Raw genomic sequence first — 72089 nt, 5'->3', positions numbered from 1 at the left:
ACGGTTGCCACCACAGCTTGAACACAGTTGGGCCATCCCCCGGATTCAGGATCCAGAATTTTGGAGAGGAAAGCTACAGGTCTCCTTTCACCTCCCCAGATTTAGGTCAGAGCCCCTAAGGCTGTTCCTTTATCACTGTAACAAACAGATGGAAATGTTTCTCAAGGAGAGGGAGGGCTAGAACAGGGGTTTGCACCAGTGCCCATTTGAGTCCCTCTGAAGCCTCTATCTCCCCCTGAGAGTTTACACCTTCATTCTTAAAGGGATGCCAAAGGACCATGGTCACTCCTTTGTAACTGCTTCCTGCTGATTAGGGGCAGTAGGCCTTACCTGACAAGGTGTGAAACCCTCTTGCTATTTTATCATGATTGGAGGAAGATGGCTATGGCACCCTGGGTGAAATTGGCTGAAATCCCTGTATGGCTAACAAGATGGAAGAAATAAACTTAATTAGAATTTTGAGGATATAGGGTATCACTGAAAGGATCCAGGGCCACAAAAATAGAAAAGGTCAGGTGCCTAAAGGCTGCAACTTCTCAAAGTTGATTGACTTTATTTTGCAGATTTTCATCAGAAAATGGTTTCCAGGTCCTGGGTGAGGAAAGGTTACCCATAAACTATCTTGAAGAGGTTAAGCTGAAGTGGGTCCCAGCCACTTCATTTACTGTTTCCTTCCTGGTGGGAAAATAAATGAATGCATAAGTTTCTTTCTGAGTTGCAATTAATAGATCTAAGCTCCAGGCTTGCAACACCATACAAGTTGTCTCTACATGGGAGCAGGCCATAATGCCAATTATGTTTAAGTTATACTCCCAGCACTCTGGTAACCACTGCTCCACTTAGTATGTCCTTCACACAGCCAGCATGCTGCAGCACCGTTGACCCTAGAGAGAAGCTAGGATGGTAGGCTCTAGTATTCCACTGGCCTAATGCGTAGTGCCCTTCAGCATCATGGAGATTTTTACTTCTACATCTTCACCATGATGACATTAATTAACAAGTATTTTACTTCAGCGATACAGATGTCCAATGGAATCAAGATTATCTTCCTTTACCACCACTTTAATATGCAGATTGAGGTGGCCTCTGACAGTTTTTCCTGTTATGAAGCTACTTTTTGTTATTACAATCAATTCAGGGAAGTGGACTTGACCCAATGGATAAGGCGTCCGCCTACCACATGGGAGGTCCACAGTTCAAACCCTGGGCCTCCTTGACCTGTGTGGAGCTGGCCCATGCACAGTGCTGATGCGCACAAGGAGTGCCGTGCCACGCAGGGGTGTCCCCGGCATAGGGGAGCCCCATGCGCAAGGAGTGCTCTCCATAAGGAGAACCGCCCAGTGCGAAAGAAAGTGCAACCTGCCCAGGGATGGTGCTGCACACACGGATTGCTGACACAGCAAAATGACACAACAAAAAAGAAAAACAGATCCCGGTGCTGCTGATAAGATAGAAGTGGTTACAGAAGAACACACAGTGAATGGACACAGAGAGCAGAAAAAATAAAATAATATCAATTCAGTTTCTGTTTAATAATGACTTACTGGAATTAGCCATTCAAACATTTTGGTTTAAACATTCCTTCTACAAACTTCTTATAATTATGCATAACCACATAAACAATAGTTGTCTCATTCCAAGACAAATTCTGCCTTCACAAAATACATTCCCTAACATAATGCTTCCTTCTACAATACCTTCTACAACTTGCCATATGCTTTCAAGTTTTGTCCTACATGTTTCCACTCTGATTTTATGAAAATCAGCTATCCCATCTTAGGAAAAAACACATTCTTTTAAACAAACTCATCAGGTTTTTGTCAGCACTCCCATAAACCTTTTATGCCTTTCTATATCTACTTAAGTCTCATATCCCTCATTCTGTTCTGTGAAAAAATAATAAACTATTCTTCTCAATTTAGGTATTTCAAGATTTCCATACTTTATTAATTATAAGTTCCTTTCTTAATTTTTAGTCATTTGAATAGAACTCTTTTAAGAATTTTCATGGTCAATTTAATATTATCACCCAGAGGTATCAAAACATACACCGAACAAACAACACAAAAAGAATTATGAAAGCAAGGTTGGCACAGAAACAATCCTCGTCTGTCCTGTATTTTGGCCAGAATACATCAGGTGTGTCATTTCCTTTCCCTTTGTCTGATTTTCCAACATCCTCCCTAATGGACTATCTGGAAGAATGTCCCTGGTGGATCTTACAGATACCACCTCCCAACTGCCTCTATTCCCCATTCCGAGTTTGAAAAAAGCCCAGACTCATCAGAATTTCCCCACCACCAAGGCAATACTTAAGAGTCCCTTTTCATACCTTGGCCCATGCACAGGGTTTCCTGGTCAGCAAGAGGCAGGTTTTCCCTTCCCCTTTCCTTGTTCACAATTGGCAGATCTAAGCATCTGGTCCTTCCAGGTGTCAAAGGCGGGCCTCTAGGGCAGGGTCCAAGATTGCTCAATCAGTTGGATGCAGCTTCCCCTTGTCTGCCCTGGGGGTCCTCCTCTGAAGCTTTGGGTCCCAGATGAGTCGCCAACATTGTTAGAAAGAAAGCTGTGCCTATAAGAAAACAAAAGCTCACCTGATTGTGGAGGAAAAAGAATTTTATTAATGATCTTGCAAGAATGGGCACTCGACCTGGATAAAATGATTGGCCACACCAAACAACAAGAAATAGTGATATTTATAATCTAAACCTAACATGCAAGTCCCTCCCCTATTCCCCACTGATTGGTTACTTCAGGGGTTACAGCCTATCCAAGAGATCTAACTAATGCAGTTCCCACTCTGATTCCCTCCTCCCGCGTTCCCTACACTCCTGCCGGCAGGTTCAGCACAACTTTCACCCCTGGCGCACTTTTCAAATTTGGCACCACTTTCACTGCTGGCCCCCTCATTTTGGTGCCACTTTTCAAATTCTTGGCATGTCAAAGCCACTGGAACCCTTACCCTCCCTCCTTGAACAGCAGAGCCGTCTCCAGCTTCCCTTTGTGAAAATTAAACTTAACTCTTTCCCACAACAGGAGAAATGGACACCACCTCCACCCTTAAGGATCTCCATCAGGTGGGTAGGGAAGTGAACCGGAAGCCTCTGTCTCACACACATTCTTATTCATGCAATGATGAGGGTCTCAAACAGAGTGTGATGAATTCTCCCTGAATTGGGTCTTAGACGTAAGGGTGCCAAGGTCAGGCTAGCCATATAGCACTCTTCAAATGATAGTCTTCAAACATATTTTTGATATTACCTAGGGGAGCACCTAAGGGCAAGAGAAAGGCAGGAAAAGGAGACAAGGGGAGGAGTCTATATTATTTCCATGGTCCCTAGCCACTGGCCAACTCTTCTGCTTTGAGAGGGGCAAAAAAAGGGTGAGTTGTTTGAGGAACATTTCTGTTTAAAGGTATATCATTTACTATGGCACATCTGAATTTGTGATGAACTGTTATAAGAGGGTTCTATTCTCTTTTTCCCCCTCTTCTCTTCCTGTTATATGGAATTCTTCCATTTTTCCAGTGGCTAAATGTCTTGAGATCTTGAGATGTTGGCTTCTTTGGCATGAAGTCACACAAACTTGGGCAAGGTCCTTGATTCTCATAGCAATCTGGCATATAATTATGGTATTCTATTTGATTGGCTCCAAACAGGTCAAAATGCAAAGAACAATCAACAACTCCTCTAAACGTTTGGATACTTGATTTGACTGGTGTTCTTGGGTCATTTTTCCCCATGGAATGATGAACTTTCAAAAACTCATATTAGAAACAGAGTATCCTCGGAACACTAATGATTTCCTTATCCTTCCTCACTCACCCCACCTCCTTCCAGCTTGCTGGGGTATAATTGCTCTTTCTTTGCTACACCCAATCTCTTCTGCAACACATGGCAGAAGATGTCTCACAAAGGCCAAACTAATAAAGAAAACAGTTATTAAGAGAAGAAAATTCCATAAATATTTATAAGACCATGAGCAATAGGCTTCATGAGCATATAATAATATGACTTTGTATCTTTCATCTGAGGCTTTCTGAGTCTTTATGTATTTAATGTTTTTAGCCTTACTTTACAGATGGAGACATTGACACATGGTATATTGTCAAAGTCATATGCTGCATCCAGGCAGAGCAGCAAGAGAAGAATGAGCAGACATCCTATAAAGCTATATTTATACCAGGTGTGTTTTGAAAAGAGAACAAAGCTGGTGAGTAAAGACAAAGCTATTACAGTCAACAGCACCACCTCTTTTCCCATCAGGCAAAGGTTTGAGAGGAGAGAAAGAGACAAAGAAAGCAATGTTAGAGTTTACAAGATGTAATGGGAGAGAAAGAGATTTGTCTGACATTTGGTTTTAAAATGTCCATTATTTGTGTGTTGTTTGGCTATAACTATGAAAATAATTCAATGAACCAAAAGAGGAATTATGTAGTTTAGCACCAACTTACTTTTTAAAAATTTTTATTTCCACTTCCCTACTATGTAACCCCATTTCCTCCACCAAATCTAGCATTTGCCAGATCCGGCATTAGGTGCTTTGCATATATTCATAGTTGACTTTCTCTTCATAGTGCCTGGCATATCATACTCACTCAAAGAACTATAGAATGAAAGAATGAGGGAAAGAAAAGAGAGAGAGAGAGAACAATAATAATATCTCCATCTTTGCAATGAGCACTATCAGCTCAGAATAGTTAATTTGGACAAGGTCACATAATTAGTTCATGGCAGAGATGGGATTTTTAACTCTTCCTTCTCTCCCTTATTCCACTTACCATTAAGGAGCTTATCTAGATATTCCAACTACAGAAAGTACTCTTTATAGAAGTATCTCACGATCTTTCTAATCCATACTGCCTAAGTCCACCATAAATCCTTAATTTATAAAACAATGATTTCTGTTACTAGTTTAGAAATGAAACATGACTTCATTGTAGTGTCTCTAGTGCTTTTATTTAATTTGTCATGCTTTGCTTCCCCCCCCCCCCCCCCCCATTCAATATTAGGCTACTTGAAGGCAGGAGTCCTGTTTGCACTTTTTTTGCATTATTCTTGATATCTTGTGCTGTGTTGTTCACATGGTAGTAGATATTTAGTATATTTAGCCAATCAATCATAGCAAAAGAATAATATTATTGTTGCCATTCTTGACTGGACATCAAGAGACACCAAGAAGCTTTCTTTACTCTTACAGCAAACATCTTAGCATCATATGAACCACTGAAACATTGATTACTGATACAAACCAAGCCTAAGAGATAGGTACAAAAATGAAGATATCTGTTTAATTTAGATAGAGGAACCTCTATCCCTTGTTCGTTTCTCTACCTCAGTAAACAATGATACACAAAAGGATATAATTAAACAACTCAATATTTTTTCACCAGATAAGGATGAGAAATTCTGAAGACCACACTGTATCCAAATGGGGATTTTTTTCCCAATTCATATACATTTCTTTGGTATAACGAAAAGACCATGTGTATGACCATTTCCCACATCTATGACATGATTGGCAGTTTGCACTCCCCTCAAAGTGAGATGAAAGTGCTGGTTGTACCAAATCCAAAGTTGGAGGAAGGGATACATAACCAATAGGTTTCAATATCCTAAGTGCAAAACGTGATTTACCAAAGTGTTTAATGAGTGTACTAAATGAGTGTACTAAACCAAGTGTGGAACTTTCTTGCACAGGTACTGACAACTGGTAATCAGATACAGAAACTTTCACCACATCACTAGCCCAAATCCTCCCTAGATTGGGGCTTTCCCAAAATCTGTGCCCTCTGCTACTGTGTTTATGCTACACAACACAGCACAGACTGCTCAACATGCCCGTTTTGCTGTCCAATGGGTGCTCACCCATTTCTTCCACATCTTTACTTATGAGATGTGATTTTCCAAATTCTTGGATGTTGGAAATGACCCAAACATAGCTCACTAAACTAATTTCTCTCAGAATTTTCAAATGCATGTGTATTTGAGCATGAACACTACCCATATGTTTCTGATTCATTTACACTGAACTCATCAAAGGACTGTGTTACAAGAATTGTTTGATGTCCAAGAATACTTGAGGGTCTTTTTTTAAAACGGAATTTTATCCTTTCTTTCACCATTTTCCTTAGGAAGTCAAATATTGTTGAAAGTAAACAAGTTTGGACCCCAACGATCTGAGGTTTACTCGTATATTCAAAACACAGGAGGATATAGCTTGGCAGCTGGGCAGGAAAGGCATTCCTGGCCTTGGGTATTTCTTGGCACCATTCTCTCAGGGTAGGAAGAGCTTGGGGTGAACAGGGAAAACTCCCTTCAGAAGACCTTCTTTCATTTGGTGGTTTATTCACTCAATTCCAACAGGCCATCCCAAAGCCTAAAGCAAACACAACTCTTGGAAGCTAGCTGGTGTCTCTCTCTTGCCAGGTTGAGGAGAAGCCTTTAAAAATTGCTACTGCAATTGCCTTTCATTTGTTGGATGGTAACCAAAGGAGGCTTTTTAGGAAACCAGCATTTGTTCACCTGAATGCATCCTGTCCTACATTTATATGCTAAAGAGACAAGACAAGCATCTCTGGCTACAGCTGAGAACTAATTAAGGTGGCTCTTTTACAAACATTATGTGGTTCATTCCATTCTTCCTTGATCAAGAACAAAAAGAGAAGGAGAGTCATTTATTGCCATGAGTCACTTGAGGTACAATGGAAGGAATTCCAAAATGCTGCTGAGACAAAACAAAACTGACATTATGAAAGCCATGTCTAAACACTAATTTAAACTGTCAACTTACTACCAAGGAAGACTCCTGACAGACAGAGAATTAAAGCTTTAAAGACCTCATAAATCACTAAGGAGATTAGCGTGAATGAGTTAAATACATTTCTGCCCTCAGAGTATTAGAGTGGTTCAAAGCAGTCCCCTAGGATTTGACGGGAAAATTAGTTGTAATAACTAGGAAGAGAAAAATTCTCAAATATAGCTTCTTGGGGATTTGGGTGCAAGCTTCACCCACCACAGTTATTTCAGGTACTTGAGTTAGTGAAATATAATATATAAACTTCCAGCATATATTGTAATAAAGGTGGCTTTTGAAAAATATTAGAATTAAAAAATGTTTCTTACAAATATCGAACATTTTTTCAAACCCCGAACCACTAAAAATATTAATAGCTAAAATGTCAGCCTGAATGTATGACTTGACAGTGTCTTTAACACCACTTTGTTCATCTCCTGTTTCCCATTTGTGCCTCTCGCTAAGAATCCTGCTGTGTATATGTAATTCTTAGACAAGACTCATTACCATTTCCCCCATTAGGTGGAGTTTCCAAACTCTGTTGCCAACACCAAAAAGTCTTCAAGAAAACTTTAGTTGGGACTTCCATCGACCTTTATATTTAAGTATTTCCTTTACAGGGCTTTTAAGTTAATAATAAAGGAAGCCCTTATTCCATAGTAAGCATCCTCTACCCCACCCCATTGTTGAAAAGGGGAGGCATAAGGCCCTGCTCCCATGTGGTTAGTACCCAGAGGGGCTAAGAAGCCCCTATAAGAGAGAAGACACTGGGAGTTGTGCAAATCTTTCAAGAGAGAAGGGGAAAGAGAAATGTGCACTCTGGATGGCTAATTCACACTGAAGTAATGTTCTCCCCACCCCTGTGGTCTCGCTAATCATTTCTTTATGGGTTCTTTTCCAAAGACTCCATAAAATAAATACACGTTTCCTAAGTCACTGGTATACTCTGCATGGTCTCTTAGATCCTATCACTTGTTTGCCTGTCCAGGAATATCTTTTCTGAAGCATATGTTGATCTGGTCTCTTTCTTCCCTAAATCAGAACATTTTACACACAGTAACTTTATTCCATTTTTTTATTCTTTTTTCCTTTTGGCTTAATTCAAAGTGATACAGAAATCCATGTGGAGAAGAGTGAAATATAATTACTATAGCCTCCAGACCAAATGTACTCTTAGCCAGAATAGAGCTATCTTCTTTGCTTCTCTCCCATTCCTCCCCTGTTAGCAGCAGTCTTCAGAAACAGTCAGGCATGGGTTTGAGTGGCTAACAGAGAACATTAACAGAATATTTAAGGAAGCATCTTGAGGTGGAACCTCTTGATCCAATTCCACACATCCAGCTGTGGGACACTCACTCCCAAATGCCAAAACATAAAATTTAAGAACCCAGCTTGGGCACAGGTCTCAGAACCCCTTTAGAGATTTGAATTGCTCCAAAGGCGTTTTATCCAGGGTCACATCTACACCAGTGCTTTGCGCAATGGGAATCTTAGTTGAATGTTTTCATGGTGCTATAGAGGTTGAGTTACAATCGTGTTACTCTAAATTCAGTTTTGTAATGCCAAAACTATTGCACTTTATTCTTTTTTGGAAGTGAGGCAGGAAGCATGCAATGTAACCGAGATCCCTCCTCGGGCTCCCATTCCAGATTCCAAAATAGAACTCAGATTGGAAACTGCAGAAGCGGTCTTTATAGTCTTACAATAGAACACTATTGTACAGCACATCCTGTTTCTTTGAGAGTAGTTTTGATAGCAGGCGCATAAATCCCCACAGAGCCATGACCCATCCCCACATCACTCTTTGACTGATTTAAGATGAAGAGAAAGACACTGAACTCTATCCCTCACTCAGAGCAAGAAGACCACCACTCTGTTTCATGCCTTTTGAACCTGCTCCAATTGGCAAGCAGTAATGGCCGCAGAACTTTCAAATGAGAATGCTGAGAGGTGCCTTGTCTGATGAGAGGGAGAGAAACTCAACAGTGAAGTCTACATGAACATGGCCCTCTCAGAAAGGAAACAGATTGTCTCAAGGGCTGATTCTGAATACCATTGTTTGCTTTTTACTGATCCCAGGCTCTCAAGCCTGAAGTAACATGAAAACCCCACTAGCCTAGTTCAAATGACTTGCAGTTATTTCCAGACTCTTAATTCATCATGAACTCATCGATGTTTTAAGGCTCCTGTGGTTCCTTTTAAGCTTTAGTCCATAGAAAACTATACAGCTATTAGGCAGAAACCCTGGCATTAGGAAGGGGCTGGCTTGCCAGCACTTCAAATGCAGATGAATGATTTGATTTGGTTACACTAGTTGAAGCCCTGAGTGTAGGGAACACCTTGCGTAGCCAGAAACTATGCTTTCTGTTTATAGATCAACTGACTAGCCACTTAGAGAATCATAAAGATCATATTTGGATTTGGCCATCTCTTGCTGACATTCCTCCCATGTTTATAAACATTGCCAACTTTGACCCCAATCTCTTACAAAGCCATGACCAACACCAAACAGCCACAGTGGAGGGAGCTACAGAACATAATGTGATTCTGTAATGCAAAACAGGATGGCTTACTAAATGTGCAGATCTGGAGAGAATGCTTGTCATAATCCTTCTTATGTCTCTTATGATAATCATTTCCATCTTCAGAACACACCCAAACAATTCTCCTTTGGACATTGCTTCTGGAAGCTAGTCTGGAACCCTTTCCGCTAGATGAATTGCATGTCATAAGGTACTGGGGTAATGAATATGTAAGCAGGACACAAAAGTTCCTGTTAAAATAGAAAGAAGCGAAGAAAACCCAGAAACTGATTAGCTAGGGAGATGGTTCTGCAGAATGACAATGTATAAAAGAGCAAACACTCTCCAAAACTTGGAAATCAGCTCTAGCCATAATTTAAGCATAATGTATTCATTTAAGTGGGACCACTTAAGAATAAGGGACTATGAGTTGAAATTTATTGGTAATCTTACATTTTTAATAGTCATGTCAAAAAAATTCAGCCCCACCTCACAGAGCTTAGAAATAGTCTTCACAGTGGGCAGGAGTATTTGTTTAAAATACAATTACCATTTTTAAATAGATGAAAATTATAGAACATTGGGGATGCAAAAAGTGGGAGATAAACAAAGGAAAAAGAATTGGACCCTGATTCCCACGTAGTCAGTACTTTGTAGAAATGGAGTCTAGAACCAGTTCTTTCCAAGTTCAATCTCCAGGACAATCTTCACATTGGATGACCTTTCCCCAGCGACACAGCTCTTTAAAGCAGGTGTGAAATGATCCTTGTTTCTTCTATTAAAATCCCAGTTTACTGCAGTTATGGCAAAAAAGGTAAATGGGCATGAGGTCAAGGTCCTGAGTTGTAGTCGCTGTGTTCCATATCAAGAAGAATATAACTCTTGGGTCATTTATACAAACTTGTAAAATATCATTGGTAAAGGGAAGGCGCCTGGATGTGATCTGTGGCAAGGATACAATAGTGTGCACATATTTTTCACACAGCCATCTCCATTTGTACTGGGGGGGTATAGGAGAATAATAATAAGTCAAATAAATAACTATTTCTCAAACTTGTTGCTGTGTTGTAACAGCAGTAAGTGTAATCCAAAGCAACAGAGAGGGGGAAATTGGAGGGTTTGAACTTCAGGAAGAATACAATACTGCAATAACATGATAATAAATGCCTGTGTCTGCAGAACACCCTATTGTATGTGGTTTGTTGTTTATTTATTTGTTTGTTTTATCATATATTATTTCTCTTTTTTTTTCTCAGAGAAACCTATGAGCTAGACACTGTTACACCCTTCTGGCCAATCAGAAAAGTCTGATGAGGATCAAGACTTGCCTAAGATCTCATAGATCCCACACTTAAAGTTAAGCTTTGGATTCTAAAACCTATACTCTTTTCCTTCTAAGGCACATTGAAGTTGTATTTTGAAACTTTTTACAGCTAAGTACTGATCTCTTTCAGGGGAATATGCAATACAAAACTAGTATTTTTACCTTTGCATGGCCATAATAATACCTAATATCGATCTGTACAGGGATTTTAAAACGCACAGTAAAGATCATCTAAGGACAGCAGCACAACATCTGCAAACTAGTATTTTGGCCCTTCTTTGTGAGATTTTTCTCAGGGAGGGATTCTTAAATGAATATACTGAATAACTGTGTAACTTGCACCAGGTTTAGAGAAAAACTTACTCCCCAAGAGTCCAGGAAACCTAACCTAATCCAAGGCTTAGACTAGAGCTGCTCTGTCCAAACTTCTTATCTGCAACTTTTTTTCTTTCTTTGGGAATGTTAAATATAACTCTAGAAACTCCATATGCTTTGCTTTTTACATGGAAGTTATTTTGTCCCAGATCCTAGAAGGAACAAAAGTATTAGTTATTTGTCTAGAATTCTAGTCTTAGCATGGAAATACAATTCTAATACCTTCATAATATAAAATCAATCAAACAATGAATCTTTAGGCTTTGAATATGAAATCTTCTAATTTTCTCCACTGATAGTTTACTGAACCCCATTTCACATAAGGAGAAGAATTCAGGATAATAGATTTAGGTGAGGAATCATGGGGCAGAAATGATGGCTGAACAAAACCCTGCAGATAATATTCCATTATCTGCATATCTTTTCAGAAAACTAGAGCCAGAAAGTTATATAGCTAAAAATCCAAGTCACATTTGAGAGTAATCAATAATTTGATTTTTTTGTTTTCATCAGAGGAAATCTTAAAATTAAATGTGAGAGTTGTGTGGAAAAGAAAAAGCAAAGCATGAGCTGACATGAAATAAGAAAGCTCTTATAATTTCTTACAAACAGTATATCCTGAGTCTGATTAAGCGAATAATTAAAATTCAGTTCAAGTTGACAAATTCAAAATAAGCATGTACCTGTCCCTACAGAATAGTGCTAGGTGATAAATAAGTGGTAGAAAACATGCAAAGAAGTTTAAGATTCATGTATGCCCTTGAGAAATTTATAGTCTTTAAAAGAAATGACTATTCTCTTTTTGATCTTCTCTCTTTTAGTATAGAAATGTAAGCAACACAAAATCAGAACAATTTTGATCCATTTATCTGGAACAAAATGGAGATGATACTTAATGATTTGAGTCTAAATAGTGTATTGAACTGGAGTTAGATTATTCTCTTAGTTCCAGGTAAAAAATCAAGGTTAATATTTATCCAAGATAAGCCTTTTAAAATTCGGCATCTCCCTTTCCATCTTAAAGGTGATGCAAATAACATTTGCCACCTTTTTTCTTACATAAAGTAACAACTAAAAACTTTAGGTTTCCTTTTTAAAATATTTTTAAAGAAGCTTTAGATTACATAAATGTTACATAAAAAAATATAGGGAATTCCCATATAATCCATCCCCCTCTCCTTCCCACACTTTTCCACATTAACATCTCTTCGTTCATTAGTATGGTACATTTCTTACAATTAATGCATGAGGCAGATTAGTGCAGGGTAACAGAGGAGGAGAGGAGCCATAACATGGTCAGCAGACAGCATGGCCAGCTGACAACATGATTGTAAGACCTTGCTGGGCACTAGAGTGTAAACTTGAGGTCTCCGTTTGTCTTTCCTGGACCTCCCCTTGGCCCCAGCTATTCCGAACAGTACTTACAATTGGTCCAACCATTGGTGGGGTAACGAATAACAGCTGAGGCCATTCCCTTAACATTAAGAAAGGGGAAGAAAAATTAACAGTTTAAAGGGTAATCACAAGAGGAAGAACTCATTCTCTCTGTCTAGAGGGGCCTGCACCAAACATTTCTGTCTTTCCCATATTTCAGCAAACTCTGTTCTTTCCTCCATTTCCCAAATAAATTCTTTTTACTGGTCTAACTAAACTGGTATGTTCATAAATTCTTTTGTGCATCATAGCCAAGAACCTTAAGGAATCCAATGCTTCTCCATTTTCATAAACACATATTGAAGCATCGCTACTAACCATGAACTATAGTTTACATTATAGTTTACACTTTACCCTGCACAATTTTATAGGTTTTGAAAAATATATTATGGCCTTAATCAGTTATTGCAAAGTCATTCCTTTTGAAGTAGAAACTTCAGTCAATTCAATTTGATTTAATCATCACTCAAATAATAACTGTACAAGTACAAGGAAGAAGCTAAGGAAGAGTGACCTAGACAAACACTAAGTTAATATACTACTAATGATGGCTAGATGACCTAAGAATGACTGGATCGTTCTTTTCAGCTTGCAATTAGTAGATATTCAAGATTGATTCACATTTATATGAAACTATGGTGCTGTAAATAGTCTGTTCAGATTTAGTATTTGTCTTAAGTTACCTAGAATTTCGCTCTGGTTAAAGGAAGAAAAATCATATAACCAAGACTAAATCATTTGATTTATTTCTTGAGATAAAATGGGGAATGAAATCCAACTATAACAGCAATATTGGATCAGAAACTAAGTTGTAATGACAACCGAGATAAAGAAAGTTAAATGTTTGCTCCGAGAAAAATCTATTCCCATCTATTGGAATTATAGACACAACAGTATTCAGGAAAAACTTAGCATGGTGGGGGTTGTGGGGCATCAAACTGGAAGCTAAGGGGAATTCCAAAGACTTAGGAAACAAAGTCATTCTCTCAAAAAGTTTAACTCCTATTTGAGAACAAAAGATACATATGTGAAATGACCTAAGGATATCTGTGCAGAAGAGGTGAGATGGGGAGGAAGCAAGGAGACTGGGAAGAAACAACCATCTGGTTTCTGGCTTCCTTCTCCTCCAAGAATGTCAACTAATCTCAAAAACTGGGGACAAGTGGTGGAAGGTTTCTGGGAAATTGAGAAGAAAACTTTTCAAAAGTGAGATGCAGATATTAATTTCACTTGCGGAACCCTGGAATAGATGATCATAATAGTGAGTATTGATAAGTTACAGCCACTATTATTATTAATAGATTGATACATATATTAATTAGAGAGGGAAACTTCATAGAGCCCTATAAATATTCCTAACATGAAGGGTGGTTGCAGAAAATAACTGTAGGTCAAAGCAAGGAGAACAACATGATTCAATTGACTAAGACAGTCTCAGTTTAGAGCCATTGTTTCAGCTTAATTGTAATTTAGCCGTCTTTCATTCTCATAAGTATCTTGCTTTTGGGCAATAAATAATAAAGTAACCCAGTAAAAGGACAGATTAAGAACTCTCCACTTGGGGTCTCCTCTATCCCCACCAATCAATAACTTTTCCAAAGTATCACTATGAGGATGTGCAAGCGCAGAGCACCCAGAATACAAACTTGCTGGAAGACTGTCTCCCCCAAGGCTGGACAACCTCTCCTTGATCCTGGAGGCATCCAGAAGAAGGCAAAAATCGCTCCACCTAGGGAAGATAGGCAAATTTAGATATTAAGAGCTGATTTCTGTCATAGCAGTTTTCACCAAATACAGAAACAAACCACCCATTTGGGGTCAACCATGATTCTGATTTTTTTCAAACACCCTTAATGGTACTGAATCACTGAACTGGTGACATAAATTTACATCAGAACCTCAGATTGAGATATAAGAGAAGTATCCAAAAAGCATCCCAGGAAACAGTGAAGGAATCCAAGAAGACTTTACCAATACTCCTTAGGGAACAAATTCCAACTTTGGATAGCTTCTTGTCCTACAATTGTTGATTTTAATACAATAACAATAATATAAAATAATATGTTATGACGAGCTAAGTTTTGAAAATAATAAACAATAAGTAACTCAAATCAACTTTAAATAGCATCTATTTTACTTTTCAAGGAAATTCAGGAATATGGAAGTCTGTGAAATAATAGATAAGACAACAACTAACTGAAATGGAAAAGAAGGGAGTTAGGAGGCACAAAAAATATTTTTTTAAAAGTACATGAGGGAAGCAGACTTGGCCCAGTGGTTAGGGCATCCGTCTACCACATGGGAGGTCCGCAGTTCAAACCCCAGGCCTCCTTGACCCATGTGGAGCTGGCCCACGTGCAGTGCTGATGTTCACAAGGAGTGCCATGCCATGCAGGGGTGTCCCCCATGTACGGAAGCCCCACGCACAAGGAGTGTGCCCCATTAGGAGAGCCGCCCAGCACGAAAGAAAGTGCAGCCTGCCCAAGAATGGTGCTGTACACAGGAAGAGCTGACACAACAAGATGATGCAACAAAAAGAAACACAGATTCCTGTGCCGCTGACAACAACAGAAGTGGACAAAGAAGAACATGCAGCAAATAGACACAGAGAACAGACAACCGGGGAGGGGATGGGTGGGAAGGGAAGAGAAATAAATTAAATAAGTAAATCTTAAAAAAAAAAAGTATATGAGAAATAGAAGACATTAAATAAACAAAAATCATTTAGTATCAGCTTTAAAATTAACACAAAAGCAGTAAAAATCAGAATTAAAGAAAATTCTGTGATCTTGAAGATAAGACTAAGAAGCGCTCCATGAATAGAAAGGAAAAGAAGAAGGAAGTTAAAGAAATAGGAGTGAAGATTATGAATAAGAGAATTGAAATGGGAGATCTAACCAGTATATAAGAAGACAAATGGAACAGATTAAATAATCAAAGATACAAAAGAAGATAATTTTACTGAAATAAGAAGGTTAATTTCTTAAATTCGATTTAAGGTCAATTTTACAAATTGAAATACCTCACCATGAATGAGAACTATTTAATGGAAATAAATAAATCTAAACATAGGTGAAAATCATAAATTTTAAGGAAAAATAAAAAATCCTAAAATCATTGACAGAAAAAAAATTAGACTTTTCTCATGGCATTACATGCTAGGAAACAATGGGGTGACAATATTTGGAAAAACGGTTTTGACCCAGGATTTTACATCTAACAACATAAAGAGATTTTTAGAGCTATACTAATTTTCAATTATACCATTTACACTTTTTCCTTTAAATTTATACCAACAAAAGAGTCAAATTGAAAATCAAATAATATAGGTATAGTAATATGAAATTATTTCTAGTGACCTAGAAAGCATTTTATATAAAACTAATTTAAATAATATATATCACACTAAAAGCATATTTTAACAATAATTAACATGATGAAATGATTTCAATTATAAATTCAATTTAAAAAATAGAAACACATCTCCCTCTTGGCACACCATGTACTCCTGTCTCAGGACTATTCTTTCTCCATCTTTTGCTTTATAATAAACTCTTTAAAAAAAAAAAAAGGAGATGGGATAGAGGAAGTTTAAAACAAATAAAAGCAGATATTTTCCTTATCGTATATAGAAAGAATCATCTCTATTGTTTGATTCCTGGTTGTTAAAATTAAATTCTAGAAAGCCATAGAAGCAAGAAAATGAAAGCAATGAACCTGGAAGAAAAGGGTGAGACCAGCAGATGCTGCCATGTGCCTTGCCATGTGGCAGAGAAGGCAAGGATCATGGCAGCTGGTCTTCAGGGAGTAAGTATTGCCTTGATGATGACATGATTTGGACCTTTTCTTAGCTTCAAACTGTAAGCAAACTCATTTCAAAGCAATCTAGCAAACTAATACAGGTTTTGGTACCAAGATAGAAGGGTGCTGCTATAGCAAATAGCCAAAATTTGGAATCACCTCTGGAATTGGGTAATGGGTAAAGGTTGGAAGAATTGTGAACTGTGTGACAGAAAAAGCTTAGATTGCTTTGAAGAGACCGTTGGAATAAATATGGATGCTAAAGTTACCTCTGCTGAGGCCTTAGAAAGAAATGATGGGCATGTCATTGTAAACTGGAAGAAAGATGATTCTTTTTTTAAAGTGGCAGAAAACCTGGCAAAATTATGTTTTGATGTCAGATGGATTGCAACATTTGTAAAGGAGATGAATTCAGATATTTAGCCGAGAAGATTTTCGAGCTAGATGTGGAAAGTGCAGCCTCATTTCTCCTTGCAGCTTATAGTGAAATCAGAGAGGAAAGGGATAAGCTGAGAACTGAAGTACTGGGCACAAAGAAAACAAATTGATAGTTTGGAAAAGTCTGAACTTCCAGAAAGTGAGTCCCCAGAGAATAGTGCTACATGTGAGGTTTAACTGAACATAGATGCAGTCAGTCATTTTAGTATAAGTCTGGAATGGAGGTACAGTTATCTGGGAAGGATCTGTGGAAAGTCCTACTATCAAATGGTTTGGATCCCTGTGTGTTACAAGTGAAACCACTAAGTATTTTTTTGTGAAATCTGTATGAATAGAACCACTGCCCATCTGGACTAAAAGGGACAGATTGAAGGAAAAATTACTTTGAGGGCAGGACCATAGAAGTTGATGTCTGGACCAAATACACCTTCTTGGCCCAAGAGAGTGGAATGGCTAATGTGTGTGAAAAGATTGAGTCTGCCTGGAGCTTGGAGAAGGTGGGCCTTCCACCCTGTTGTTAGGAAGATCACTATTACCACTGTGTCCTCAGATGTGGGAGCCTATTCTCCAGGGATTGCAGAGAGTCTGGCTGTCTCCTCAATGTTCTCAAAGGGTGGAATCTTCATTCCAGTGTTTGAGGAGAGTAATGCTGCTGCACAACTGCTTGGGAGGTATAGAGCTGTCACTACATCAGGGCCTGAGGATAAAACATCATTCCATAGATGACTCTCAGACCTTGAAATGTAATGGAGCATGCCCTGTTGTGTTTAGGAATTATTTGGAAGTTGTGACCCCTGTTTTCCTTCCAATCTCTCCCTACGGGAATAGGAATGTTTATCCTACCCTTGCCCAGCCTTTGGATATTAAAAGCAGATAACTAGTTCTTTAGGTTTCAAAGGCCTACAGACAGAGGAGAACTGTGTCCCAAGACAGACCACACCTGTAAATGAGTGTGATGAGACTTTGTGCTAAGCATAATTACTGAAATGACTGAAGGCTTTGGGGATATTGCGATGGGTGAATGTGTTTTGTATATAGAAAGAAAATGTCTCTTTTGGGAGGATCAGAGGGTGATGTGTGGTAGCTTGAAGCTGTATGTACCTCAGAAAAACATGTTCTTAAAATTAATCCATTCCTGTCAGAGTAAACCCATCTTAAGTAGGACATTTTGACAAGGCTATTTCAGTTAAGGTGTGACTCATTTCATTTGGATGGGTCTTTTATTTTTTTTTAAAGATTTATTTATTTATTTATTTCTCTCCCCTTCCCCCCCCTCCCCACCCTGGTTGTCTATCTCTGTGCCTATTTGCTGCATCTTCTTTATCTGCTTCTGTTGTTGTCAGCGGCACAGGAATCTGTGTTTCTTTTTTTGTTGCGTCATCTTGTGTCAGCTCTCCGTGTGTGCGGTGCCATTCTTGGGCAGGCTGCACTTTCTTTCGTGTTGGGCAGCTCTCCTTCCAGGGCTCACTCCTTGCGTGCATCAGCACTGTGCATGGGCCAGCTCCACACAGGTGAAGGAGGCCCGGGGTTTGAACCGCGGACCTCCCATGTGGTAGATGGACGCCGTAACCACTGGGCCAAGTCCACCGCCTGGATGAGTCTTAATCCTATTACTGGAGTCCTTTATAAAAGTAATGAATACAAAGAGAGAAAGTCACAGAAACAAGAAGCTAAAAGCAACAAAACCCAGAAGAGAAGGGAGACCAGCAGATATCGCCCTGTGGCAAAGGAAGCAAGGATCACTGGCTTTGGGAATAAAGCACTGCTTGATGATAACTTGACTTCAATATATTTTTGGCCTTAAACAGTAAGCTAATAAATTCCCATTGTGTAAGTCTAAATAAATAAATAAATAATACATGAATATAAGTTTAGATAGAAAATAAAACTTTAAATTATTAAAAATAAGTAAAGTTGACAGGGCAAAATATTTAAAACAAAGTATCAATCAAGAGGACAGTAAAAGAAAGTATAAAATAATGTAACAGATATAACAACAAATATAGGTATGACAACAATGGTTAAACTGCCATTTAAGAATGAGACAAAAATTCCAACTTAAGAATATAAAAACTTCAAAGAGAAATATCCATAATAGTTTGAGAAATGTTTAAAGTAATTGGATGAGCAAAGATATAAATAGCCACTGCAAACTAAAATAAAACAGACCTTAAAATTTATATCAGATGAAGTAAAATTCAAGTCAAAACAATTTAAGAGGGCAAATAAGTCATTTTTTATTAATAAAGAGTACATTTCTCAATTAAAATATTCATTAACATGAATGGGCTAAATAATGCATAAGGAAAAACAATCACTTTTGTCAGGAGTAATTAAGAGAAACACGTTAATAGTTGGCAATTGTTTCTTGGATCAAATAGGAAAAAATAAATGAGAATGTAAACAATCTGAATTATATAATTTAAATGGTTTCTATAAAAAATATTTACCAAACTCTGACAATAGTAAATACACATCCTTTTCAAGTGTCCAGATAACATTTACCAAAAACAATTGTTTATACCATTTTTAAAAAGAAAATATTGAAATTATAAGAGAAGTTATATATTTATTCTCTGACCACAGGGAAATAAAACCAAAAATTAACAAGGCATAAACAAACATGACAATTTACAAACTAAAATTCTACATCAAGTCAAACTATAAAATACCTGAGAGAAAATAAAAATATTTTCAGATATGCAGAAACAGAAGGATGGTCTGAGGAACTTCTGTAAGAATGTACTCCAGTAAACTGAGAGTTAACCAGAAAGAAGACAGCCTGGAATCTAAGGAGACCAATAAAGAGAAATCAAGAATGACTGTTGTACAACAGGCCTTGGAAGCAATTATTCCAAATTAGAACAGTTGGTTCCAAATAAACAGGAAATTATAAGCCCCAAATATTTTGATTCAGCCTTGTTTAAAATTACCGGTAAAACCGTATGTCGTGAAGCAAAATGGTATTTAAAGTAAAACCACGAAGGCAAAAAAGATTGTTGACACAACTCTTTGTTTTAGAGATGAAGAAGAAGGTTGAAAATTTCACATAAAGGAACAAAGAGCCTTAGCTGATATATAATTTTCTGTATAATTTTATTTATAGTTATTGTGTATCTTTTCATCAAGAAATTAAGTTTTTATCTAGTGGGTTTACCAAGAGGAAAAAAGAGTTTTCAGTGATATTCAAATACTCACCTCCCATGGACTGTGACCTGTGACCTTAGGGCTATATATGTTTGCTACTGGGAACTTCCCTCGATGGAATGTTTTCTCCTTAAAGTATGAATTCGCTCATCAATCATTTGGTAATTAATATACCAACAATGCCCTATGGATCTTATTATAAATTAATTTTACTAATACATAAACAAAAGATTCTCTTGAAAATTAGGGAACAAATTTTTAGATTTTCTTACTTACAAGACATTTTGCTAATAAAATAGACTGTATAGCAGATTCATTTTTAAAATACAAAACAAAATCTTTCACAGCTCCCAAAAATTTATTGTCAAGAAGGAAAGAATGGATTCCAAGCAAAAGACAGAATAACTAAGAACCTGGATAATATTAATGCATAATAAAGCAAGCATATATTTCTTCTCTCTGAAGAAAAAAGAATGGCAAATAGTAATTCAAAGGAAAAAACAACTGTATATGAAAGTTGTGGCTCAATTATGAAGCACACTAAATGTGGACTGATTGAGAACATTCAATGGAAAACAAGGAAAGGTCAAGCTTTGGATCTGAGCATTTGCTCTCTGGTGAGGAGGTCATAACTTTGGACCCATAGGGAGAGGAATGAAACATGAGCACACTACTTACTTGACTTACTGGTGAATGATATTTATGTGTTCATAATATTAAACATAAGTAACAAATATTAGGTTCAAATCAAAGAATAAATCTAGAAGTAAACCCCTCAAAATAAACATAGTTAGAATTCAAAATATAGATGTCATTCTTTGACAATGTAAAATAAAAGGTGTAGCTGACAGAGTATAGAAAATGGAAAGAAAAGCAAGGAGTATTACTGCTCCTACTACAAATTAAGAGACAAGAAATGTAAGTTTAAGTATAGTATTTAAAGGTATAATGCAAACCAATAAAACAATGAAAAGAACTACCAAAATAATGGGGTAAAGCCCTTTTCCCAATATTTAGGTCTTCTAGCATAATGACTTGTGACCCTTACTTACACTAAGGCAATGCTTGCTGGTTGACAACTCCTTCCATGGCCAGAGTTCTCAGTCATTTATGACCTCATTCATAGATACAAATGGACAACCAGGACCACCAAAAATATGAGGAAAAACTGCAACATCAAAGAGGAAAGCCAAGAGGAAGAAATAAATATGACTTCTGAAATATCTAGGGATAATAGGGAAATCTAGCATTAATTAGCATTCTCTGAGAAAATCAAGAAAATATTCTATTCTTAAAATAAAAATGGTGCAAAATATAACAGAGAAAAAGAAAGACTTTAAAAATCTTTAAATTAATTAAAATAAAATAATTTAATTAAAATAAAACAATTTAATTAAAAAGTTAAAAGATAAAGTTGAAGAAACCTCCAGAGAGCCAAATGCAAAGATAGAAATGCAGAAAATACTGGAGGAGGGGACAGATAAGACACATAGAAGTTCAATTCAGATAGGCAGAAAATCAGTTCAGAAAGGGAGAATGGGAAATTGAAGAGGAAGAAATTATAAAAGAAATAACATAAATAAATTTTGCAGAGCTGAAGGGAGGCATGTCATCAAGGTAAAATGATTCACTAAGTGCTGAGTAGGATGAAACCATAGAGAGCTACTCTTAGGTACATATGTAATTGTGCAGTTTCAAAATACCGAGATTAAAGACAATATCCAGAAACCTCCAGAGGGAATAAAGAAGATTGTCTACAAAGGAAAAAAAAAACAATTGGTGCTAGGAATATTCTCCTTTGAGAGGAATAGGGGTTATGACACTGGAAAACCACAAAAAGAAATATCATCATCCCATAATACTGACTCCGTAGTGAAGAAAACTTGCCTAGACACAATGCATCCACAGTTCTTGGTTTTCAATAAAGCGTTAGAAGACAATTATATTTACAGAGCAGTGTGGAATTATCAGATAATGTAAAAGTACAATGGAGAGAAGTTAGGAGGTGAAATATGGAAGGGGATATAGTGGGAAGGTAAAGGCAGTAACATCAACATCTTAAAAAGTGGGGAGTCAAGAGATACTGCATAATAAATGGAACAAGAAACACAGATTAAAGTAGTAACAAATAGAAGACTTAAAAATTGTGGTATAACTCTATTGTAAGGAGAGGAAAGAGAGGAGGCTTAGAGTAAAAGAGCAAAATATGTATCTATCATAGCAGGGAGTCAACAGATCAAGTCTAATGTTGATAAATCAATAAGCAGAGATTATTTAGATGAATGGGAGTAACCACTAAAAATTAAAGTCATTAAAATAGAGCAGGACAGGAAGCAGGTAAGTGTGGCTTGTTTGTTAGCCAACAGATAATATTCTATATGTACTAAGGGTCAGTAACACAATAATTATTTAGTTTTTAGGGAAAGAGTTCAAAAAGCAGGCTGAGTCATGGTCTGCCAGGTGTAAGACAGGTGTGATGGTTAGGCTAGTATGTCAACTTGGCCAGGGAATGGTGCCCAGTTGTTGGGTCAAGCAAGCACTGGGCTAACTGTAATACAAGGGCATTTTATGGACTTAGGCATCAGTGAGGTGACTGCATATGTGGATGATTACAAATACAATCAACTGAGGAGATTGCCATCATCAATGAGTGACATCTTATCAATCAGTTGAAGGCCTTAAAAAGAGAAGTGATTTCAGCATTCAGAGACAGAATTTCCATCTCTACTTCAGACAGCCAGCATCTCCTAGTGAACTCGTCCAGGCACTTCATCAGAATCCCTGGTTTGCACCCTGCCCTACAGAATTTGGACTTCCGCAACCCCATGGTCACCTGAGACAATTTTATAAAATCTCAGGCTATTTATAGATATTGCTGTCAGTTCTGTTTTCCTAGAGAACCCTGACTAATACGCAGGTGAAAGGACCCTGGAAAGAAGTAGCTCCTCTGTGTGTGGGGCTTGTGCAGAGATGGAGATAATTAGTGTTCTACCAACCTGAGTGGAAAGGCATTGCAATATATGAGCATCAAGGAGAATCCTCAGAAGGTATAGTGGGGCTCAATTCACCTTACACTAAAGTTTTCTCTGGGCCTAACCTAACAAAGCCCCAAAAGGCTCACAGCATTCCAACTAATTTCAAGAAATTTAACACAGCAAAATAGAATACTATTTATAGTATCAGTTAAAATGCAGAGACTGTCAGATTGCGAGGAAAAGCAAGATCCAACAATGTACTGTCTACAAGAACACCAATTAAAATATAAAAACACAGAAAGGTTAAAAGTGAAAGTATGGAAAAAGATATACCATGCAAACATTAATACAAAAAAAAGCTGGATCAGTACATTAATATCAGATAATGTAGACTTCAGAGCATTGAATATTGACAGGGATAAAGAGGGACATTTCATAATGTTAATGACAAACATAGATGTGTTAGGCAGACTATTGTCCCTCTCCAATAGTATCCACATCCTAATCCCTGGGACCTATGAATATGTTACTTTACATGGCCAAAGGGACTTTAAAAATGTGATTAAGTAACGATTTTTAAGATTGGGAGATAATCCTGGATTATCTGGGTAGGCCCAAACTAATCACATGAGTCCTCAAAAGTAGAAGATCTGAATGTGTCAGATTAATATGGTGGAGGAAGAAGGGTGGGAGAGTTACAACGTTGCTGGCTTTGAAGATGGAAGAAGGGGCCCATGAGCAAAGGAATGTGGGTGGCCTCCAGAAACTGGAAAATCAAATGAAGTAGATTATCTCGTAGAACCTTCAAAAGTAATATAGTCCTGCTGACACCTTGATTTTAGCCTAGTGAGTCCCACATTGCACTTCTGATATACAGAACTGTTAGATAAATTTGTATTCTTTTAATTCACTAAGTTTCTGGTAGTTTGTTACAACAGCAAAAGAAGACAGCACCAACAAAGACTTTCAAAGTCCGTGAAGCAAAAACTGATGGCAGTGAAATGAGAAAAAAATAAATCTACAGTTATAGTTGGATATTTCAACATGCGTCTCTTAGTACTTGATAGAACAAATAGAGAGAAAATCACTAAGGATATAGAAGACTGGAGCACTATCAACCAATCTGATCTAATTGACATTTATATAACACTCCACAAAATAAGAGTAAAATACATATTCTTTTCAAGTTCATATGGAATATTTATCAAGATAGACTGTATTCTTGGTCTTAAGAAAGGACTGAAATTATGCAATGCATGTTTTCTGACTACAATGAAATTAAACTAGAAATCAATAATGGAATACCTATACACATAGAGAGAAAATTTTCCATGAATCAAAGATGAAATCACAAGTGAAATTAGAAAATATTTTGAACAGAACTTAAATGAAAATGCAAGATATCAAAACTGAAGTAATACAGCACAAAACAGTACTTAGAGTGAAATCCATAGGACCAAATACTTATACTGGCAAAAAGTTTCAAATAAATGATCTTAGCTTCTACCATAAAAAAAGAGAGAGGGAGAGAATGAATTAAACCAGAGCAATCAAAAGGAAGTCAAGAATAAAAATGAGAGTACAATTAGTGTGAAATTTAATTTATCAATTTTTTATTTTATGCAACAACAAAAACTATAGTTACAGACAGCTCTTCAGGGATTGCCAAGGATGAGGACCAGGAGGGGATTTATTGTACAGAGGAACTTTGGGGAGTGATGGAAACTGTATCCTGATAGTACTGGTTATGCATTGGTCAAAACTGATTAAATTGTACACCTAAAATTGGTGAATTTTATTATATGTAAATAATACCTCAATAAAAGTGCTCATTATATAGAGGAGAGATAGATAGGTAGACAGACAGATACATAAATAAAATAGAGAATGTCTCTGAAAACAGAGTTGAGGATGGTGGGACATTGTTATTATTTAAACTTCAATAGTTTTACTTCCATGGGCATGTTTGACCTTTTAAAGGGAAAGAAAATTGAAATGTTACCAGATTAGCCTGAATCATGCCTTAATGTGGAAAATAAAATCTGTGTTTTATTTCAAGGATAAGGGAAATAATTTAAAATATTACAGAAGAAACTAGCAAAAATATAATGTAGAAATCCCAGTGACAAGGGCAAAAGCAACCTAAATGAAAATTTCTTACTGAGATCCATGAGGGAAGATTGAGCAAATGAACAGATGTACAATTACAATAAAATCACAAGTTGTTTTTTAAAAAAATTTACAATTTAAAAAAAAGTTCTAAATGTCCTAAAGTTCTTCCGGAAAAATAAATGTGCAAGAATAGATAAGAAAACACCTGAGTAAACTATCTCTGCCTCACAGAGCAAGGATGTTATGCATTTAAAAAATTATTCTACTCCTCAGTCTTAACTTCATGCCCTTCTTTGGTGAATTTATTTATGTTTATAGTAATTCTCAACAAAGTGATACTGGCCTACAATAGATTCTTGGGAAGGAATACTCACTTTTCACTGACCAGGATTTGCCGTGATACATTCTCTCATTACAACGTGAGGTGCATATAAACTGTATTTACTGAATAATCCCAGATTTTACATATTTAGTTCATGGACAAGATGCCTGCAGAAGGTCAATTTATATATTCTGAAGAATACAGAAGGCCTTGTTTGAACAAACCTAAAATGTGCAAATTTGTTTGTCAATATATCCCAAATCTCCTCCAAATAATGGGAGTTTAAGAGTTTATGAGTCAACCTAAACAGCTTGCTGATGATCATTTGACAGAGTGTGTGGGATATTGAGTTTACTTCAAATTTATGAACTGATGGAGCTATTCCTTATAATGATTAACAATGAGTCATAGAAGAAACCAAGGGTCATGCTCAGACACATGTGCCTAATGTCAGGTGTGGAGGGAGTGAGAACAGTTGTAGAAGAGGGAAAGGTCTCATGACAGTCTGTTAGCTAATTTTCATTTTTAAAGTGAAGACACAGACTGGAAAAAATTTTAAGGCAAACTTAGTACCTAAACCATCTCCAAAATGGGTGCTTTGTGAAAAGCCTTGGTAACAATCCCCAAAAGATTATTATTAATATAAGAAAGCAATAATTCAGAGGGAGCTATAATAATATCACAATATGTTTACTTAATCTGGGGACTCAGAAGAGACTAGAAGTGCTGGGAACATAAGTTGGTTGCACACAGTTCTCTGATAGTTGAGTTTTTTTTTAACCTGAAAACACATAATGCACGCATTCCAAGGCCCAGATGTGAAACACTTAGAAAAATATATAAAAAGTAACTGAAGCTAATTTAATAGGATTAAAGCTTTTGTATTTAAAAAAAAAAGCCAAATATAAAAAAAAAAGCTAATATGAACTCTAAAAAACAAAAACAAACCAACCCAAACACACAAAAATTAAATGGGAGGAAATTTGAGGAAGCATTTCAAAAAAGATATTGGGGTTCATGAGGTAGTACCACTAAAAAGAATTAATAGCACATGGTTAAATAGAAAGAAGACACAGAACTGATGTTCCAAATGTGACTTCTGTAATGTAATCAGTCTTAAATAATCATGTTTAAAAAGAATAATTAATAAAATGAACAATATTTATTTAGAGTTTGATAAACAAGTATTTTCAGTTCAACAAACAGTTACTGAGTATCCACTATGTGCATGGATTGGTCTAAGCACTTTAAAAATATAATCTAATTCCAACTTCAGAAGAATCCTGTGAGAGAAGCATTGTTATTTTCCATATTTTATTGATAAGTAAACTAAACAGAGAGACTATAGCAAACTGTCCAAATTCACACAATTAGTGGTCAATTCAAAACCAGATATTTTGGTGCTAAAACAGAAGTTAATTGCTAAGCTGAAAAAATATCACCAGGTAAATTCCAGTCTATTTCAAAAAATAAATGATTTTAAAGTATAAATAAATACAGTATATGTATTAGTCAGCCAAAGGGGTACTGATGCAAAATACCAGAAATTGGTTGGTTTTTATAAAGGGTATTTATTTGGGGTAGGAGCTTACAGAAACCAGGCCATAAAGTGTAAGTTACTTCCCTCACCAAAGTCTATTTTCATGTGGTGAAGCAAGATGTCTGCTGATGTGTGTGAGGGTTGAGGCTTCCTGGGTTCCTCTCTTCCTGGGGCTTGCTTCTGTTTCCTCTGTGAACTTATGTCCCAGGGCTCTGGCTTAAGGCTTCAGCATCAAACTCCAACATCAAAACTCCAACATTAAGAACACTTAACTCTGTCCTTTGCCTTTTATCTGTGATGCCCTACAGGCACAAGGGGTTTATTTAAATACTTAGTCAAGTAAACCTATGAATCCAATATAATCTAATATGCCCAGAGGAAAAGATCAGTTTACAAACATAATCCAATATTTCTTTTTGGAATTCATCAGTAATATCAAACTATTACAGTATGTGAACATTCTATTGTTTTTAAATTTTCTATTAAGAAATCTTCCATTTTAATTCTTCTGTAGTATGACCAGAAGAAAATGTTCCTTCTCCCCTTCTTTATTATAAAGTGATGGCACTTTAAAAATGTCAATCAGCCCATAATTATTAAGTTATTATTTCTGCATTTCTTTATCAATTATGTGTAGAGTAGTTAGCCCTAAATTAGACACTGTGGAGAATATTTATACACATAAGAGGAATTTACAATAAAAATAAGACTAATATATATGTAATAGAAACTACATGAGGACTAAATCTCTGATTCTGCCTAAAACCAGTGGCAAATACAACTGGATACAAATAGATCATTATGTAGAACAGCAGTTCTCAAACTGTGGTCCAAGAGCCCCTGGGAAAACCCAAGAGCCTTTCAGGAAGTCCTTGAAGTCAAATCCATCTTCAAAATAGTGTTTTATTCTCATTCCATTCTCTCATTGAACAGTGGCATTTTCCATTGCCGTGTTCATGGAAGGTAAACTCCAAACCTATCCAACTTCAGCAAAGTAGAATTAGCCTCTCAGGGTAATATCTCAGATTGGTGGCCTGAAACAATGGGACAGGTTTTCAGAGTTCATTAAAAGGTTCTCTGCACAGAACCTCCAAAACCTTTGATAGCAATTATTATCTTCTACACCAGTGGTTCTCCAAATTGAGCTTGCATCAGAACCACCTGGAGGACTTCTTAAAACCCAGATGGTTGAGCCCCACCTCCAGAAATTCTGATTCAGTAAGTCTGGGCTAAGTGTGGAGAACCACTATTCTCAGACATAGACCAGCCAAATTCTGACCCCTTTCCACCTGACAGGGCTTCAGAGGGTAAAAGCAAGTGTATGACCATCTTTTACCTTTTCATCTTCCAGTGATTTGTCCTCATATATTGCTCTTTAATAATTCTCTATCTGGGTTCAGCTGCTTTCAGATACGTGCTAGTGGAAAAGCTTTTGAAACACATTTGGCATAAAAGTTTCTTTCTAGAAGTTCACACATTGGAAATATTAGTTAAGTTGGAAAATAAATTCTTGAAATGATTCATGGGAACTACAAAGTTATGAAGGTAAAACCCCTAGAGCACAAGCAAGTATCTGGGAACTACCCTCAATACTGTTTCAATCAGCAAAAGAGGTTAAGTATTTAAACAAAACATTATCTTCAATTGCTAAGAATATGCTTTTCATGGTACTCTAAGGCACTCACTGCATCCAACAGAATTCCATAAGGCGAAGGAGTCTTTGAGGGTCTGTTGTCCTAAAAGAAAGCTTGCCAGTATCTTGACAGAATTAGGAAGTCCTCCTTGAGCCGCCCTCCAGACATGAGCACACACAAAGGAAGGCTTCATCTGAAATCCTAAGCAAATAAAAATCAAATGAGGAAAGTGGAACATTAAATTGTAGAATTGGCAAGTAGCAACATTTTGCAACCTTGAAGATATTATTTAACTAAGAGTTGAAACTCCGTGAAACTGCAATTTTGACAACTAAATGCCCCCCTGCTAAACTATAAAGGTGAAGACTTTACCTGGAAAAATGTATGAAACGCAGTTATTCAACCCAAATTTAATAAGCACTAAAATTATATTTACCAAAGTTCTGGGGTAAAAAACAGTCCATAGCAAAAAGGAAAAGGAGAGAATTTACCTAGATGGTGGGATGCTTTAACAATTTCTTTAAATGGCTATCATTATAGAGCCATTTTCCTTGTAGTCACTTCCTAAGTATTTAGCATTTCCATTGGAAGGTCTTCCTTCCCTAAACTCTTTAGACTTCCAGGAAAATGTTAGCTTTTCTGTGGTGACATTTACCTGCTCTCTTTATTTATCTTTTCTCTGATCTGGAATTCCCAATTGTTTCTAAACCAAGAGCTTCATAATTCCAAAGCCACTCAAGACTTGTCCATTAAATTCATCCAAATTTGTTCAACAGGAGATGGCAGAGTCCAGTTATGTATAACATACCACATTAAATACTTTACATATAGCAAAACATATTAGTTGCACCTTACATTGATCTGCCACCAAAGCGTCCCTTTTTTTTCTGGCACCAGAGTTTAGGACTTTTAATTTGTCCCAAAGTCCCTGAAGCAAAAATCACGATAATACATTCGGCTTTCTTTTATACTCCCCAATGCAAAAAAAAAAAAAAAACTATTCATAGGAAAGAATGGTTTTGTACATGGGATGAAACTTAATATAAATCCAAAACTTACAGATAAGGGTTAGCTCTATCACTAATCTCTTTGAAAAGGTTATATGAATATCCAATCAAAACCAAAAGGGCATCTCATTTGAAGTGTCAAAACATCTTATATATGGTCTATGGTCTCCATTTATTGTGGTAAAATAGAGGAGGTGGACAGTGATAACTGCTGCAAAACAGACAAACATGAAGTAATATAGAAGTTGAGTGATGGGGTTGGGATCAGGAAAGGTTTGGAGAAAGATTTGGCATTTGAACTGAGCTTTGAGGAATAAGCAGAATGTGAACATGCAGAGCTAATGTAGGCACTGCTGAAATTTCAGTTTTGCCAAATCTGAGTGACCAGTATGTATGTGGAAGGCAAACACAGTTCAATCCCCTAGAATCAATCCACTGCCCATCCCCCATCCCATGAGACAAATCATCTTATTCACATAGCAGTCTCCCAACATAAATATCTTTTGGGGGCTCCAGTAACATTCTCTTCTGAAAATATTTTTGGAGTTTTTTTTCTCTCCTCCCTGGATTTTAAATTTTCAAATGTGAAATTCAATGCTCTAGAGGGCACATGCATGTTTTTGCCTTGTCTGGAGTAAATTCTTGAAAAAGACCATACTGAGATTTACATTATTTATATACAAATAAAGTATTAGGGATGGGAAAGAATCTCTTTAATGTGACTGCATCTATACTCTTTTGGGAGAATAACAGAGGAATTATCCAAATTATAATCCAAATTATCCAAATGTAAATTTCACATCCTCACATCTGTCCCATTTATAGCTGAATGGTTTGAATTTTCCCCTCATACAAGAAAACACTTGGATTGAAAAGAAGAGGGGGATACATTTTTTTGGTAAAGACAAAGAGGAAAAAACCCAAATGCAAGAGAATGAAAGAGGAAGTTGTCTGGAAATGAGGACAGCGAGAAAGGAGGTAGGCGCAGAGAAGTAGGGAGATAGGGTTGGCTGACAAGAAGCCTTTTTAAAACAATGCAAATATTTCTGCCTGTCCCTATAATAGGAAGTGGCATGGACCATTCTTGGGAGGTTTTTCCCTAGGGACATACCCATTATCAGGACTCCAAACCATCTGTCTGGCCCAGCCTTTGGTACTCTTGTCCTTGTGGGATAAAGAAAAGACAGACAGAATGCATGGGCTGGAGGAGGTGATGCATGCCAGAGGAGCCTGTGAGGATTGGAGGAAACACCACGCTAGTCCGAAGAGCCAGACACCTGTGTAAACTGCAGGGAGCTGAGAGGGGCCCAGCTGAGCTGATGTAGACACCACATGCATGGGGCTGTAGGAGGTAAAGTCACACAGAGACAAAGGTATACACATGCAACAAACACACACGCACACACTCATTCAGGGAAATGAATAGAGGCAGATTGATCCAGAAAGGGACAAGGAGAGGGAAAAAGCAATATTAAGACATGGAAAAGTGTTCTTAAAGTATCTAAAGGGATATGCCTTTTCCTAAAGTCCTTTGTTTTGCGTTTTCATAGAAATCTTAATATCAACATCAAAAATGCAAATGGCACCTTACCCTGGGTTAAGGGTACCCAACTAATTTAACTAAACTTGTCAAATATCTAGCCAATTGGGAGATCACATAAAAAACACATATGGGTGTTTTTATAACATATATATGCCGGAGTCCCACCCCAGATCTATAGAATCAGAATTTTGAGGGCCTGAGAGCTACATTATGGCTGATACTGCTTAAGAGCCATGGAGAAGTCAGGTGCGGCCTGATTCCACTTAGAGGAACACAGAGCCAGTCTCTGGGAAATGAGATTGTTTACCTGTCTGTGTTTTGAAGGGAACCCCTCCAATATACACACAGACTTATAGAGGGAAAAAAAGCTGATAAAGATCTGGAAATTTGAATTCTTAGGAAAATAATATACAATATAAAAAGGTAAACACCAAGAACTTACACAAATGCTCTATTTTTTTTTTTTTTATTATTCTTTTTTTTTTTTTTTTTCACAAATGCTCTATTTTAAGGTGTGGTGATCCTTACTTACTTGGGCACTTTTATTCTCATATTTTTGGTTCCCATGAGTACAGTGAAAGATCGTGCTTCCCAAAGCATGTTCCATGGCATAATAATCCCACAGAATGCTCTTTGGGGAAAAAGTGAGTTTGAGAAATGTTTCATATTTCTCAACATCCTTCACACACACCAACCACCACAACCCAACAAACAGTAGTATTTTTAGGCAATTTTAAAAACAGGTTTAATTTAATTTAAAAAGTATTTTTCAAACTTAATGTGACCACAGACCAAATTTTCAATATAATGTCTGTATCATGAGGAACTAGCATGATGAAGAATTAACCTTGAAAAAAAATTAGAATCTTGTGTGAAGAAAGATAACTGGTCACAAATCACAGCTTCACTTTTTTTTTTAAAGAGGAGAATTTTTAAATGTTAAAACTTAGCCACAGCACAGGCCTACGTCAAAGGCACATGTATAAGCATTCAGTAGTTTCCACACTCAAAGTTCCTGAATTACCTCAGGTAAAGATCAAACTAAATTATTTTAAGACACTGAAGAAAACAAAGCCATTTGAGGAATTCAGGCTAAACAGAATACATGGGCCTATCAGACAGGAAAATACTTCTGGCTAATCAATAGAAGTATATTTTAAGCTAAGGACACCCTGAAAAGAAACTAGTAGAAAAGGGTTGAACTGGACAGACCTCTTCTCAGATGCTCAAGGATGTCCTGCATCCCTCCTAGTTCCTTACACCAAGAAGCATAGGAGGAGATGACTAGAGGCAGATCATATTAGCAATTGGTGAAAACATTGGGTTGATTCATAACTGGATAATTCACCAACTCACACACATCTGTTACATAAGCAAAGCCAGCTTGACAGAGAGGCCTTCAGAGAGCCCCTGAAGGTGGGGTAAATCTGGTTTTAGAAAAGAACACAGGATGTGAGACAAGAGTCTCATGAGGGGAATTGGGAAGATGGAAAGTTAACAAGAAAGGTAAGAATATACAACTTTTATTTCTAAACCTAATGATCCTAGGAAAAGAAAACTCCACAAGTCATTCCTGAGTGGCATATATAATTCATACTATAAAATAAACAAATAAAATGACAAAGAAGTTGGACTTTTTAACATGGAGGGTGATTTTTACACATGAGTTTGAAGCAAATGGTTGCTAGGAGGTATGACAAAATGAGGAAACAGACTATAAGTGATATTTGGGATGTGTACAAGATAGGGTGGAGTGGACAAGATGATCTAATGTAGCTAGATGTAACTAAATACATTTCTTGTCTGTGGTTGATTTGGCATCATTTTTGTCTTTATTTTGAAATTACCAAAGCATGCCTCTTTAACCTGGTTTTAGAACATGAAACCTGATATGCACTATTTTAAAAACCAGTGTCCACAAGGTATACGGTGGTAAGGAGAGAGAATAATTCAGGAAGAAAATAAAAAAAATTTCCACTGAGTGGTTTATCAACTCAAGATTTTCTTTATTAAGCATCAGTTTGCTTTTTAAAAGAAATAGGTATGGTTTTATTCTGAAGTAAAGATATCAAATAATCTAATAGTAAAATGTCACAAGCTATTGCTTGTTGTTTCCCTTGCCCTCTTTTCTTTCCAAAACCTCTCCCCTGTCCCAGCCCTGAATATTTCAGCATGGTACTAAGCAAACAGCTGGGGAAATCAGAGCAGAGAAGCTGGTTCCTCTGGGTGCTAAGGAAAATAACAGCCACAACATCAGTAATGGGGAGTGATGCTGTTTTTTGGGACATCCTCTGTGTGGATCCAGGCACAGATAGAGATCTAAATGCAACCCTCCTCTATGCCCTCACCACGGAAAGAAAAGTCTTAGTAGTTTTGAACTGATTGGATTACCTAAACTAATGCTTTAGAAGTCAGGAAAGAGCAGGGATGTAAAGAGGTAGGTACTAATTGTATAATATTTGTTTACAAACTGTTATTAACTATAAAAAGTAGATCACAAAAAGTATGGTTAGTGTGATCCTACTTCATTTAAGTAAGTATTCTTATTTACATGAAAAGTATACTGTAAATAGGCTGTTAAAATGATAGTCTCATTATGCCATTTGATTGAGGAATCAGCAGGATAGATTCAGAGCTTATGAGACAGGCCTCCATGTGCTGCCTATAGAAGTGAAACGGTCAAGTACTAGTTTCACAATTCTAGGTCATTCACCAAAGGTCCCCTCATTCACACTGAGAATATGAAGGAATCATGAGAGTAAAGAGGGTGTTCAGAAAGACATTTTTTGAGCTATTGTTGTGCTCCAAGTTTCCCTCCCTCAAGAGGTAGAAGTTACCTCCTTCACCTCCAGTCTTGTAAGGATGGCCATCCATGGAATCACTCACAGAGCTTGAAATATACTCCCTACCTTTTGGGAACATGGAGGACTAGTAACTAACTCAAAATGAGAGTGCTAAAACACCCTGTAGCAGTGGGACGCAGGAAGCTGCCAAGGAATCAGTCTGTACCCCCAGAGTTTCTCAGAGGAAATGGATGCATGAGCATTTTTCAAGGACCACAGGTAGACCACATGTGAGAGAAAGCCAGCACAGGGTTGTCCTGGGTCCTTTTCAATAAAAGTATCTACAGAGACAGAGGGACCAAGCACAAAGAAATTGGAGGTAGACTTTGGATTCCTAGGAGGTGTGGAAGGAGTTGCAAGTAGCCAACCCAAATGTAGATGACAAACACTGAACAACTAGCAAAAGGGCCAAAAAAAGGAATCAGTCTTACTAGGGTGACCATATAATTTATTGCTCAAACTAGGACAGTTTTGAGAGTGAAAAGGGTGCTATTAATAATTATTCTGGGACAATAAGTATTAGGCAGCACTGTCCCACGCAAAGAACCGTCATCCTTATTTTAACTATCTGCTACTCAAAGAGCCTCGCTGCTTAATGACAGCAGGAACCACTATTTAAGATTTTGCCCTTTCGCCTTTTGCTAGAATGATAAGCAGGAAGAAGAATTCTCAAGAGATATTTAGTTTTCTGTTATTTAGTTTGGAAACTTAAGAGTTTCTTATATTAGTCCTTTGTTACTAATTTCTAATTATTCTGCATTATATTTAGAAAGCCTAAGCTGTATATATTTATTTATTTATTGAGGCTTTTAAATGGTTTAATACAAAGTACCTTTTGCAAATTCTGCATGTATGGTTGAAAACAAGTAATACTCTCTGTTGGGATAGAATCCCACAATATCTAATAGCTCACATTTACTAATTATATTTCGCAGGCCTTCAAATTCTCTGCTTATTTTTTGTCTGATTAATCTGTCAGTTCCTGAGAAGTATATATTAAAACCTCCAGCTAACATTGTTATTGATTTTTCTCTGCAGTTCTGTCAATTTCTGCTTGGTATATGTTAGGTGCGTATGTATTAATGATAGATAGATAGATAGATAGATAGATAGATAGAATGATATCACAGAGAAAATCTTAAAAGCAACCATAAAAAAAGAATAAGGATTACTGCAAAGGAACACAAAATAGACCAGCAACTGATTTCTCAATAGCAGTAATCCAGAAGATAGGAAAATATATTCAAAGTACTGAAAAAAATAAATATCAACTTAGAATTTTATTTCCAGTGTAATTACCTTTCAAAATGAGGATACAACTAACTGATTTTGAGAAAATAAAACTAAGAGTTTGTTACTAACCGGCCTTAACTAGAGAAAATTCCAAAAACGTATTTCTAGAGGAATGAGAGTACTCCTAGAAGGGAGGCCTTAAATGCAAGAAGGAATAAATGGAGAGAAAGTGATAAATATGTGTGTGAATTGAAACAAACTTTGGGAATATAGAACATTAACAATAATAATACCATGTACTGTTATAAAAAAGAAGCACTAAAATATATGATTAAACAGTATTTATGTTGGTAGCAATGTCATCAGAGATAAAGTATTCTAAGGTTCTTGTATTTTTCAGGAGAATAATAAAGATATTGATTAAATTAAATCTTAAAGTTAAGGATGAATGATAAAAATTTCTAAGTAACTAATAAAAAACTGAAATAAAACATCTACAAATTAGTAAAGGGAAAATTGATTGAGTGAAATATTCAAATATCAAAAAGAAATCAAAAAAGGTGAGAAAAAGAAATTAGGAGAGGAAAGGAAAATAGAGAGCAAAAAAACAGGAGTATAGAAATTAGGGGAGCAACACATTTAGCTTTGTCCTCAGTGTTCAGCCAAAATATGCTCTTTGGACTTGATTTCAGCCAAGGCGTTTGGAAGGCCGAAGAGCTGAATAACTATTCCAAAATCACTTTTGGCATCCCTGAACTTGTGCATGATCAGTGATCATGGGATCACATAGGTTATCATGTTGAATCACCATAACAACATCAGGAATATAAACAAGGCACATCACTCAGATTTATTGTTAGCATCTGAAAATTCGTTTTCAAATATAGGTGCATTTTCTACAAGTTACTAGGCTAGTTTTTTTTTAAGATAAAAAGTACATGCATTGAAATATATGAATTTTAACTATACACTTTTAACAGAAGAATACACTCTTCTATTCCATATCTCTATCACAAAATAGAACATTTCTCTCTCCCCAGAAGTTTCCCTAATGTCTTTGCAGTCAACTTTCCAAAAAGAGACTTTTCTTTCACCTTATATTAAGTGTGTCTGTTCTAGAATTTCACATAATGGTTCATACAGTATTACTCTTTTGTATTTGGCTTCTGCTACTCAGCAGTGAATGTGTGGATTTGTCCATATAGTTAAGCATATTCGTAATTTGTTCCTTTTATTGATGAATATTCTTCCATCATGTTACTATATCACAAATTGTTTACTCTTCAGCTGATGGAAATTTGGGTTTGTTTTAATGTATTGATTATTGAATAACCAATTACCACAAATTTAATATCTCAGTTTCCGTGGATCAGGAGATCAACACAGATTGATCAACCGAGGGTCTCACCAGGCTAAAATCAAGGTGTCTCAGATCGCATCTGAGGCTTAGGGTCCCCATCCAAGACCAAGGTTTGTTGGAAGAATTAGGTTACTTGAGGTTGTAGGACCAGAGCCCTGAGCTTCTAGACCCCCATTCCTTGCCACATGGCTCTCTCCACACATGGCAGTTTTCTTATTCAAGACCAACAAGAGAACATTTTTGCTGCCTATAATCTCACTGACTTCATCTGTCTCTATCTCTCCTCTTAAAATTAGAGGTCAGGTCCACCAGCATAATGTCCCTGTTGATTAACTTATAGTCAACTAATTAGGAGCCCTAATTACATATGCAAAATCTCTTCACCATTGACAAATAATGTAACTTTAACACAGGAATAATATCTTACACACACTAAAGGGTAAGGGATTTTACAAGGCATGTCAACAGGGCCAGGAATCTTGAGAACTGTATTAGTCAGGGTTCTCTAGGGAAACAGAACTGACAAGATATTTATAATGTAAATATTATGAGGGTTTATATATATATATATATATACACACACACACACACACACATAAAGGAACTGGCTCATGTGACTATGGGGATTGGCAAGTGCAAATTCCATATGGAAGGCTGAAAGCTGGGAGCTCCAATAAAGTCCAGTTATTTCAACCATTCGTTGACAAGACTTTCCTTCCCATTGAACTCCTCTGGCTAAAGTAGAGATGGAAATTCTCCCTTCCGACTTCTCCTTTTAAGGCCTTCAACTGATTGAATAGGACTTCTGTCATCATTGAAGGCAATCTCCTCAGCTGATTGTAAATGTAAGAAGACATAGATGCAGTCAACTTACTGATTATTTAAGTCTACAACATATTCTCACAGTAACAATCTGGCCAGAGCTTGCTTGACCAAACTGCTGAACACCATAACCTAACCAAGTTGACATATGAACTTACCCATCACAGGGACCAACTTAGAATTTTGCTGATGATAGGATTATTTCCAGTTTTATACTACTATAAAAAATTTACTGTAAAAAAATGATTGTGCAATCTTTTGGTAGATATATAGTTTGCTTTCTCTTGGGTAAATACCTGTGTATAATTGCTGGGTCATTGAATACGTAAAAGTTTAACTTCATGAAAACTCCCAAATATTTTTAAAATTGCTGCACCATTCTGCACTTCCTTCAGTAGTGAATAAAAGTTCTAGCAGCTCTGCATCCTTGGCAGCGTTTGATATTGTCAGCCTTTTTCATTTTTCTCATTCAAGTGGGTACATGGTGAGAGCTCATTGAGGCTTTAACTGATATTTCTCTGATGAGTAATACTTTGAACATTTTTCATATGCTTATTGGCCATTACTTTGTGAAGTATCTGTTCAAGTCATTTGCTTATTTAAAAATTGGATTGTCTATTTATCATTGGATTTATGAGCTCTTTATGTATTCTGGATATGCATCCTTTGTCAAATATATGTTTTGCAAATATTTTCCCCCAGTCTGAAACTTGGCTATTCACTTTCCTAATGGTTTCTTTTGATGAACTAAAATGCTTATTTTGATAAATTTGAATTTATTACTTTTCCCGGAGGTTTATTGCTTTTTGCGCAGTTTCTAAGAATTTTCTTATCCTCCAGATGTGAAAATATTCACTCAAGATTTTTTTTCTAATAACTTATTGGTCTGTTATCCATTTGAAATTAATTTTTTGTTTATAGTATGAAGTTGGAGTTGAGGTTCATTTTTTTTGATATGGAAGTCCAGTTATTTCCACATTTGTTGACAAGACTTTCCTTCCCCTCTGAATTTCTGTGTTTAAAATCAATTGATGTATGGGTCACCAGAAAATAGAATGAGGTTCGAGAATGGAAAGCTGAGGGTTACCTTGTGCAGAATTGGTAAAAAGGATGTGTGTTAATCTTTGGAAATGAATAGAAAAGGTGAAAGCCCAACATAATGCTTACAACTAGCTGAGTCTAAAAGTGGTTTAAAGGGAAAGTCTAAGGTCATGTATATTATTAAAAGGAAAGCTAAAAAATGTAACATGTGTCTGTATAGCATAGTAAAACCACATATGAAATAGGAATATGGGTAAAATTGCATATACAAAACAGTTTTTCTTTGAAGCTAAACAAATATATGTTAATACCACAAGATGTTAATATCAGACAAAAAAAAAAACCAACAAAACCACATTAGGTTAAGTGAAGAAACCAGACACAAAGTACTACTTATTGTATGATTCCACTGATATGAAATGTAAATATAAATCAATTTATAAATATGATATTAGATTAGTGGGTATATAGGGCTAGGGAAGGACTGCTAAGGGATGTGGAGTTTTTCTTTTTGGAGTAATGGAATTGTCCTAAAAATTTTTGTGGTGATGAATGCACAACATTCTGCTTATATTAAAGGCCATTGATTATACACTTTGGATAGATCATATGGTATGTGAACATATCTCAATGAAACTACTTAATAAATAAATAATTAATTGTGCAAGAATAGCCAGGAATAGCAGGGGAAGCATAGAGAGATTGAGAGGTGAAGAATTTTGTTTTTTTGTTTTTAATTATTATTATTGAAATAATGAAAATGCTCTTTAGTGATTGAAGTGCTGAATGTACAACTATGTGGTTATACCAAATAACATTGATTGTACACTTTGGGTCAATTGTATATTTTATTGATATGTATCAATAAAATTGATTTTAAAAAAAAAGCCAATTGACCTGTAAGTGCAGAGACCATTTCTGGACTCTTTATTCTATTCCAATGATCTATTTGTATTTAATTATTTGTTATATAAGTCATTTTAGGCCATAAATCTTTCAAGAAAAAATTCTATTTGGGAATTTTCTACATTTCATGAGAATGAGTGAAAGGCAGAAATTTAACTTTCATCCCCCAAATTTCATGAGGACGGAGACTTCAGCTTCCAAGAACAGTGCCTACATGTACCTTTTCCTTTTCCTCCCACTAGGTACAACTAATTGACTTTATGTAAGGCAAACACAAGAGAACTCTGAAAGGTAAATTGGCTAGGACCTTGGGACCCAAGGATCAACATGTGTTCCCTGGGTTTTCCTTTTGCCTCATATAGCCCAGGATGGGTATTAGAGAAGCTGGCAACCCAGAAAGTCTATTCTCTCTAGTTAAAGGAACAGGAAAGGAGAAGCCTACTAAGACAAAAACTTTTAGACAATAACTGCTCTACTCTAACCAAACACTACAGAAAAACACTTAGCAAAGGCTGAGTGGAGAGTCTAAACTTCCACCCTTGGCAGGTTGTAACAAGATGTCCAATACCCTGGTGAGGTGTTACAAGAGCATACCAAGTGGGAAACCTGAATTTTATCCCTACCAGGCAGTAAGGAAACAAAGTGAGGAGCCTAGAATTCCATCCACACCTAGCAAGAAGAGGAAGGCTCACCTCCCCCTCCTTGCTTTGGTGGTGTCAGAAGGTGCCTAGTGGAGGGACAGGACTTCCACAACCGCTCAGTGGAAACAATCTGTATTGTCAGTGAAGGCTATGTTTGGATGAGGCACCTCATCCCCTTTCACCTTGGGTGATGTCACAGAGACTACTAGGGATCCTGAACTCATCCCAATCCAGCAATAAGAAATACACCCTTTTGCTCCTAGATGTCATCAGAGGCTCTGTGGACTGCCACCCCCCACGTGGCAATAATAAGGTAGCTCCTTCCTTCATTCACTGGCATGATATAAAGAAGACCTGCTAAAATGTAATATATATATTTTTTCCATAGAGTAGTCTTTTATTGATCACCAACATACCAGACACAAGGAATAAAAGTACTAAGCAAAAAGCAAAGGGCTCTGATCATTAGATGGGAATTGTAAACACAATTCCCATCTAATGATCAGTAGGTATCTTTTAGCCTTCCACTTCTCACAGTGCTTCTCCCAATTCTAGGTCCATAATTACAGATGAGGGCAGCTTTCTAGGTATCACAGATCTGCTACAGCAAGCAAGCTAGTATCTTTAGACTTAGTAACACTGTGTGGAAACTCACAGGTAACCTGCTGAAAAAACTTGAACGCTCTGAGCCAGTTGAAATTGGAACACCTGGCCTAGGTCCTGAGACATTATAGGAAAGTTAAGTGGCAGCTGCAGGTCCTCTGCTGACCTGGGCTGTCATAGTCTCTCCAGGTTGCTCTTGCATACAGTTGGAGGTCCTTTTGCCACAAGCAACAAGATACCTTGGGAACATGCCAGTAAAATGTAATATTTTAATAAGATCTAACTCATAGCATAATACCTAAAATACTTAGGTTTAAATCTAAATAATTTATTACACCAAGAACCAGGAAGATCTCAAACTGAATGAGAAAAGTGAAGCAACATATGACAGACCACTGAGATGACATATTTATAATGATCTGACAAGTATTTTAAAGCAGTATCATAAAAATGCTACAACAAGCAATTATGACCACAGTTGAAACATGTAAAAAGTAGAAATTCTCAGCAAAAAATAGAAAATATAAAGAACTATATGGAAATTTTAGAATTAAAAACTACAATACTGAGAATAAAAATGTACTAGGATCAAGAGCATAATTGTTTTAGTTTTTAGGTTGCTGAAAGCAGATAACATGAAATGGGTTAGCTTAACAATGGGAATTTATTAGCTTACAGTTTGAGGCTAAGAAGAATGTCTAAATCAAGGCATTATCAAGGCAAAGCTTTCTTCCTGAAGACTGGCTGCTGGTGATGCTTGACTCCTCTGCCACATGGCAAAGCACATGGCAGCATTGCTGGTCTCTCCCTTCTCTTGTAAGTTTTGATGTTTTCAGCTTCTTACTTCTGTGGCTTTCTCTCTCTGTATTCATCCCATTTATAAAGGACTCCAGTAAGAGGATTAAGACTGAGTGAGGTGGGTCACACCTTAACTGAAGTAGCCTCATCAGAAGATCTTTCTTACAATAGGTCCACACGCACAGGAATGATAACTTTAAGAACATGATTTTCTGCTATACATACAATTCCAAACCACTACAAAGGAGAAAGAAGTAGTGAACTTGAAGATACAATAGAAAATATGTGAACAACAGAAAGTAAATAGGTTGGAAAAATAAGAACAGTCTCTGTGATGCATTGGATTATACAAAAGATCTAACAGTCATGTCATCAGAGTCTCAGAAGAAGAGGAGAAAATATTGGGCTTAAAAAGTGTTTGAAGAAATAATAGATGAAAATCTTCCCAAATTTGGCAAACAAGGCACCCATATGCCTACAGATTCAAGAATTTGGATAAACCCAAAAATATCCATGCCACAAAATCATTGGGAAACTTCTGAAATAAACACAAATGAAGAATCTTGAAAGAAGCCAAAGAGCAACAAAGCATTACCCATGGAAGAAGAGCAATTCAATGGAAGAGTATTTATCATCAGAAACTGTGGGAGCCAAAAGGAAGTGGACCAACATTTTTCTAGCCCTGAAAGAAAAAAAAAAAAGTCAATCAAGAATTCTGTATCCAGCAAAAATACCTTCAAGGATGAAGGGGAAATCAATACAGTCTCAGGTGAAAGAAAATCAAGAGAATGTGTCATGAGCACACATAAACTAACCCAATGGCTGAAGACAATTCTCTAAACAGAAAAAAAATGATTAAGGAAGGAATCATGGATTATCATAAAGGAAGGATGACCTCAGGAAGCAAATATATTGGTATGAACAACAGACTTCTTCTCCTCTTGAGTTTTCTAAATTATGTTTGATGGTTGAAGCAAAAATTATAACTATATAGTTTTCACTATATATAGGTAAAATATTTAAGACAATTGTATTATAAATGTGGAGGAAATAGGGGCCTTGGGAAATGTATGAATCTTAAAATTCATTCAAACTATTAAGATGTTAACATTATAGGTATTTGTAAGTTATATGTATATATATATCATTATATATATATATAATGCTTAGAGCAATCATTTAAAAAACTACACAAACAAATACATGCAGAAACACTAAAGATTTAAAAAATAGAACAAAAATGCTCAAGTAAACCACAAAACATCAGGAAAACAAGAACAAATAGAAAACAAAAAATAAAATGTGGAATGTAAGCCTCAGCAGTATCAATAATATCAACAATTGCATTAAATGTAAATGGCCTAAATATACCAATTAAATGACTGTAGCAGTTTGATATTATTGATGAATTCCAAAAAGAAATATTGGATTATGTTTGTAAACTGGTCTTTTCCTCTGGGCATATGAGATTATACTGGCTTCAGAGGTTAATTGATTAACCTCTTCTGTCAGTAGGGTGTTGAGTACCCACCACTTGGTGGGTGGGGACTCGCAGATAAAAGGCATGGCAAAGGACAGAGTTGGGTTTTTTTGATGTTGGAGTTTTGATGTTGGAGTTTGATGCTGAAGCCTTAAGCTGGAGCCCCAGGAAGTAAGCACAAAGAGGAAACAGAAGCAAGCCCCAGGAAGGGAGGAACCCAGGAAGCCTCAACCCTCGCAGACATAAGCAGACATCTTGTTCCAACATGTGAAAATAGACTTTGGTGAGGGAAGTAACATGCTTTATGACCTGGTATCTGTAAAGCTCCTACCCCAAATAAATGCCCTTTATAAAAACCAACCAATTTCCGGTATTTTGCATCAACACCCTTTGGATGATTAATACAATAACAGAAATAGAATGAATGAAAAAACACATCATCCAACTATATTCAATCTATAATAAACTCGCTTCAAAAATAATAATATGAGAGTGGATTTAGCTCAGTGATTGTGTGCCTGCTTTCCATGTATGAAGAAGTCCTGGCCTCAATCCCCAGTACCTTCTAAAAAAAAATAATGATAGAAGTAGGTTGGAAGCAAAAGATATAACATGCAAATATTAACTGAAAGATATCAAGATAGGTTATATTAATACAAAATAAAGTGACATCAGATCACCAAAAATGACTTGAGTCAGAAAGGGACATTATAAACCAAAAAGCAGATCTGTAAAATATGTGAACCAAAACCAGACAGAACTGAATAGAGATATACACAAATCCAAAATTTCAGTTGAAGACTTCAGCATCCCTCATTCAATAATTGATAGAACAACATTACAGAAAATTGTAAGACTAGAACTCAAAGACACCATCAACTAACAAGGTCTAATTGATATTTATAGAACATTCCCTAAAACAACAATAAAATACACATTATTTTCAAGTACCCATTGAACATATAACAGGAGAGACTACATCCTGGACCATAAAACAAACTTAATTTAACAGAATTGAAGTCATACAGAATGTGTTTTCAACTGCAATGAAATCAAAGTAGAAAATAATTTAAAGATTAGAGGAAAATCTCCAACTGCTTAGAAACTAAACAACAAATGTCTAAATAATAATCCATAGACCAAACAGGAAGTTGAAAAGGTAATTAAAAAATACATTTAGCCAAATGAAAATTAAAATACAACATATCAAAAATTGTGGAAAACTGCTAAAGCATTGCTGAGAGGAAAATTTATAATACTAAATGTGCTACAGAAAAGAGGAAGAGTCAAATCAATAATCTAAGCTCCTATATCAAAAACCTTGGGAAAGAGCAAATTAAATCCAAAAGAAACAGAAGGAAGGAAATAAAAACAAGAACAGAAATCAATAAAATTGAACATGTAAAAATAAGACGTAAAAATCACTTAAAGAGCTGTTCCTTTGAAAAGATAACAAAACTTATAAACTACTAGCAAGACTGACAAAGAAAAAGAAAAGACACAAATTACAATATCTGAAATGAAATAAGGGGTATCACTACAGACCCTCAAGACATCAGATAATAAGAGAACACTATGAACAACTCTTCACAAATAAATTTGACAATTTAGTTGAAGTGGACTAAAGCCTAGAAAATTCCAAATTATTACAAAGACCCATTAAGGAAATTTAATTTGTAATTTTAAAACTCAAAAAAAAGAAAAAAGAAATTTCCTAGTCCAGATGGATTCAGTGGAGAATTCTATAAAATATTTAAATAAGAATTTATGACAATTCTACACAATCTCTTCCAGAAAATAGTATGCCATATTGCATTGATATTAAAACTCCATATTGTGTTGATATTAAAACCAAAGAAACAAGAAATACAAAATTTAAAAATTTAAAAAAACAGATAAAGATAATACAAAAAGAAACCCTACAGACCAATAAACCACATGAATATGGATGCTAAAATTCTTAGTAAATAGGATTCAGTAACATATGAAAACAATTATACACCATGATCAAGTAGGGTTTACCCAGGGATGCAAAGGCAATAAATAATTGAAAATATCAATCAGTGTAATCTACCATATTAATAGGCTATCTGTAGCGACATCAATTGATAAAGAAAAAGCAATTCACAAAATCTAACACCCATTCAAGATAAAAGCTCTCAGAAAGGTAGTGATAGAGTATATGTCCTCAACTTGATAAAGAACATCTAAAGGCGGCGGACTTGGCCCAGTGTTTAGGGCGTCTGTCTACCACATGGGAGGTCCACAGTTCAAGCCCCGGGCCTCCTTGACCCATGTGGAGCCGGCCCATGGGCAGTGCCGATGTGCACAAGGAATGCCCTGCCACACAGGGGTGCCCCTGCGCTGGGAAGCCCCATGCGCAAGGAGTGCGCCCCATAAGGAGAGCCGCCCAGCGCGAAAGAAAGTGCAGCCTGCCCAGGAATGGTGCCGCACACATGGAGAGCTGACACAACAAGATGATGCAACAAAAAGAAACAGATTCCCCTGACGCTGACAACAACAGAAGCGGACAAAGAAGAAGATGCAGCAAATAGACACAGAGAACAGACAACCAGGGTGGGAGGGAAGGGGAGAAATAAATAAAAATAAATCTTTAAAAAAAACAAAAAAGAACATCTAAAAAAATGTATAGCTAACATTATGCTTAATAGTACAGGGCTGAATGTTTTCCCTCTAAAATAGGAAACAAGAAAAGGATATCCTCTCTCAACATTCTTATTCAACTTATGCTGGAAGTTCTAGGCAATGCAAAAAGGAAAAGAAAGGAAATAAAAGTGACACAGACCAGAAAGAAAGACATGCAACTGCTCCTATTTTCAGACATGATAGTGACATAGAAAATAAAAGGAATCTTTAAAAATAACTCTTAGAATAAATGAATTCAGTAAGATGCAAGATACAAGAGAAACATACAACAATCAATTGTATATTTCTATATACTAGCAATGTATACTGAAAATAAAAATACAATACCATTTATTAATACAATTGCTCAAAAATGAAATATTTAGATATGAATCTAACAAAGCATGCATAAAGCTTATTTTATACTGAAACTACAAAACACTGTTAAAAGAATTAAAGATGATTTAATAAATGGAGAAATAGTCCATGTTCATGTGTTGGTCAGCTCAATATACCAAGATGTGAATTAACTCAAATTAATATACTGTTTGAGGCAATACCTATGAAAATTCCAGCAAAACATTTTTAGATATAGACAAGATTATTCTAAAATTTATAAGGAAAGACAAAAGAAAAAACAACTAAAATAGCTATAACAATTTTGATGAAAGAAGAATAAAGTGGGATGTATCACCCTACTCTATTTTAAGTCTTATTGTATAGCTTTGGTAACCAATTTTGTGGTATTGGAAGAGGGATAGATACATAGGTCAATGGAATAAAATAGATAACCCAGAAATAGATCCATTCAAGTATGACCAACTGATTATTGACAAAGTGCAAAAGCAATTCAGTGGAGGGAGGACATTCTTTTCAGCAAGTGATTCTGGAGCAATTGCATATTCATAGGCAAAACAATAAACATCAACCTAATGAAACATTATACAAAAATTAACTCAAAGTGGACCTAGATTTAAATATAAAGCATAAAACTGTAGAATTTTTCAAAGATAACTTAGGAGAAAATCTTTGGGACCTAGAGTTTTGTGAAGCATTTTAGACATGATCACCAAAGGCATGATTCTTCAACTAAAAAAATCAATATATTGAACTTCAACAAAATTAAAAACTTGTGCTCTGCAAAAGACACTAAGTGGGAACTGGGGGCAAGATGGCTTCTGAATGAGTGCACCTTACAGTCTCTCCTGCAAAGAGGCAGCTAAGTGGGGTTGGAGTCTTGCTGGAGTGGGCTGTTGTGGGGGCTTGCAGGTCGAAGAATGTATGGACATTGATTTGGAGAGACAGTGATGGAGGTGGTGCTTGCTAAAGGTAGAATTGCGGCTTACAAGTACAGAGGTCAGAAGCTGTGGGCTGGTGGGACCCTTCCCGCTGGGGCTGGCAGCCATGGCGTTCCCTGAGAACTGTCAGTTGTGCAGCAGTGTTCCTGGGTCTCATGGTCCCCAGATATGTGGTCTCCAGATCCGTGTCCCCTGATCCCCCATAGCCCGTGTTCCACAGACCTATGTACCCTGGATCTGCACTGTCCCAGACTTCCCTTTCCCAAGTCCGGTGCTCCCGGAGGTCCAGGATTGCCCTAGCCCTCTGGTTTTGGACTGATTCTGTGGGTAGAAGGGATTTGTCTGGGGTTGCAGCAGAGGGGCCTGGCTAATACAGGATCAATTTTCAGGTGTTCCTCCCCCTTTTTTCCTTTCCTTTTTTTTTTTTTTTTTTTTAACGCTTGGAAAGCAGACCAGCTGGCTTGGGGAAAGTCTGGGAAGAGAGGAGTGGTGAATCTGTTGAGAAAGCCCAATTCACCTAAATGCCCTGGGATAGGAAACTTGGCCTGGGAGAAGGTGGAGTCAGAAAATCAACTAGCCCTCTCGTAGCACACCTAAAGGAGAGGGAATGTAGGAGGTGCTTTCCAAGCTTCCAATAGCATACTTGGCATTCTGGTGAGGTGTGGGTGCTCTCTCTCTCTGGAAATTAAGTCATTGTTTTCTGTGTGGAGCTGGTTCAACAAGGACTCACTTGAATCTCCTACCAGACCTCTCAGGCAGCTTTTCTGCTGCCTGGGAGAGAGGTGAGGAAGGGAGAAAGGGGGAACGTCAGATCCCTAAGCGAGGATTCCTTGCTTGAAACTTTCCCTAGTATTTGGTTGTTTTGTCTTGTTTTTCCTTCCTCTTTATCCTCCCAAGGCCTTTTTTCTTTTTTCTTTTTCTTGTTTACTTCCCCCTTCCTTTTGTCCCCCCTTTTTTCTCTTTCTTTCTCTTCTTTTTTATTCTTTTTACATTAGGCGCTGCAGAGAGCTCTCCACATATGCTGTATTTCCTCATCCTCCATTTACTGTTTTCTGTGTGTATTGATTTTGGCCACCAACACTATCCCCTTTCCTCTACATCATTCTATCCTCCATCATTGATTGTTTCTCTTACATTACACCTCTCTTTGTTTGCCCTCCTCTTTTTCTGATTTTTTGTTTCTAATAGCTTTGTTCTGTTTTCTGTCTTATATTCACTCTTTATATTATTGTCCTTTCTTTTCTATTTTCCTCTCTCCTGAACACACTGGCCTTTTAATTCACACTATATTCCTCCCCATATTCAGATTACTGTCTCATTCTACATACTCTACTTTTCTTTTTGTTATAACTCTACTTACCTTACATGAGTCTAATATCCATTCTCCTAGATCTCACATGGTTCCTCTGTTAATATTTACTCTCAATAATACTATTATTCATTTTCTTTTCTTACTCCTTTTGCTTTCTCTGGCCCTAATATTTTCCTTCAAGTGAACTTAGCCAACAACAAGGAAATAGAATAAGAAGAACAAAGTGACAAAGAGAAGACTTAACACACATGCAAAAACAACAACTAATTAAACTCCAAACTAGACAAAGAAGCTAAACAACTGATTAAATCTGTCAAGATAAAATGATGACCAGACAACAACAAAAAACTACAAACCAAACCAATAATCAGGAAAACATGCCCCAATCCAATGAACAAACTAAAACCCAGGAAGAGGAGCAGAACATCGAACAAGTAATTAAAGCTCTCAAAAGACATATTAAGGACCAATTTGATGAAGTGAAGGAAGAGATTAAGAATATGAAGAAAACAATTGAAGAGAATACAGAAGAAATTGCAGTCATACACAGAAAGATAACAGATATGATGGTGATGAACAGCACAAATCAAGAAATCAAAAATACACTCTCAGCAAATAACAGCAGACTCAAAGAGGCAGAGGAGAGAATTAGTGATGTGGAAGACAGTACACGTGAAATCAAACAGATAGTAGAACTGATTGATAAAAAGATAGAAAAAATCCAGCAGGGACTTAGGGACCTGAATGACAATGCAAACATATGCATTATAGGTATCCCAGAAGGAGAAGAGAAGGGAAAGGGGAAAGAGAAGGGTGTTGGAGAAAATAATGGCTGAAAACTTCCCCAAACATATTGAGGGAGATGGATATACATGTCCAGGAAGTACAACACATCCCAAACAGCACAAATCCCAACAGGCCTACCCCAAGACATATACTTGTCAAATTATCCAATGCTCAAGACAAAGAGAAAATACTAAAAACAACAAGAAAAAAGAAAACCATCACATACAAAGAAGGATCCATAAGATTAAGTGCTGATTTCTCATCTGAAACCATGGAGTCAAGAAGGCAATGGTATTACATAATCAAGGTACTAAAAGAAAACAATTTCCAACCAAGAATACTCTATCCAGCAAAGTTAGCATTCAAAAATGATGGAGAGTTCAAAATATTCACAGATAAACAGAAACTAAGCGAGTATGCCAACAAGAATCCTTCCCTTCAAGAAATACTAAAGGGAGTTCAGCAGGAAGAAAGAAAAAAACAAGAGAGACAGAGTTGGAGGAGAGTGTAAGAGCAACTAAAAAGACAAAAACAGAAAAAGAAAATCAAACAAAATATGACAAACACAAATCCAAAGAAAATATGGCTAATATAAGTAATTCCTTGAATGTAATAACACTGAATGTCAATGGATTAAACTTACCTGTCAAGAGACTCAGACTGGAAGATTGGATAAGGAAATGTGACCCATCCATATGCTGTCTACAAGAAACACATCTTAGACACAGGATTCATGGAGGTTGAAAGTGAATGTCTGGAAAACAATCTTACAAGCAAAAAAGGGCAGGAGTAGCTTTATTAATATCAGACAAAATACACTTTAAATGCAAAACAATTGTGAGAGACAAGATGGACACTACATATTAGTGAAAGGGATAATCTTTCAAGAAGGACAAACAATCATAAATATTTATGTTCCTAACAAGGGCGCCTACAAATACGTGAGGCAAACACTGGAAAAACTAAGTGAAAGAATAGATGCCTTTACAATTATAGTGGGGGAATTTAATATACCACTATCAACTTTGGACAGAACATCTCAAAAGAGAATCAATAAAGAAACAAAAACTTTGACCAATATATTAGAGGATCTGTACCTAATAGACATATACAGAACATTACACCCAAATACAGCAGGATATACATTTTTCTCAAGTGTACATGGATCATTCTCCAAGATAGACCATATGCTAGGCCACAAAGAAAGTCTCAATTAATTCAGAAATACTGAAATCATACAAAATAATTTCTCTGATCATAGTGGAGTAAAGCTGGAAATCTGCAAGGGCCAGAGGCCCAGATTTCACAAGATATGGAAATTAAACAGCACACTCATAGAAAAACAGTGGGTCAAGGAGAAAATCTCAAAAGAAATTAATAACTACCTTGAAACTAAAGAAAATGATAACACTACATAACAAAACTTATGGAATGCAGCAAAAGCAGTACTGAGAGGGAAATTTATAGCCATAAAGTCATACATCAAAAAAGAAGAAAGAGCTAAAATTGAAGAACTAACTGCACACGTGGAGGAATTATACACCATGACCAAATGTGATTCATTCCTGGTATGCAAGGATGGTTCAACGTAACAAAATCAATTAATGTAATACACTACATAAACAGATTGTAGGAAAAGAATCACATGATCATATCTATAGATACAGAGAATGCATTTGACAAAATACAGCACCCTTTCTTGATAAAAACACTGCAAAAGATTGGAATAGAAGGAAACTTTCTGAGCATGATAAAGAGTATATATGAAAAACCCACAGTTAACATCATTTACAATGGTGAAAACCTAAAATCTTTCCCTCTAAGATCAGGAACAAGACAAGGATGCCCACTATCAGCCCTCCTACTTAACATAGTCTTAGAAGTACTTACTCGAGCACTGAGACAAGAACCAGTCATGACAGGTGTCCAAATTGGAAAGGAAGAAGTCCAAATTTCACTATTTGCAGATATGATCCTATACATAGAAAACCCTGAGAAGCCTACAACAAAGCTTCTAGAACTTATAAATGAGTTCATTAAAGTCACAGGTTACAAGATCAATGCACAAAAATCATTAGCATTTCTGTACACCAATAATGAGCAAGCTGAGGAGGAAATCAGGAATCAAATACCACTCACAATAGTATAAAAAAACAAATACCTAGGAATGAATTTAACTAAAGATGTAAAAAACTTATACACAGAAAACTACACAACACTGTTCAAGGAAATCAAGGATGACCTAAATAAATTGAAGAATATTCCCTATTCATGGATTAGAAGACTAAATATTATTAAGATATCAATCCTACCAAAAACATGTACAGATTCAATGCAATCCCAATAAAAATCAACACAACATTCTTTAAGGAACTAGAGAAACTAACTATCAAATTTATTTGGAAAGGAAAGAAGTCCCGAATAGCCAAAGACATACTGAAAAAGAAAAATGAAATTGGGGGAATCATACTACCTGACTTCAAAACATACTACAAAGCTACAGTAGTGAAAGCAGCATGGTATTGGCACAAGGATAGACACACAGGCCAATGGAGCCTAATTGAGAGTTCTGATATAGATCCTCATATATACAGCCATATGGTATTTGAGAAGGCCACCAAACCCTCTCAACTGGGAGAGAATGGCCTCTTCAACAAATGGTCCCTAGAGAACTGGATATCCATGTAAAAGAATGAAAGAGGATTACCAACTCACACCTTATACAAAAATACCCTCTCAGCATCAACTCAAGATGGATCAAAGACCTAAATATAAGAGCCAAGACTGTAAAGACCATGGAAAGCAATGTAGGGAAGCACATACAGGACCTTGTAATAGGAAAAGCTTCAGGAACTTCACACCAAAACACAAGCAGCAAAAGAACAAATAGATAAAAGGGACTTCCTCAAAATTAAAGCCTTCTGCACCTCAAAGGAGTTTGTCAAGAGAGTGAAAAGAGAGCCTACACAGTGGGAGAAAATATTTGGTAACCATATATCTGATAGGAGACTTATATCTTGCATATATAAAGAACTCCTATAATTTGAAAATAAAAAGACAAACAGCCGGCAGGAAGAGATGAGAGGTGGAGGCTTTGGGACATGGAGCTGCCCTGGATGGTGCTTCAGAGGCAATCACCGGACATTGGAAATCCTCACAGGGCCCACTGGATGGAATGGAGGAGAGTATGGGCCATGATGTGGACCATTGACTATGAGGTGCAGAGGTGCCCAAAGATGTACTTACCAAATCCAATGGATGTGTCATGATGATGGGAACGAGTGTTGCTGGGGGGGGGGGGGGGGGAGAGGTGGGGTGGGGGGGTGGGGTTGAATGGGACCTCACATATATATTTTTAATGTAATATTATTACAAAGTCAATAAAAAAAATAAAAATAAAATAAAATAAAATAAAATAAAATTGATGTATAAAGAAAAAAAAAAAAAGACAAACAGCCCACTTAAAAAATGGGGAAAGATTTAAACAGACACTTCTCCAAAGAAGATATACAAATGGCTAAAAAACACATGAAAAAATGCTCAAAATCACTAGCTATTTGGGAAATGCAAATCAAAACAACAATGAGATACCATCTTACTCCCATAAGACTGGCAGCTATCAAAAAATCAGAAGACTACAATTGCTGGAGAGGATGTGGAGGAATGGGAACACTCACCCACTGCTGGTGGGAATGCAGAAGGATGCAGTCATTATGGAGGACAGTTTGGCAGTTTCTCAGAAAACTAGTTATAGATTAGCCATATGACCCAGAAATTCCACTGCTGGGTATATACCCAGAATAACTGAAAACAAGGACACAAACTGATATATGCACACCAATGTTCACAGGAGCACTATTCACTATTGCCAAAAGTTGGAATCAACCCCAAAGCCCATCAACAGATGAATAGATAAATAAAATGTGGTATACACATACAATGGAATATTACTCAGCTATAAGAACAAATACAGTACAAACAAATGTGATAACATTGATGAATCTTGAGAACCTTATGTTGAGTGAAGCAACCCAGGCATTTAAGGACAAATACTACGTGATCTCTCTGATATGAAATAAGTAAACCAAGCTGTCTCAGAGAGCTAGAGACTGGATGGTAAACTTAAAGGAAGTTGGGGGTAGCGGAAGGTTGCAAGCTGACAACTACTTGGGTGAAATCTATGAAAGCTGGAGATAAGTATTAGTACAGGGAAGGGATAAAATGGGGGCATAGGGATAACTTTGGGTGGGGCTTTGTGGGCTTGAGGGGCGCTAGGGATGGGAGGATGGATCAGATTGCCCAAGAAATTGGGAGGAGGGTGGGGGGAATATTTGAACATAGGAGATTGTCAGGTATGTAGTTGAAATTATAATGCAGAGAAAACTCTTTAGAAAATATGATACAGAAGGTTACCTGTTTAAGATGCTTAAGGGGAGGCATCTGACACAGGGCAAGCTTCTAGGGAGTGTGTGAGTGCTCATTTTGTCATAGTGGGTTCTACATTGCTTGGAGACTCATACAATGAGAGTGAAGGTATACCACACCCTGTGGAGGACTGATGTTCTCAAACAGAGGGAATTGTATCTCTTGAAAGAATTGGTGGCTCCCAATGGGTTAGGACAGTCAAGTATGTCAAGCCCTCAACATTTTTGCAAGTATCTCTGAATATGGCCCTTCCAGTAATGAAGATTGATTGTCATGGTGGGCCTGAGGGGATGAGGAAAGAGGTGCTGAATACATGGAATCAGTGTAACTGTGCGGCAATGGAAGTGTTCCACAAGATCATGCAATGATGGAAATAGGACAAGTTAAATTACACCAAAAATGTATAAAAGTCTATAGTTTACATTATGTAAGCCATAATGTAAAACATAAGATAACTAAAATTTAGAAAATTATATAGTCTAAAATGTAAACCATAATGTAAACCCAAATGAAACCATGTTTGAAAGCTATTGTTCCAATATCTGTACATTAGCTGCAGCAAATATAATATGAACGTGTAAAAAGATCATTGTTGGGAAAGGGACAAAGGGTTTGATGTTGGATATATGGGAGTCCCATATATTGTATATATGAATTACTGTGATCTAAAACTTATATGAAGACAAACTTAATAATTAGAAATAAAAAGAAAGGAGGTAGACACTGAGGAAGAAATGGAAGAAATTGCTTTGCCACTGTATATACAGAGTAACACTATAGCAGTGATGAAAGGCAAAATGTCAAAAACAAAGCTTTTTCATTTTTTCATTTTTTTGATACCCCAATTTAGTTTTCCTTTATTTAATTTTTCTAAATTACTATGTATTCTATATCTAACCTTTAAACCCATCACTATATTACATTTTACTATTAATGGAACCTGGCAATATATTGGGCTTCCCTTTTGAAGAAGTTTTGGACCACAGAGAGGTTCAACTATGGCGGGGGAGGAGCACTTGTGTTGGGATTATTGGTGGTGGGCACACGGTTGGGAGAAAGTTCTACCAGGCATGTATACAGGGTACATAGAAAAGTCTGGATATTTTCATAGTGGTTTCAGTTGGAAATGACAGATGAGATAGAGCTGAGTTCCTAGCCCAGGCAGCTCTACCACATTCCTCAATGGAACAGCAACAATCCCCCAAGTGCAATGGCAAAGACCAACAAAGATTGATGGTTCAACCATGAGCCCTTGATACTGATGACTCTAATTATGAGCCTGTGTGTCTGAAATATGAACTAGGTCTAAAGCTGTAGGGTGCCTAAGAGTTACCTCCTGAGAGTCTACATGTTGCTCAAACGTGGCCACTTTCTAAGCCAAACTCAGCATGTAGATGCATTGCCTTCCCCCCAGCATGGGACATTACTCCTGGGGATGAGCCTCCCTGGTGCCGAGGGATTACTACCAAGCACCAGCTGATGATGTAACTAGAAAAAGACCTTGAATAAACAGGTCAACTCAGACCAGCAGAATATCTCAGCCTACATGTAATATCAGATGTTAAAAACTGCTTTTTGACTTTGGATAAAAGGGGGAAATGGAAAGGACAAGTGAGTTTATATGGCTTAAGTCTCCAAAAAAGAGTCAGGAGGTCATCAGAGGGATGATGCTTATGCATGCCTCAGCAGGGTACCAGAGACAGCCAAGGTAGATGGAAAGCCAGGTGCTGGTTCTCCTGAGGGCTGCAGAGACCCACAGGTTCTATGGTCATGGCAGATGGCTTTGGAGTTCAGGCCATGTCAGTTGGCCCTACTTTGGAGTCTTTGTTCCTGAGTGTAAAGGAGCTGGACTCAGATATGACCTTTCTACACATGCCTCTTCTGTTACTTTTACCAGACCTATGGTTGGTGTTTGGGTTGGTATATATTCAGGAGAGCTGACTCTCTGAACTTTCCATGTGATGGCCAGGCCCTGGGTCTCAGCAGATTTGTGGTGCCTACCCTCTGGTTTGTTGGACTTACCCTGGCCAGCTGACAGGGAGGTGAAGAGGGTCAACCACCAAACCAGGGAGCCAAGAGTGCCTATAGCTGCAAGCAGGAGAATTGCATCCATAATCCATGTGGAATCTAAGCCCTCTCTTGATGTAGAGGGGGACTGAACAAACCATCCCAGGGTCCACAGGATGAAGGAATATAGTGTGGATTAGAGTGGACTTAATGGTGTTATGCTTGGGAACTACTGTGATTGTAAGGGAAGAAATTGTAGTAGTGTTGTGGAGAGGGTGGCCACAGTGGCTGCTGATGGTAGGGAGACGGAAGAAGATATATGTGTGGGGGCATTTTCAGGATTTGGAGTTGTCGTAGGTGTTGCTGCAGGTACAGATGCTGGACGTTGTGTGCCCTGTCATGGCCCACTGGGTGGACTGGGGGAGAGTGTGGACTACAATGTGGACCACTGTGCATGTGGTGCAGCGGTGCTCCAGAATGTATTTACCAGGTGCAGTGGATGTGCCTCAATGATGGAAGAGGTTGTTGATGTGGGAGGGGTGGGGTGGGTGGGGTGGGGGGGAATATGGGGATCTCATACTTTTTGAATGTAACGTTTAAAAGAAAATAAAGAAGAAAAAAAAGACACTAAGTGTAAGAAAAGAAAAGCTACAGATGGAGAGAAAATATTTGCAAACCTCATATCCAACAGAGGACGAGAATCCAGAATATACGAAGAACTCTCAAAATTCAATAGCAAAAAAAAAAAAAATCCTATTACAAAATGGGACATTTTCATTTCATCAAAGATGATCTATGGATGGTGAATAAACACATGGAAACATGTTCAACATCACTGGATATTAAGCAAATGAAAATTAAGACCAAAATGAGGTATCACTACACACCTATTAGAATGGCTAAAATTTTAAAAATAGTAAAAATTGTGACAACATTAAATGCTGGCAAGGATGCAGAGAAAGTAGATTTCTCATATATTTCTAGTGGGAAATAGTTTGGCAGTTTCTTTTGAAAACAACATACATTCACCATCTGATCCAGCAATTACATCCCTCAGCATTTCTCCCAGAGAAATAAAAGCTTATATCTGTACAAAAACCTATACACAATTGTTCACAGTATATTTGTTTGTAATAGCCAAATATCCCTCAGTTGCTGAATGATTAAGCAACCTGTAGAATGTTCATACCATGGAATACCACTGAGCAATAAAAAGGAACAAACTCTTGATACATGCAACAACTTAGATCAATCTCATTCTCAAGGTATTGTGCCAAGGGGAAGAAAGCCAATTTCAAAAGGTTATGTTCTACCTGATTCCATTTTATAGAACTCTTAAAATGAAAATAAAAGATGTGAAAAGAGATTAGTGGTCTCCAGGGGATGGCAGGAGGGAAAGAGAGTGAGTATAAGGAGGGATTTTTTTTTTATCATAGTGGAATAGTTTTGTATCTTGAATGGGATGGTGATTACACAAATCTACATACATGATAAAATGACATGGAACTATACACACAAGTAGCACCAATGTCATGCTCCTGATTTGTACTAATGTTAGAAGTAACCATTGGGGGAAACTGTGTGAAGGGTACACAGGAACCCTCTGTACCATCTTCGCAATTTCTTGTGCTTCTATAATTAATTCAAATTAAAAATTAAACAATAGGGGAGCAGATGTGGCTCAAGCAGTTAAGTGCCTACCTCCCACACAGGAGGTCCATGGTTCAGTTTCAGGTACCTCCTGAGAAAATTAAAACAAACAACTAGTGAAACAAATGAGAAAAGCAACTCAGGGAAGCTGATGTGGCTCAGTGGTTGAGCACCAGCTTCTCACAGACAGAGGTTCAGATCCCTGATACCTCAAGAAAAAAAAAAATTAAACAATAATTCATAAGAATTAACTGTAAAGCAACAACTCCTCAAATCGTAAATCATCTTAGATCCAGACCTAATGAAAAGTACAGAAAATATGAAGGCTAGAAAAAGGATTAGTGAAAAATGAATTACCCAAAATATATTTTTTTTCCTCTGGTCAAACTTAAATAAACCAGACTTTACAAGAATGCTGTCCTTAAGAAGATAATTCTTAATTTTTTTAATTTTATAGATGCTAACCTTTTAAGCAAAAGTCATTTTGACATGATTTACTAACCATTTTTAATAGTTGAAGGTAACAGGATATTAAGATTTTCTCAAATTATGTAGCCTAAAAAACAAGTTAGTTCTAGAAAACAGGTTTTTGAAAAGTTTCCTTACTATATTTTCACTGTACACAAAAAGGTTAGTAATATTATTCAATGTGACACTCCTGTATATTTTTGTACATCAGGTTTAGGATATGCAGACAGATCTGGAAGTCTTTTTTTAAGTTTGACAGTACTGGGGATTAATGATGAATTCAACTCTGCTTCTGCTTTGCTTGGCTGCCAAGAGATTTCTGGGTGTCACACAACTAACAATTTAGTGAATCAGATTGAAGAAATATTTATACAATGAAACAATCAGTTAAGAAAAATATCATGTAATTGTCATTGACAATGGAACAAACACGATGAAAGCTGTGAGTGATTTAGGAATCCCAAGCATGTAATGTTGTGTTCTCACCCTTTATTTGTGTGCTCAGAAATTACTTATAGGGCCGGTGGTAAGCAGAAAAATAATGGGCCACTGTGATCAGTCTTCTTCAGCCAAATACAAACTCCATGATATTCAAAATATTTTCATACTTCCCTGCCATGGACGTTCACAAGGTGTTCCAACAAGATGAAACAGCAGCTAACACATAGTTTATAGAAAACCACTTGAACAAAAGTCTTAATCATTAACTTTGCAATTAACAATATGGATATAGCAGGACTGACATAAAAGTTTCTTGAGTGATTTTGTGAAGCAACAATTGCATGCTGTTCCCTTCTCTGTTGTTGCATAACAAACCACCCCAAAATTATTATAGCATGTAAAATAATTACTATATAATGCTCACAGATGCTGTGGACCAGGAATTTGGGCACAGCTCAGAAGGAGTGGTTTTCCATGCCAGGAAAGATACCTATGCATGGAGGTAACTCCAGAGCTAGAGACTGGAGTCATTTGGAGGTGACTTCAGGCACACATCTCATAACTGATTCCTGCTGTTGACTGGGAACTCAACTGTGCTGTCAGCTAGGACAGTAGGCATGACCTCTCCATCAGGCTTTCTCTGTCTGGGCTAGTAAGGACTTCCTCACAGCATGGCAGCTGGGTTCCAAGGGCAAAGGTTTCAAGAGAATGAAAATATGTGACATGTGGAAGTTACATAGTTCTATTTCTGTCATATTCTATTGGTAGGAACAATTATAAAAGCCCAGCTCCAAGGAGAGGTCATATAGATTTTATGTCTTGATGAGAAAATAACAAACTTCTAAATGAAGTGTAGGATGGAAGGTATTATTGTGGCCATCTTTGGAAAATGCAATCTGCCATAATGTTAAAATAATAAAAATGAAGAATATAAGTAAAGGCAAAAATCTTAGTACTAAATCTAAAAATACTGTGAAAGTATCTTTGGGAAATATACAAAATTTCAGACTGTAGGAGTGCTTTAATTGTTTCACCACTGAATAGTTTTGTGGTGGAGATAAAATATAAATATACAGAAAATTAAATAAAAATATAGAAATTAAATTATAATTCAAGGCAATCACAAAAACAATTATAGAAAGAGTTTTTCTTAGTGTTGAAAAGGGACTTAGGATTAAAAGGTCCACCATCTCATTCCATAGAGAATCTCTTCCTTAACAAACTCAGCTTCAATTACTTCCAGTGGCAGAGAATTACTATCTCCCAGGACAGTCCTTTCCATTACAAGGTAGCAAGACTGGGCAGGTGTCACAAGCCAGTGTGGAATAGGAACAAGAGGCTATGCAGAAAAGATGGAATATACATTTATCTTTAAGAGTGAATAGAATCTGGCAACTGGAAAGGAGAGAAATATCACTGTACAAAAATTCTACTGGCACATAAATCCAGGAAGTAGAAAAGCTTTTTGGGGGTAATGAGAAAGTTTAGTTGCAGCAAAAGCATTTTAGGAGAGACCTGGAAAATAAGACAACAAACAGGTTGGGATCTAATTAGGGAAGCCTTGAATGTTGGGATCTAATTGGGGAAGCTTTGAAAGTGCAATTTTGTATTTTGGCCCATAAGTAACAGAATTTATAGTTTTTGAGAACAAGTATAACAAAATTAAGGTGATCTTTAGGAAGCTCAATCTGGCAAGAAGGATTAAAGTGGGACAAAATAGAGACAGGGAAACCTGCTACAAATACCCAATAATGAACTATAAAGAGGCCATCCAGAGCCAGTATAACACTGACATAGCAAATTACAATCTTTCATGCTTGATCCCATTATAGACTACACACAAATTCATAATCTTTCATCCTCCTTCTTCTCTCAATCATATTACTGCCCTTATAAGATAAAACCAACAAAGGAGTAGCTATAAAGTTGGGGCTGAATATAATATTTTAACTGAGGACGAGCTGTGATATTCCATCTCTAGGTATATATGCCAGAAAACCTCTCATATGTCCACAAGATGTGGGTAAGAATGTTCATTGCAAGATTTTGCATTGTGAAAAATTGGAAACATTATAAATGTCCATCAACAGGAGAATGGAAAAATTGTAATGTATCCATACACCTGAATGCTATATAGTAGTAGAAAGAATGAACAGGAACGACATATTCAACATTCTTGAATCTCACAAACAAAATATTGAGGGAAAAATCAAATTTCAGGTGGACACAGGTAACATGATAGTGTTTGCATAAACTTTTAAAACATTCATTGATATACTATACAACATTCAAGGATCAAACATATGTACTAAAAATATAAAGAAAGATAGAGAGAAGCCAAAACCAAATTTAGAATAGGAAGCAGGAAGATGAGGGTGGAGATAGGGCAAGAAAGGATACAATTGGGGACTTCAACTCTACTGTAATCTTCCTTTATTTCTTAAACTGAGTGGTAAACATATTTTGTTATATTATTTTTCATATATTTTGGGTCTGAAATACTCCAGGTTAATTTTTTAAAAAAGAAATGTGTAAATGCCACCTTGCCAATTTCTCAAAAAACACATTTCAGCAGGGCAATCAATCATCCATTTGCATGCCATATCTGTGAAATGGAGGGATTGCAAAAGCATTGCAGCAATGGAGTTTTCAATGACCTCACGGTGAGAATGCTGCTTAGGACCCAAGGTCTGGTGCTGAGAAGTCAAGTAGAATGAGAAAGGGCAGAGAAGGGTGGAAAGCTCCTTCCACCCTTGGCAATGTGAAGGGTAGAGGCCAAGAAGGGAAGGGCCAGAACTGTTGCTCCACCAAGAGACCGTGACTCTCTCCAGCAGTCCAGTCAACAGTAGGCTTGCCTGGTCTTCACTTGGAGCATAGCTTGAATGCTCAAGATCTAGACAGGGAAGGACTGGATTTAATTCTAGGTATTTTAGAGGACTCCTAAAATAAAGGACCAAACCAACATATGCATCCTCACTTCCTCTAATCCCTCCCAATTAGATGGCTCTTTTAAAAACAGAGTTTTTTAGGTCATACCAGGGATTGAACCTGGGTCCTTGTACATGGGAAACAGGCACTGAACTGCTGAACTACACCCGTATGCTCTTATGGAATATGAGTGTGTTCATCTTGTCATAGGGCGTCATCTCAGTGGGTAGAGACGCACACAATAAACAAAAGAGTATTAAACTCCCATACTAAGGAGTCCTGCTACATTCTCAAATAGAGGGTCAGGAATCTTTTGAGGACATAGGCAGTGCCTAATAAAAGAAAACATATCAGTATGTCAAGCTCTCAATATTAATGCAGGTAACTATGAGCCTTTTCTTCAAAAACTGAAAATTAGTGATTGCCATAGATTCCAAGGTGAGGGGGAAGAAAGAATGGGTGAAACACAGGGCATTTGGGGGCAACTGGAAATGTTCTGCATGATTTTGTATTGATAGATATGGGCAATTATACATTTTGTCAGAACCTATAGAAGTGTACAATGTAAAATGTAAACCATTGACCATGGTTCATAGCAATGCTTCAATATTTGTAACAAATATACCATACTCATGTAGGATATTATTGGTAGGGGATGATGGGGGGGGGGTGGGTATATGGCAATCCCATATATTTTCCATGTAACATTTATAGGGGAAAGATAATCTTGATTCCATTGGGAATCTTAGGTTTTCATAAAATAATTAAAAGTAGTTTTTTCTAATACTGTTAAAGTAAAATACCTGGTAATTAACATATTCATGGTAAAGATATGAAAGTAAAAAATGAAGTACTAAAAAGCAAAAATACAAAACAAAACAAAACAAAAAAACAGAGATTTGATCCTCTGCTTAAACCCTCTATTTTATCTGTTATTTTAGAATGAAGTCCAATTTCCTTATGCAAGCATCCACACTATACTGGGGATGACTACGTTTCCAACTACTATTCCTAATAGTCCTTTCCACACCCCAGACACCCTATACCATTAAACTTCCATACTTTTGTTCAAGCCAGTTCCCTTCACAGGATGCCTTTCCAATCTATTCCTGCAACTAATCCTCTCTGGCTCATAAAATCCTCTTCTTTTAAGGCCTAGCTCAAGCAAAACCTGCACAGCAAAGCCTTCTGCTATCTTACGGCTTCCCCTCCCAACTCGCTACTAAGCTGAAGTAATAGAGCCCACATTATTTTTTTATTAAAGTATAATTTACATTCATTGAAATGTGCAGATCTTCAGTGTACAGTTCAATCAGTTTGGACAAATGCATAAATCTGTGTAATCACCACTCATGTCAACATTTCCACCATCCCAGAAAGTTTCCTCAGACCCCTTCCAGAAAACCCTCCCTGCAAAGTAGCAACCACTATTCTGATGTCTAGCATTATGGATTAGTTTTGCCTGGCATAAAATGTTGCACGAATGAAATAGCAAAATTTGTACATTTTTTGTCTCTGGCTTCTTTCCTGCTGCCTAATGTTTTTGGGATTAATCCATGTTGTTGTGTGTCCCAGTAATTTAGTCCTTCTTCCTGCGGAATAGTATTCTATTGTATGAATAAATTACTACTTGTTTAACCATACTCTGCTGATAGGTGCATAGACTAGTTCAGTTTTTGACTATTACTTTCTATGAATATTATTGAACAAGACTTTTTGGAGAACAAATGTCTTCATTTCTCTTGAAAATGCTTACAAGAAGCATAGAGTAGATGTAATAAACAGTTTTCCAAAGTGGTTGTACCATTTTACATTCATATCAGCAATGTGTGAGAGCTTTGGTTGTCCATATTTTGGTTCTATGAGGTTTACTGAGATATGTTTTAAGGCCCAGCATACGGGCTATCTTGGTGATTGCTCTGTGTGCACTTGAGATTAATGTATATTCTGTAGTTGTTGGGTATAGTGTTTAATAAATATTAGTTAGGTCAAGCTGAAATATCATTCAAATTTTCTATGTATTTACTGAATGAAATTTACTTGTTCTATCAACTAATGAGAGATATTTTTCACTTCAATTCTGTCAATTTTTGCTTCATGCATTTGGGAGCTTCATTACTAGATACATACATATTTAAGATACTTATGCATTTTGAGGAACTGACCATTTTATCATTATGAAATGCTTCTTTATCTTTGGTAAAGCTATTTCTTTTGAAATCTACTTTGTCCTATCAATATAGTTACACCAGCCTTTTTATGCTTAGTGCTTACATGGTTTCTTTTTCCTTTACTTTCAATCTGACAGTGCCATTAAGTTTAAAGTATATTTCTCATTTTCAAAAATGTATAGTTGGCCTTGTTTTTCTATCTGCTGCCTTTTAATTGAGGTGTTCAGTTCATTTACATTTAATGTAATTATTTTTATAGTTAAATTGAAGTTTACCATCTTGATGTGCAATCTATTTGTCTTGTCAGCTCTTTGCTCCTCTATGTCTCCACTGATGACTTTTTTGGGGGGGAAATTTGAATGCTTTTTAGTATTCTGTCTCTTTTAATGACATTAAGATATACCTTGTTGTTTATTTTTTAATGGTTGCTGTGGAGATTACCATATGCTTAACTTTTCATAGCCTAACTTCAAAAAATATTTACTATTCTATGAACAAAGACCTTGATAGCTACATACAACCAAGTACCCTCCTTCTGCCTTTTGTGCTTTTGTTATATATTTTACTTCTATATATGCTATAAACTCCATATTACATTGTTATTATTTTTACTTTAAAAAGTAAAAAATCATTTAGAAAAATACACACACATTTTATAAGGTTTTTATTTATCAAACTTTTATTCCCAGAATATACCCCACCTTGTCATAATGTATTATCCTTTTTAAATATAACTGGATTTTATTTGTTAACATTTTGGTTAGAAATTCTGCGCGTATGTTTATAAAAGATATTGTTATATAGTTTTTGTTTCTTTTAATGTCTTTACCTGGTTTTGGTATCAGGTTAATGCTGTTCTTATAGGAGGTGGGAATTCCTCTTCAATTTTACAGAGTTTGTATAAAATTTGAATTATTTCTTCCTTATATGTTTGGTAGAATTCACCAATGAAATTATTTTGGCCAGGGGTGTTTTTAGTGGGAAGGTTTTTAACTACCAATTCAAAGTCTTTTAAAGATAGGACTATTCAGGTTATTTCTAGCTATTCATTTTCTTTTGTCCTGCCCATATGTTCCTTGCTCTATTTTCCTTTCTTTTTGTTTTTTTGTTTTAGTTAATATTTGTAAGATTCATTTTTCTGTCATAATATGAGTCATTGAGGATCTCCTTGCAGCTTTGATTTGCATTTACGTAATGACTGATGATGTTGAACATATATTCATGTGCTTATTGGCCATTTGTATATTTTCTTTAGGGGAATATCTATTCATAACCCATTTATTAAATAGAAATAAATGTATTTCTCCTGAAAACCCACCTCTAATTTGCCACCCTACTTTTTAAAGTAAAATTTTATTGATGTATACCATTCATACATGAACATACATAAACAATAAATGTATAGTAAAATTTCTGACTTTACAAAACAAACATGCTTATCATCATACAAGGCTCCCATACATCTCCCCACTACCAACTCCTTGTATTACTGTAAACATTTGGTACAAACTATGAAAGAGCATCATCAAAATAGTACACCTAACTATAGTTCATATCTTACATTTGGTATATTTTCCCCAAACCCACCCAATTATTAATACCCTATATTAGGATTATATATTTTTTATAGTTCATGAGAGAACGTTCTCATATTTGTCCTGTTAATCACAGTCCATCATCCACCACTGGATTCCCTGTGTTATACAGTCCCATGCTTTGTACAGTCTATTCAAAGCGTAGACTCAGTGGCTCTCATTTTCATCACAGAGTTTTGCTGTCATCACCTTAGTCAGTTTTAAAATGTTTTCATTATTCCAAAAGGAAAACTCACATACCAACCCCCTTTTGTTGTACCTTAGTATTTAAAAAATATCTCCTTGCTATTGCTGCAAGATATTACAATATTACTATTGTCCTTAGGTTACATTAGTTGTAATTTCCCATGTATCACAATATTTTCAGCATCTTGTAAAAGAAGAGCACTTTTATATTTATATTTTTAACTCCAATCTTCATCCACTACCAAAATCACTATGTTATACATTCCCTAGATTATTCTCTAGGTTTCTTTCAATTGACATTTTCTTCCACAGACTACCCTTTTCAGTTACAATCACATTTATAAATCAGCAGTGTTATACTCATTGTAATGTGTTACTCTCAACACATTATAATGACTCAATGAATAATATCCACACTTTTACAATTAACCTTCTTTATAATGCTACATACATTTAAGCATCAGCTCCCATTCATCACCCATACTCTATTTCCCAGTAACCCATACTCTAGAGTTTACCTTTATGAGTTACTCGTTGTATTTAGTTTAAATTTGTGAGACCATACAATATCTTTCCTTTCTGTCTGGCTTATTTTCCTCAACATAATATCCTGTAGGTTCATCCATGTTGCCATATGCATCCCAATTTCCTTTCTTCTTACAGCTGAATAGTATTCCACTGTGTGTATATACCACTTTTTGTTTATCCATTCAACAGTTGATGGACACTTGGGCTGGTTCCATATTTTAGTAACTGGTGAATAATGCTGCTATGAACATCAGTGTGCAAATGTCAGTTTGCATCCTTGTTTTCAGTTCTTCTGAATATATTCCTAGTAATGGACTTGCTGGATCATGCAGCAGTTCTGTATTCAACTTCTTGAAATATAGCCACAGAGGCTGTACCATTCTACATTCCTACCAACAGTGAAGGAGTTTTCCTGTTTCTCTACATCCTTTCCACACTTGCAGTTTTCTGGTTTTTTCATAACAACCATACTCTAAGGTGTGAAATTATATCTCATTGTAGTTTTGATCCATATTTCCCTAGTAGCTAGTGATGTTGAGTGTTTTTGTTTGGCCATTTGTATTTCCTCTTCAGAGATGTGTCTATTCAAGTTTTTTGCCCATTTTTTAATTGGGTTGTTTGTCTTTTTATCATTGAGTTGTATGATCTCTTTATATAACATGGGTATCAAATGCATATCAGATATGTAGTTTCCAAATATTTTCTCCCATTGAGAAGGCTACCTTTCTACTTTCTTAACAAAGTCTCTTGAAGAACAAAAGTGTTGAACTTTGAGGAGGTCCTATTTATATATTTTATCTTTTGCTACTCATGCTTTGGGTATAAGGTTTATGAAACCACTGCCGACCACAAGATCTTTAAGATGTTTTTCTAAATTTTCTTCTGGGAGTTTTATGGTTTTTGCTTTTATATTTAGGTTTTTCATCCATTTGAGTTAATTTTTGTATAAGGTATGAGATATTGATCCTCCTTCTTTCTTTTGGATATAGATATCCAGTTCTCCAAGCACTATTTGTTGGATAGACTGTTCTGGCCCAGCTGGGTGGACTTGACAATAATGTGTTACTATCAACTCTATCTATTTCCACACTTTTACAGTCAAGTTAATTAAAACTTCTACATCAGTAGTCCTTCTCAACCCTCCTCTTATCTCCTAAGAACCTATACTATTTTCAATCTCTTGATGAAGTCTTTGAATCACAAAAAAGTGTTTATGTTTGAAGAGATCTCATTTATCAATGTTTTCTTTCATGACTCATGCTTTCAGTGTAAGATTTAATAATCCACCACCTACCACCAGGTCTTGAAGATGTTTTCCTACATTTTTTTATAGGAGCTTTATGGTTCTTGCTTTTATATATAAGTCTTTGATCTGTTTTGAGTTAATATTTGTATAAGGTGTGAGAGAGGGGTCTCCTTTCTTTCTTTTGGCTATGGATATCCAGTTCTCCCAGTACCATTTGTTGAATAGACTGTTCTGCCCAAGCTGGGTCGGTTTGATAGGCTTGTCAAAAAAACACTCTACCACAGATGTTAGGTTCTGTTTCTGAACCATTGGTTCAATACCATTGGTGTATGTGTCTGTCTTTATGCCAGTACCATGCTACTTTACCACTGTAGCTAGGTAATATGATTTAAAGTCCAGAAATGCGAGTCCTCCAACTGTGCTTTTCAAGATTTTTCTAGCTATTTGGGATCCCTTACCTATCCAAATAAATTTTATAATTGTGTTTTCCATTTGTTTAAAGAATGCTGGTGGAATTTTTATCAAGATTGCACTGAATATGTATATCATTTTGGGTAGAATGGGCATCTTAATTATATTTACTCTTCCATTCCAGGAGCATGGTATGTTCTTCCAATTATTTATGCTTTTTTAAATTTATTTTAACAATGCATTGTAGTTTTCTGAATAAAAGTGCTTTACATCCTTGGTTAAGTTTATTCCTAAATATTTGATTATTTTAGTTGCTATTGTAACTGGAATTTTTTTCCTGACTTCCTCCTCAGATTTTGCATTACTAGTGTATAGAAACCCCACTGATTTTTGTGTATTGATCTTGTATCCTGACACTCTACTGAAATTGTTTATTAGCTCTAGCAGTTTTGTTGTATACTTTTCAGGTCTTTCAAGGTATAGGATCATATCATCTGTGACCAGAAAAAGTTTTACTTCTTCCTTTCCAATTTGGATGCCTTTCATTTCTTTCTCTTGCCTGACTGCTTTAGCTAGAACCTCTAGCACTGTATTGAACAACAGTGGTGACAATGAGCATTCTTACCTTGTTCCTGATCTCCACAGAAATCTTTCAATTTTTCATCACTGTGTTCAATGATAGTTATGGGTTTTTCATATGGCCTTTATCATGTTGAGAAAGTTTCCTTCAATTCCTATCTTTTGCAGTATTTTGTCAAATGACTTTTCTGTGTCAATCAGTAGGATCATGTGATTTTTTGTTATTGATTTATAAATGTGGTGTATTACACTGATTGATTTTCTTGTATTGAACCACCCTTGCATGCCTGGGATAAAACCCACTTGATCATGATGAATAATTCTTTCAGTGTGTTGTTGCATTCAATTAGGAAGTATTTTGTTAAGGATTTTTGTATCTGTATTCAATAGGGAAATCTGTCTGTCATTTTATTTTTTGTAATATCTTTATCTGACTTTGGTGTTATTGGCTTCATAGAATGAGTTTTGTAGTTTTTCTTCTTGTTCAATTTGCAGAAGAACTTGAGTAAGATTGCTATTAAATCTTATTTGAATGCTTGATAATACTCACTTGTGAAATCGTCTGGTTCTTGGCTTTTCATTTTGGGGAAGTGTTTGATGACTGTTTCAATCTCTTTACTTGTGATTGGTTTTTTGAGGTCTTCTATTTCTTCTAGGGTTACTGTAGGTTGTTTACACATTCCTAGGATTTTTTCCATTTCATCTACATTATCTGAGATTTTTGGTGTGCAGTTATTCATCATATCCTCTTATGATCACTTTTATTTCTGTGGGCCAGTAATGTCCCCATTTTCATTTTTTATTTCATTTAATTGCATCTTCCCTCTTTTTTTCTTTGTCTGTCTAGCAAAAGGTTTGTCAATTTTGTTAATCTTCTTGAAGAACCAACTTTTGGTTTTTCTAATTCTCTATATTCTTTTGTTGTTGTAGTTGTCTCAATTTCATTTATTTCTGCTCTGGTCTTTGTTATTTAATTCCTTCTACTTGCTTTGGGATTAATTTGCTGTTCTCTTTCTAGTTCTTCTAGCTGTGTAATTTGGTCATTGATTTTAGCTCTTCTATGTTAATGTAAGCATTGAGGGCTATAAATTTCCCTATCAGCACTGCCATCACTGTATTCCATAGGTTCTGATATGTTGTATTCTTGTTGTCATTCATCTTGAGATATTTATTGATTTCCTTCTAAACTTCTTTGATCCACCAATTATTTAAGAGTGTGTCATTTAATCTCCATATATTTGTGAACTTTCCCTTTTCTGCCTCTTGTTGATTTCCAACTTTAATCTATTATGATCAGAGAAAATGCTATATATAATTTTGATCTTGTTTAATTTATTGAGATCTTCTTTGAGACCCAACACATAGTCTATCCTAGAGAAAGATCTGTGATATTTAAATATTTAAAAATATTTAAAAATATTTGAAATTTAAATATTTTAAAAGATTATTATCCTGCAGTTTTGGGGTGCAATGTTCTGTATATGTCTAAAAGACTTAGTCCATTTATCATATTATTCAAGCTCTCTGTTTCTTTATTAATCCTCTGCCCAGATGATCTATCCAATGCTGAGAGTGATGTATTGAAATCTCCAACTATTATTGTAGAGTTATCTATTTTTCCATTCAGTTTTGGTAGTATTTGCCTCATGTATCTTGGGCATATACATTTACAATTGCTATTTCTTCCTGGTGAACTGCCCCTTTTACTACTATATAATGTCCTTTCTTTTCTCTAATAACAGTTTTGCATTTAAAATCTATTTCATCCAATATAAGTATAGTTACTCCAGCTTTTTTTTTTTTTTGACTATTGGATGTGTGGAATATCTTATTCCAGCCTTTCACTTTCAATCTATTGGTATCCTTGTAGACAGCATATAGATGACTCATATTTTCTTATCCTCTCAATAACTCTGTCAGTGGCGGACTTGGCCCCGTGGTTAGGGGATCCATCTACCACGTGGGAGGTCTGCAGTTCAAACCCCGGGCCTCCTTGACCCATGTGGAGCTGGCCCATGTGCAGTGCTGATGTGCGCAAGGAGTGCCCTGCCACTCAGGGGTGTCCCTCGCATAGGGGAGCCCCGCCTGCAAGAAGTGCACCCCATAAAGAGAGCCGCCCAGAGTGAAAGAAAGTGCAACCTGTCCAGGAATGGTGCCACACACATGGAAAGCTGACACAAGAGGACCCAACGAAAAGAAACAGATTCCCGAGCCACTGACAACAACAGAAGCAGACAAAGAAGACACAGCAAATAGACACAGAGAACAGACAACTTGGGTGGGGGCGGGGAGGGGAGAGAAATAAATAAATCTTAAAAAAAAAAAGTCTGTGTCTTTCAGTTGCAGAGTTTATTCCACTAACATGCACAGTTATTACTGTAAAGGCGGTTCTTATTTCACTTGAGTTTTATCTGCCATATTTTATTTTCACCACTCTTTTGACACTTTTAGTTACTTTTACTGATATAATCTTCATTTCTAGATTCTCTTCCAAATCTCTCTCTCCTGTCTTTTCTTTTCAGGCTGTAGCACTCCCTTTAGTATTTTCTGCAAAGCCTGTCTCTTTGTTATAAACTCTCTCAGTTTCTGTTTATCTGTAAATATTCTAAATTCACCCTCATTTTTGAAAGACAATATTGCCACATATAAGATTCTTGGCTGACAGTTTACCTATTTCAGTATCTTGAATATATATGATTGCCTTCTCGCCTCCATGGTTTATGAGAAATTGGCTCTTAATCTTATTGGGTATCCCTTATATGTTATGCCTCACTTTTTCTCTTGCTCTTCTCAGAAATCTCTCTTTTCTTTGGCATTTGACATTCTGATTACTGTGTGTATCAAAGTTGGTCTATTCAGATTTATTCAGGTGGGAGTATGTTGTGCTTCTTGGACATGGATAACTATGTCCTTTTATAGGGTTGGGAATTTTCTACCATTATCTCTTAAAATATTCCTTCTGCATCTTTTCCCTTCTCTTCTCATTCTCAGACTCCTATAACATGTATGTTTGCACATCTCTTGCTATCATTTAGTTCCCTGAGACCTGTTCAATTTTTCCATTCTTTTCTTCAACTGTTTTTTTTGTATGTTCACTTTTGGAAGCCATGTATTTAAGCTCACGAATCCTTCCTTCTGCCTCCTCAAATCTGCTGTAATGTACCTCCAGTGTATTTTTAATTTCATTTATTGTGCCTTTCATTCCCATAAGATCTGCTATTTTTTTATGTGTGCTTTCTAATTCTTCTTTGTGCTCATCAACTTTTTTCTTAATATCCTTAATCTCTTTAGGTATTTCATTGAATTCATTAAAGAGATTTGCTTGAGCATCTAGGATTAGTTGTCCTGACTCCTTTATGTTATCTGGAGGCTTATCTTGTTCCTTTAACTGGGCCATATTTTATTGTTTCTTGGTATGGATTGAAATTTTTTGATGGTGTCTTGGCATCTGGCTTACCAGATGCACTTATTCTGGATTCAGTTTCTCTCTTTAGTTTAGGGATTTCCTGTCCTTTTTCTCTTCCTGGTTGTGTAGCAGGAGCTGAAGATGTAGTTTGTGCTGTAAGCTGTGAAGGCTGAAGCTGCCTGCATTGTCCCAGGGACAGATACGGCTTCTCCCACCTTTTTCCTTTGCCAGGGGTAAGGACAGAGTCACAGCTGTGTGTAATAATCAAAGTCATGCAGGCCAAGACCATCTGTAGTTGCCTAGAGAGACTGATGAAGCTTCATGCCCCTTCTTCCCCTGCCTGGGTCAGGGATGAAGCTGCAGGTGTGTGCAGCAATCTATGCCATGCAGGTCCAAAATGACTGCAGTTTCCCAGGTAGACTAACATAGCACCACCACCACCCTGCCAGGGGTGGAGATGGATCCTCTGGAGAGCCCAACAATTTAATACATTTGAGCCTAATGTGCCCACAGTTGCCCTGAGAGGCTGAGGAAGTACTGTTCCTTCTGCCCTTTAGGGGGAGGGAATGGAACCACTGATGTCTAACAGTTCAGTCTGTGTAGGCTGAAAGTGCCTGCCATTGCCCAGAGAGGCTGAGGAAACACCAGCTCTCTCCTGTCCTATTGGTGGTACAAGTGGATCCACAAACACCTAACAGTCCAATCCATGCAGGCCAAAATTGCCTGCCATTGCCTAGAAAGGCTGAGGAAACACAGCTTGCCTTCTATCTTGCTTAGGGGCAGGGATGGAGCTATAGGTATCTGACTATTCAGTCTATGTGGGCCCAAAGCACCTGCAGTTACTCAGAGCAGCTGAGGAAACACAGTTCCCCTCTTATCCTGTTGAGTTGGAAGGGTGGATATAGAATCAAAGGCACTCAGCAAACTACTTCAAGTCAGCTGAAATCACCTGCAGTTTCCCAGAAAGGTTGAGGAAACACAGCTCCTCTCCTATCTTATTGGGGTGTGGGAATGGAGCCCCAGGTATCAAACTATTCAGTCTGTGCCAGTTGAATGTGCCTGCAGTTACCCAGAGAAGTTGGTACAGGTCCCCCCAGCTTCCTCCCTGCCAGAGGTTGGACTGGGTCTTAGGGTAGAGCTGCAATCCAATATAGGTGGAAAGAAGCCTGTCTCTACTTTCACTGTAATTTTTAATCAGCCCCACTTCCCCTCATGCCAAGGGCAGAGTTAAAATGGTGGCTCCTGGCTTCTTTCAGACTTGGACAGGTTCAAACTGTAACTGTTCTTAGAAGTATTCTTTAGCCAGATGA

General features: G+C 36.6%; 1 non-coding gene across 1 annotated transcript; it reads right to left on the bottom strand.

The window, feature by feature from the left end:
• Nucleotides 1-40541: 40541 nt before the first annotated feature.
• On the bottom strand, nt 40542-40672 carry LOC111759963 (small nucleolar RNA SNORA44). The gene has a single exon (XR_002793788.1). It is a non-coding gene; the product is annotated as a small nucleolar RNA SNORA44 (small nucleolar RNA).
• Nucleotides 40673-72089: the final 31417 nt, after the last annotated feature.

The sequence above is a fragment of the Dasypus novemcinctus genome, chromosome 3, assembly GCF_030445035.2.
Source record: "Dasypus novemcinctus isolate mDasNov1 chromosome 3, mDasNov1.1.hap2, whole genome shotgun sequence".
Classification (NCBI taxonomy): Eukaryota; Metazoa; Chordata; class Mammalia; order Cingulata; family Dasypodidae; genus Dasypus; species Dasypus novemcinctus.
This window is presented reverse-complemented; position numbering and strand designations above follow the sequence as displayed.